Source organism: Pleurodeles waltl, chromosome 4_2 (genome assembly GCF_031143425.1).
Source record: "Pleurodeles waltl isolate 20211129_DDA chromosome 4_2, aPleWal1.hap1.20221129, whole genome shotgun sequence".
Taxonomy (NCBI): domain Eukaryota; kingdom Metazoa; phylum Chordata; class Amphibia; order Caudata; family Salamandridae; genus Pleurodeles; species Pleurodeles waltl.
Genome location: NC_090443.1, coordinates 287,578,668 through 287,650,756, shown reverse-complemented (window position 1 = coordinate 287,650,756; position 72,089 = coordinate 287,578,668). Strand labels below are relative to the sequence as shown.

Genomic DNA, 72,089 nt, shown 5'->3' with positions numbered 1-72,089 from the left:
GGGATCCTGCTAGCCTGGGCCCCAGTGCTCATAGTTTCTGGCATAATGTTTATGCCAGTGTAATGCCTAACTGCGTCACTGAGGCTCTACTAAACAGAACCTCAGTGCTTATGCTTTCTCTGCTTTTAAATTTGTCACTGTAGGACTAGCAAAGGTGCCCCCACATAGTTAAGGGCCATTTCCCCGGACTTTGAGTGCGGGGACACCATTACACATGTGCACTATATATAGGTCATTACCTATATGTAGCTTCACAATGATAACTCCGAATATGGCCATGTAACATGTCTAAGATCATGGAATTGTCACCCCATTCCAAATCTGGTATTGGGGAGCCAATTCCATGCACCCTGGGGGCTCCACCATGGACCCCCAGTACTGCCAAACCAGCTCTCTGAGGCTTGCACTGCAGCTACAGCTGCTGCCACCTCACAGACAGGGTTCTGCCCTCCTGGGGTCTGGGCAGCCCAGTCCCACGAAGGCAGAACAAAGCATTTCCTCTGAGAGCAGGGTGTTACACCCTCTCCCTTTGGAAATAGGTGTTACAGGCTGGGGAGGGGTAGCCTCCCCCAGCCTCTGGAAATGCTTTGAAGGGCACTGATGGTACCCTCTGTGCATAAACCAATCTACACCGGTTCAGGGACCACTTCTCCCCTGCTCTGGCGGGAAACTGGACAAAGGAAAGGAGAGTGACCACTCCCCTGTCCATCGCCACCCCAGGGGTGGTGCCCAGAGCTCCTCCAGTGTGTCCCAGTCTTCAGCCATCTTGCTTTGCAAGGTGTGGGGGCACTCTGGAGGCCTCTGAGTGGCCAGTGCTAGCAGGTGACTTCAGAGACCCCTCCTGATAGGTCCATACCTGATAAGGTAGCCAATCCCCCTCTCGGGGATATTTAGGGTCTCTACTGTGGGTTCTCTTCAGATTCTGCTAGCAAGTTTCCTTCAGGAATCCTTTGCAACAACTTCAGACTCTTCTGACCTCTGATCAACCGCAGCCTGCCCCAAGAAACGCTTTAACTGCAACAAAGTGTCTACAAGAGACACTTTTCTTCAGCAACCTCAGCTCCAAGTCAGCAACTGCAACAGTTTCCCCGGTGTGCACGCTCCCTGTCTTCATCCTACACCAGAAGGAGCAATGAAATCTCCTGTGAAGTGACAGTCACTCCCCTGCTCCAAGCAGGCACTTTCCAAAACGATGACCAGTACCCTGGGACTCCTCTCACAACAACGAGCGTGCTCCTAAGGACAAAGAGGGTGGACATCATCGACATAGGAGGTCCTGCTGATGCAATTTGGAGGAGGTAAGACCTGCCTTCCCCGAGAATGACGGTACCCCTGTGTACTGTGTCTTCTTCACCTCCTGAGGCCTCTTTGCATTCTTTGCCAAATTTCTTCATGCACAGCCTGGCCCAGTTCCCCAGCACTCCACCCTGCGACGCTCAACTCGCTGAGCTGTTCTCCGGCGGCGTGGGACCTTCTTTTGTTGTGCTGCATCAATCGTGTTTTGCACCTCCTTTGAACCTGGATCCTGCGGCTTCTGGCTGGCATCCTGAGGGCTCTCTAAAGTGCTGGAAGCCCCCTCTTCCTCCTCACACAAAGTTGAGGCCCCCAGGTCCCTCCTGGGTCCATCCAGTGCCATTTTGACAAAAACACACTTTTGTTGTAGCCAAGGCTTGTTGGTGCCTTCCAATATAAAAACATGTCTGCAACGATCTTCACGCCGTGGGACATCTTTTGCATCATGAAATAACCAGCTGGCATCTTCCTAGGGTGCATTTCTGCAGTCTTTGACTAACCAAGGACTCTTCTTTTGCACCCTCTTCTGGGTTGGCAGGGGCTCCTGTCCTTCCTGGAACTTCTTTCGACTTCTGGACTTGGTCCCCTTCCTTTGCAGGTCTTCAGGTCCAATAATCCAGCAGTTCTTTGCAGACTTAGTTGGCTGCTGCAAAACCCCCACATCGAGGTGTATTGTATCCTACGGAAACTTGCAGTACTCTAACTTTTCTGGGCTCTGGGTTGTGGTAATTTACTTACCTTTACTGTATTCTTACTCTCCCAGCAATTCTGCACACACTACACTTGTCTAGGGGGGGGAATTTGTGATTTACATTCCACTTTTAGCATATGGTTTGTGCTGCCCCTAGACCTCTTTTCTCCCATTGCATTCTATAGGATTTCCTACTGTTTGCATTCTTCTATGACTATTTACTTGTCTAATGTTGGTGTCTAGTGTATATATTGTGTATAATACTTACCTCCAGAAAGAGTATTGTCTCTAAGATATTTTTGGTACTGTGTCACCCAAATAAATACCTTTATTTTTGGTAACACTGAATATTGTATTTACTTGTGTATAAGTACTGTGTAACTATAAGTGGTATTGTATGAGCTTTGCATGTCTCCTAGTTGAGCCTAAGCTGCTCTGCTATAGCTACCTCTATCAGCCTAAGCTGCTAGAACACTACTACATTCACTAACATGGGATAACTGGACCTGGTGTAAGGTGTAAGTACCCAAGGTACCCACTACAAACCAGGCCAGCCTCCTATAAAAAGGAGCACAACCATAGGAAGGAGGACATGTAAACCTGCCAGGAAATGCTGTCATTATAGCGTCGATTTAAATGCATTGTCACCTAAAGATATCATCATGGCCCCCTCCACCAGAGTCAACAAGAAGAACCTGCACTGCTGCCCTCAACACCAACTAAGGATACATATTTCAAAGGGAAAGAAATGCTGATGTGCATTCCCCTACCAACAAGAGAAAAGCACACACCCTGGGAATCCCTAACTGGGTCGTGACAAAACCCCAAGGATGCTTCCTGCCATGTCTCAAGACACCCAGACAGGTGATCCATGACGAAAGCACAATTCTCAGAAAGCAAATACTAATTATTAACTCTAACTATTCCACTTCTACTATTATTTCTCCTGCTCTAGAACACCATAACTTTTGGGTTGTTACAGTTCATAAATAAACAATTAACCACAAAATACCTATTCCGTCTAGACAGCTCTGCAATCAAAATGGTTCAAAGTCACAAAGCACTTTGCCATCCTCATAAAATTGAGCAGGCATGCAGATTTTACCCAATTTAAGTAGATATATATTTATCTGACTTAGCTCTTTTGTAAGGTCAAATATATAAATGTTGAAATAAAACCTGGCATGGATGCATAAATGACAGCCTTTAGGAATCGAGAAAGATCTTCAATGAAAGCTGAAAGGATTACATTTGCGTTTTAACTTCAATTTAAATGGGTGCTATTTTGAGCAGCAAAAGGCCAACATAACGAGCAGCTGCTTTACAGCACAGTTGCGAGTCTGACAAGAAATTATATTATTTTAGTAGTCCTCTACTCCGATGGAAGTTAACAAGGAAATTTATTTCCCATGTGTTTTCCTTTAAATCACTGTCTAAGCAGCGGAACACTGGCCATCAATTGAGAAAGTATGAAATTGTTTAGTCACAATGACAATTTGTTTGCCAAAAATGTTACCAATTTACTAATAAATAACCCAAAAAATGTCATAAGTCTAGCATCTCTGCACACATTCTATCCCACTATACTGTGTCTTGGTGCTTCTGTTGTAGTATGAAATTTCATGATTCTAAATAGCAGCGTCAATAATGTTTGACGCTTCACTTGAAACGAGGGACAAATACCTCCTATATGGTATCAGTTCTATATTTTCCATGTTCTAACAATAAAGGTTGACATCTGTAATTAAACTGACAGGGCTTCCACTAGTATTGAAGTTCAATTATCATTAGTAAAAGAAATATAAATTGCGTTAATCTAAGCAAGCCATGTGTAGGAGCATGTGTGCTTCCTGCCTCAAGGCCACAAATGCAAATAAAATATACCTGTTAGATCGGGCATCCTTAGGGTGGTCTTACCCTACACTTTTTGCCTTTTCCTGCTGTTTTATTGCTGCATCTTTTTGTTGGCCTTAGGAGGGAGCACTTTACCAATGCGGATCAGTGCTAAAGTGCATGTGCTTCTCCCCTAACACATGGTAACATTGGTGTAACCACAATTGACATACTTAATTTACCTATAGGTCAATTGTAAAGCGGTATACCATATACCTAGGGCCTGTAAATTAAATGTTACTCTTGGGCCTGCAGCACTGATTGTGCCACCCCCATGAGTAGCTCTGTAAATATGGCCCATGCCTGCCACTGCACAGTCTGTGTGTGCAGTCTCACTGCCACCCTGACGTGGCATTTAAAACCTCTGATTAACCTTAAACCTCTCTTTTCTTACATATAAGCCTCACCTAAAGTAGGACCTAGGTAGCTTATCGGGCAGGGTGCCAAGTAAATAAAAGGCAAGACATATACATTTAAGTTCTCATGTAGTGGTAACAAACTCCCCAAATAGTTTGTCATTACTGTGAGGCCTGCCTTCCCATAGGCAAACACTGGGAATTCCTTATAATACCATTAAGTTGTAATTCCTGATGTGAGAGGAGTAGCTGCACCATGCTTAGTACACTGGAATGGTAGTATTAAATCCTCTTTAATTGTATGGTTGGATTTATTATTACTATTTTAGAAAAGCCACTTTTAGAAAGTGAGGGTTTCTCTGCACTCACTGGCCTGTGTGCCTACAGCCTATCTCTAATATACTTCTGACCTGGTCTGGGTGAAAGCTACACTTGTGCATTCCCTTCAGACTCCCACAACACAGGATACTCAGGTGCATCTGCATACTTAAGGGTCTTCCTGGGGAGAAGTTTGGGAAGGGCTACCACTTACTTCAAAGGGTAGTTGCCAGAGCCCTCACAAAGGACTGATTACCTCCCACTGTTAGTCTTGAGCTGAGGCTGACCTCAAAGGGGGACCTGTGCACTTCACAAGAACTCTTTGGAGTCACTCCCTCACATCAAAGGCACTTTCTAGTAGAAGTACTGGGTCCTTGACATACTCAAAGCAGTACACCTCTGGAATCAAGAATCCCTGCTGGAGTAAAGACTGCTGTGTGCCATTATTGTGACTCTGCCAGACTGGCTGTTCCCAGAGATTGCTGCTCTGCCCTGCTGATCTCTGCCCTGCACCCCAAAGGACTAGTCATCCCTTTCAGAGTGTCTCCAAGAACTTGTTGGCTTGCCCCAGGTTCCTCTGAAGATCTTCAGGACATCAAAGACCTCCCAAGAGGATACAATGCGACTCGACTCACCACTGTGCATCAACCTACAAGCGGCCTCATTGCAGCCATTGCCGCAGTGCATGAACCTACAAGTAGCCTCATTGCAGCCGTCGCCGATGTGCATCAACCTGTAAGCGGCCTCATCACAACAGTCACGGCTGTACGTCAACCTACAAGTGGGCTCATCGCAGCCGGTGCCGCTGTGCATCAACTTGAAAGTGGCTTCATCGCAGCCATCACGCTGAGCAGCATCTGCGGAGCAGCTTTCCTTCCTGTTTGCCAACCAACTCATCCACGAACTTCAACGAGGACCCACTTCAGTGGCCGACTACCTTGCACAGACTCAGTTGCGGCTCCCCTTCAGGTTATTGCCCAAGCCGACCAGGTAACCAAGACGTGTTGCCCACGCTTGTCTTACCATGTGGCGGTGTCCCTCTGCTTCCTGTCATAGCACTGGTTGCTGTAATACCACCTGTTTCCAACCTGCGGCCATGGCAGTGCCTTGCCTATTTACTGCAGATCTGAATGGCCTGAGGGTTTCCGCTGCATTCCCTGCACATTGAGAGGCAATCACCATTTTTCAACTTCGACTTCACCATTGGGTCAACCTCGGACGACCCCAAAGCGTCTTCGTAGTAGTCATCGCAGAGGGACACACAAACTTCACTGGACTACCGTAAAAGCTCTAAAACGAGCCCTGCATAAAGTGTGTTTGTCTGATACTCTTTAAAAGTGAACACTTACTGGATCTTTAAACGTACTGGTCACAATTCTTCAAAGAAAGAATCTCTATTTTTTATATAATTCTGTGTGGAGTCTTATGTGGGGCTGTCCCTGTGAGTAACATACTGGTTGATCCCCCTTTACTGCTTACATGGTCTGACAACTTAGCTGTAACTTTTCAGATCCTTTTAGGTGTTCTGCCCCAGAAAACTGTCTCTGTCCTCAAAATAAGATCTACGAAATGGGCGAAAATCACATCTGAAAATTTCACCCAATCGTTGACCACTGGCCGGCCCAACAGCTGTATTAATACAGCGAGCTCACAGGTTAAAGACTGGATAACAAGGGCTCTAGACCTCATTGCGCCTATGGCCGATACAATGAGCAGAACCAAGCCCACTGCAGATTGGTTTAATGAGGTATTAGAAAGGCTTGAAAAGTACTGCAAGCGCTAAGAGCGGCTGTGGCCAAGAATTTTGATGATGTTAGCACAGCTAATTGTCGCCCTGCTCCTAAGTACTACCTTCACCGCATCAAACAAGCGAGGTGGGATTTTTACACTAATAAAATCAAAGGGACCCAGAAATCTTTGCATTAAATTTTCACGATTGTAAAATCTCTGTCCTCTCTAGATCATATCACAGCGCACAGTCCCACCTCGGAGGAAAGCTGAAATGCTATTGCTATGTTTTTTCAGCAGAAAATAACATCAATCTACTGCTCCTTCGCAGAGTGCCAAAAAAAGATCCATGCCTACAGGCTTGGTTTGAACAGTCACCTGACTCATCTCGGCTGCTCCAGTTTCAAACCAGTGAACCTGATGAATTACAGTCTTTGATGTTGTCCATCAAATCAGGTTCGCCTCTGGATGTGGCCTCCACTGCTATCCTACAGTTGGGAGCCAGGGAGAAGTACCTGTGCTGAGAGATTTGATTAATATCTCCTTTGCGTCTGCTCAGGTTGCTACCCACTGGAAGCATTCTTCAGTAATGCTACTCCTTAAAAAATCTTCTCTAGACCCTCTAAAACCTGAGAATTATATGCTGATCTCCTAGCTACCTTGCGCAAACTTGTCAATCATCAGCTCTCAAATTTTAATAAGTCAAGGGACTTGCTCCACAACACTCAACCAAGTTTCGCCCCCGTACAGCACGGAATCAGCCTTGTTGTTGGCCTCAGAGTCTCTGCGTCAGATTCTGGATGGGGGCTGGGTGAGAGCATGGCCACATTTTTGATGCTGAACTTGAGTGCAGCCTTTGATAACCTCCTTTTGGAGATGCTGTGGACTTACAGGATTGACTATAAGGCCCTGCAATGGCTAGTGTCTTTTCTTCAAGGATTGCAGAAACCCTTTCAATCTAAGGTGCTGCCATTGCAGCACAGGGTATCTCTGAACCCCATGCTATTCAATCTTTATGTGCACCCCCTGGCGGATATCATCGAGCAACAAAGATTTTCGGGGGAGCCAGCCTCCATTTGGAACCCAGACTGGTGGCCGGCAGCACTTAGTCTACCTCTGATGCCAAAACCCAAGGTTAAGAACCATAGTAACCTGTTTGGTTTAGGTCTGACCTTTGATGAGCAGATCACCACCCTTGCTGGCAAATGTTTTGGGATACTAAAATCCCCTCAAACAATCACTGGGCTTTTGACTGAAGCTGTAAACTCCCCCCCCAAAAAAAAAGTCAGCCAGGTTTTAGTAATATCACGGCTGGATTACTGCAATGTTCTATATCTAGTAGTGCGGTCTCGGCTGATGAGGCTCCAATGGGTACAGAATTCTGCCGCCAGGTTGCTGTTCAATCTTCATGGAAGAGCTTCAACAGGCGTCCTTTAAGGCTCTTTGCTATTGCTATCAAGCCTTTAATAAAGCCGGGGCTATCTACCTGCATCACTTCATAAAACCCTATCACCCTTTGAGGTGACTAAGATCCTCTCCTATTAGGAGAACTCGGATGGGAGGCAGATCTTCAGCTGGTTGGTCCCCAAGCTATGATACTTTCTTTTGTTATGTGTTAGCAATCTAAGTCAGAACTTATTTCAAAACAATCTCAAAACATGGCTATTTAGATAGGAGTCTGGTTATGTTGGCGCGTTTCCTGTACTTCCTGCTCAATATTAAGACCTTTCAGTGCTGGGACACCTCTTTGAGGTAGGCATGCGCTTTGCAAATTGCCTATTATTATTATTATTCACTATAGGCGTATTGCACAAATACTTTACACATTGCCTTACCAGTTAAGCCTGCCTGCCTAGTGCCAAGCTACCAGAGGGTAAGCACAGGCTAATTTATGTTGTGTAATTGACTTGCCCTGACTAGGATTGTGGTCCCTACTTGGAAAGGGGCCATACCCCTGCCAACTAGCGACACAATTTCTAACATTGGTGATCAGCAGTGAGGCTAGGACGTGAGTTTGTTGCAATGCTGCATAGTAATTCCGTGTACTCTACAACTTCATACTTAGACCTATTCTTCCTATTTTTGCCTGACCTGTACCAATTGGCAGTTTCCTTGTTGATTTTTTTTCAATTCTCCCTAATTGGCCTTTTTGCATTTTTTTTAATTTTTTTTTGTTTTGCTAAATTATGTCTCGCTCTGGAGAAGTCGTACGTGCAGTAGCTGACTTTGAGCTGACCAGATTGGAATCTTACACTGTGCAGTAGCAAGGACTTCAACTGTAGTTCCACCTTTCTGGTGAAATCCCTTGTAGACAGAGGGTTTTCAGGGCCTGGGCAGAGGCCCTGTAGTGTCTTCAAGCAAGTCTAAAATCCACATCCCAAAAGATGTGGTGCCCAGTTTCAGTATGGGGATGACGTGGATAAGTGGCGAGCAGCCTTTGAAATGGCTTTAAGAGTGCACAGGGTCCCAGAGGAGTTCTGGGGAGGTAGTCTTGGGCGGTACATCCCCACAGTGGGGAGGTACACCCTACTTACTTTATAGATGAGGCACCAGACCAACTACCCTACTATGAAAGCCATCTTAGTCAAGATGTTTAGTCTGATACCTGAAAGGTATAGGCAAAAGTTCAGTGCCTCGCCTATTAACCGCAAACCTGAACAGCCTGAGGGCTTCCGCTGCACACAGAGACAATTACAATTTTTTAACTTCGACTCCACACTTGGGTTACCCTCAAACAAACCCAATGCATCTTTGCTGCGTACATCGCAGAGGGACACACAAACTACCCTGGACTACCGTTAAGGCTCTAAAACTAGCCCCACTTAAAGTGTCCGTATCTGATACTCTTTAAAAGTAAATACTTACTAGATGTTTTAACATATTGGTCACAATTCATTGAGATAAAGAATCTCCATTTTTCAAATAACCCTGTGTAGTGTCTTTTTGTGGTGTTGTCCCTGAATTCACTACTGGTGTATTACACAAGTACTTTACGCATTGCCTTCTAAGTTAAGCCTGCCTGCTCGGTGGCAAGCTACTAGAGGGTGAGTACAAGCTACTTTAGGAGTACATTTATGCAGTTTAAGTTTGAAAACAACACACAACTAGCACCCCTTCCACCGTGTGATTCTGGCGTAGCTGTTGGTGTAACGCGGGCTCAATAGTGATTCTGGGTTGTTGCAGGTTGATTGACTCAAGGCTAGTAATCATTACTTACCTAAGAACTGCAAGGCCTTTTCTCTGGATAAAGGCACCAGGCAATGTATTTGTGGTTGCGACTTATGTGACTCCTACCTATGTGCACAGAGAGGGAAGGAAAGGATGCTGTAAGATCCCCAGGTCAGGACCATAGCTGAGATAAATATTTTATCCTGGAATGTAGCGGAGTTGAGTTCTAAACTGGTTGACTAACAGTGAGAATCTTCTGTGGACCGATTTGGTATCTGTTTGTTAGAAGAAACATGGAGAATGCATCCCATTCATAGAACTGGCTATGTTAACTTCTTCGTGCTAGCAACTACTGCGGGGAAGGGGGGACCCTCGGGTTGCTTGGTGGTATGGACTCGTATTTCCCTTAACGTAGTGTAGAGTTCTACATAGGTTCCATTCCCAGACATCCAGTGTACTAAAATAACTGGGGCAAATATCCTTGAAGTTTTACTGTATAATGGGTATAACAGGGGAGTCAGGGATGGTAGAGAGACCACTACCTTCAAGGAACTGAGGGTGCAGAGAGAGCAATATGCTTCTTATGATAACGTAATTATCGCAGGGGACTTTACCACCACCTTTTAAACCCAAGGAAATTTACAGTTACAAGCTTACTGATGAGGAAGATGAGGAATTGGGGGAGGGGGTTCTCTCTCTTGATATCCCACCAGTGAAAATATGTACAGAGGCTGCTTATCAATTGCTCTCCTTTTCTCTAGCACATGGGTTGAGGGCTTGATATGGGCCTACCAGGTCTGATTTGCATGTATCGCACATGTACAACCAACCAAACTGTTCCAGTACAATTGATTATACTTTGTTCACACTGCCCCTATGGAAATTTGTTGATGACAGTAGGATTATAAACAGGACTGATAGCAATCACAATGCTGTATTATGTAAACTAACAAACCTGTTGGGACATCAAATTCAAGATTTTTCATCTCACTCTGTTAACCCGTATCCAACCAATGACAGGTGTAGGCTTAGACAGGATAATATCACATTTAGGACGGAGGTCGGTGGCGATTGGTAAGGCCATAGAAACATGGAAAACATTTTTACCTGGGCAGGGCCAAACCCAGGATGTTGTGGCAAATCATGAGCATCTTTTTTGTTGTTTGGAGAGTGTTTCGTACAGAGAAACCCCTGATATAAGCTACAAGAAAATGCCTTAGCTACCGCACAGTGTTTTACTAGGGATTGCCTGATAGCTAAACGGAACCTAAGATTAGCTGTGAAGTCTGGGGATCCTGCGCTTATCAGGCTTCGGAGAAATGCATACAAGCACAGTCAGCCAAAAGCCCATATTCATCAGGAAAGTTGGATCTGGGAAGATGTTGGGTATCTATAGAGATTCCAAACTGTTTTGGAACCTTGTAGCCAATAGGGGCAAGTGTGGCAGACGTTCTTTTTCTAAATCTATCCAGTCAAAATCTTGGTTCAAGCATTTCACAAACCTGTTCCAGCTTCCTCCAGGCTTTCCCGCGAAAGGTTGCGCACCAGAGGATTTGGGCCTTCAGGTACACTCTTCATCAATAAGATTCAAGAGACGAAACGTTATCCGCTATTTGTTGTGTTGCCTTGGGGATGTCGGCAGAGCAGGATGGAGACCCAAGTTATTTATTTTGTCAGGATCCCGAAACCTGGGTAACTTATATAAATTTGCTACCCAATGCAATTTTAGAGAGGGTTGAGGTCCCAGATAGTTGGGAGGCAACCAAGATAGTCCCAATCCACAAAAAAGGAGTCGCAGAGATTTACCTTTAAACTACAGACCCATTAATCTGATTAATGAAATTCAGAATTTTTTTTGTAGCCAGGTCCTAGATAGGTTGAGGGGGTCGATAGATTAAATTGGTGCCCTATCAAATGTGCAAGCTGGTTTTCAGGCAGACAGTAGTACCATTGACCAGGTCTTTAGATTTCTGACCATTTATTAGAAGACCATAGTCTTTCACAAATGGCATTTATATTTGTTATTTGTAGACTAATGTCTGTGCTTGACCTGGTCCTGTGCTCCAATTTGTGGGCTGTCCTAAACAACAATGGGGTACCGGAGGACATATTAAGTATCCTTATGAGGTTACACCTGGATACCTATGTGCAGGTGCAGTGGGGTATTTCAGGGGAATTAACAGGACGTATAGCAACCCCTAAAGGGGTGCGACAGGGTTGTTCCTTGCCCATAACTTGTTCTCCCTATACTTAAATGATGTGGTGACCTCCCTTGAAAATTGTGCCAGCGATGCACGGAAAATTGCAGGGGAAAAAATTCCCCTGCTTTTGTTTGCGGACAACACCTTATTGGTGTCTAAAACTACTTATGGGTCTGCAGAAATTGGTTGACCAGTTTTAGGCCTTTTGTAAGGAGAGGGGACTGACAATAAATCATTCCAAAACCAAGTTTTTGGTCCTCAATTCGCATAAGTCCTTTAGAGGAACCATAAAACTTGAGAGGAAGGCACTCAAAGAGTGTCCAAATTGGATTATCTTGGTATCAGGTTGAAAAGTAGTATGCAGTGGTCACCTCAGATAAAGAAGAGCAGTCTGAACTTATGCCACTAGCATAAGGGATATAGAGGATGTTCCAAGTCTCAAAAACCAAGCAGATATACCCTGCAATTTAAGTTTATAGTGCTAAAGCTGAAGGTGGTGCCCTATACGGTGCAGAATTATGGGGCTGTGCAGCACTATTGTGTCTGGGGAAAGTTGAAAACACCTTTCTGAGGTCCATGGGTAGGACTTCCTAAGAGCACATCGTTGCTACTCTTGCATTGGGATTTAGGGGTCAAACCTATCACCCATAAGGCCCAACTACGACCACTGATGTTTTGAAGGAGGCTGAGAAACATCTGCCCTGGCCACTTACAAGGATGCCCTTAATGAAGTATTAGAGTTGGACAAGAATCTAAAGATTTGTTGGTTACACTTTGTTAGTGACATCTTATTCGAAATCGGCCTGGAAACTATGGGCATGATCCAGGTGGTTCTTTGAATCTTGCAAAGAACACATTCAAAAAAGCCTTTTGTGTGCACAAATGAGCTGTGGAGGTTGGAAGTAGTAGAAACAGCTCTCTGACCACAGCCTTTTTTAATTAAAACTTCAATGCAGATATGAGCCTTTTTTGATTATATAACAGTTCCAAGAGCGAGGTCACTTCATGTAAAATGTAGGCATAGCAATCCCACTTAACTCCTTCTCTGCTAACTGGAATTTTAAATCCAACCAGAATATGGCTAGTCTAGTATGTCAGCACAGTAAGGAATATTTGCTGCACTTTTTTCCTCTTTTGCCCTGGGTACAGCAAACCAAGGTCAAGGTTGATGTTGCCAATATGTAGACAGTTGGGGGTTAGGCAATGTGAGGTGGCCCTGAGGATGTTGAGAGCGGAGACCAAGGTGCATATAGTTTGTGCAGTTTCCAAATTCCTCCATTGGATCTGCATTTTTAGACCTGGTGCATGAAGACACCACTTAACTGATACCATCTAAAGAACACAAGTAGCCCTAGTTGAGGTTGTAAATTTTTTCACCCCATGATGTATTGTTTAGAAATGGGCTGAGGGTCTGACAACGAGTGTAAGCTCCTGTATAAAGTAAAACAATGCTTTTTATTTGCCACTGGATAATATTCCTATGTTATTCCTTTTAGCCTTAACTTGTATTGTGTATTTACTATGGAATGTTAAATTTTAGGTATGTTTGACGTTTTAACAATGGCTCGTTTGAAAATGTGTCCTATATTTTTCTTCATTTGGTCTATGATTGTGTGTGTACTTTGATGGCATACATGATGAATAAAATATTTATGGGTTTTGACGCATTGGTAATGATTCGTCCAGATAAAGAATCTTTTTTCATATAATCCAGTGTACTGTCTTTTTGTGGTGTCACGGTTTTCACTATTGGCGCATTGCACAAGTACTTTACACATTGCCTTCTAAGTTAAGCCTGCCTGATCTGTGCCAAGCTACCAGCGCGTGAGCACAGGCTAATTTAGGTGAAATTGACTTGCCTTGACTAAAACTGTGGTCCCTACTTGTACAGGGTGCATACCTCTGCAAACTAGTGATCCAATTTCTAACAATACCTTATAGTTTAGTCATAAAACAGTAATATTTAATAACCTGCTCTTTTACCAACTTATTACACTTTACATGCCTCACATCCAAATCCTTTCATTTGTCACCCAAGTCTAAACTTAGAGTGTATCAGAATAGACCCTAATCCATTGTGCTTCAACTGAGCCCTATTCTTGTCATATTCATGTGTAGCTATTGTAGGCTCAAAAGTAGTATCTTTGAAATTCCCTATGCCTTTAATCCAGTCACTAGTTGTCAACCTAATCACACACAGTTTTTAAATCAGCGAACCAGTAGTAACTCATTGGGAATTTCTTGCAGACTGCTTCACTTGCAAAATTGTTTACAACTAGAAAATGATCACTGTATGATTCTAACTTGAGGCATCATGTTTAAAAAGATTGGCATATATTTAGGATGGCTTATGTCCCGTATCTGGCATGACTGTCCTGAATTTCCTACACCTGAGAGGCTTCCCAACACTTTCCAGTAATTATATTTTTTAACACAATGTTAGGTGACAGTGAACGTTAGTTGAAATGTCTCTATTGAAACCAAATTTTTCCTTTAAAATGAATATGAGCCTTAGTGACGTATGGGTCCACACTAGACCAAAGGAGAGCAGTCAGAACCAACATACCCTTTGGGGCCTTCCAAGGGTAACTGGCCACTATCCTGCAGAAGCAGCTCTGTCTGCAGGTTTACAGGGAGTACTTAAGAGACTTGACCTTGGACTAAAATGTTCCTGGGAGCAGAGGAGTCATACCAACCGCAATGTGGTATAACTCATAAAGTGTCCATGCAATAAAACAAATATTGGTGTGACATCCAGAAAAGTAAGAATCTGTATGTGCAAACACTGCAGCAATGTTCGCTGCCAACATACTACCACACGATTGACATCACATTTTATTGAGGGGAACCATTCTGAAAATTACCTTAAGTGGACAGTCACTGAAAGGTGGGAAGTAGATTTAATGTGAGCAAAGCCCATTTAGAAAGAGAACAATACTGGGTCTATAGACTGGGTACTCACCTGACTGGACCTCATGACATTCTGTGGATGCAGCTTAATTCTTTATAGGTTTTTTGAAGATCCTAGGTGAAATGTGACACTCATGACATGATAGGCAGTGATAGAGTAACACGATCACGGGTTGATTTAGTGCTCCGACACTTTTTTTTTAATAAAGATATGGTGTTGTCTTGCAAAATATGGAACCATAATCATTAAAAATGGCTAAAATTAGAGTCTAACTTGCAGCAGTGCATTACTCCAACAATATCATTTAGGCTACACCACATTTCTTGTCATTTGGTATGATACTCTGGCTTGACTGTCATCTTTGTCCGGTGTTGGTGTGAATTTAAAATCATTTCTCTTCCCGCTTTGGTTGCACTACTGGTAAATGACCTAGAAGCCAATCCATGATTCGTGAAGATCAATAATAAATAAAAATACTTATACTTGAACTGTTGAGGTGTGTGGAATTTAATAAGGTATCTGCTTCTCTATGGGACAAGTTGCTTCATCAATCTACTTGTGCTGTAAAAAATTCCACTTGTCCTTTTGGTGCCACTTAGTGTTCTACTAAATTATGGCAGCAATCTCATTATATAAGAGCTCTGATAGCAGCCTCTGTGATTATGGAAGGGCTCATACTATAGTAGGGTTTGAATTCTAGCATTTCATGCATTTTGCTACATGTCCAGCAAAAGGCTGTCCTCCAATGTCAGACCTATTAGCTTTGCAAATGATTGTGGGACGTAACCCCATAGGCCCACAACCAGTAAGAGTACTCTCTAACACACCAGATTTCTCAACAGGGCGCAACAGATTGCATACCCTCACGGCCCTAGAAGACACTGATTGACTCAATAAGAACCAGACTGCTCCAGATGAACAATCCCAGATAGACCACAAATCAGGGTGGGCCTCAAATAAAGGACATACATCTCATACAACAGATTCCATAGCAAACAGGCCTCATATTCACCTAAGCCAAAACAGCGTCCACAGAATTTCACCCCAGTCATCAGATGACATCATACCTCCCGGTACACCAGCGGACCAGCAAGGTATCTCTAAACAGAAAGTAGATTGCGCTTTAATATTCTGGAACATTGCAGATTTAAATAATAAATTAGGCAATGAGGCTTGGGTGAACTTTATAGAAAAATATTCATGCATATGTCTCCAAGAGACGTGGACGACGAGCCCCCTTCACATTAATGGTTATAAAACATTTCACTCACCAGCTGCCCCGTCTAGTCACGGCAGATCAAAAGGGGGTCTATGCACATACATCTCTAACAAGCTACGACTACAAAACTTAGAGATGAAATTCTCGAGTCTATACTATCAAATAATAGAGGGCAACTTATATCATAAGACTCACCTAGTTCTCATTAACTTTTATAATAATGCAATCCCAGGAGAGTTTGCCAACATTCTAACGGAGATGGGTAATGATCTTAAAAAAATAACAAATACTAATAACACCCGGGAGATCTTCATGATCTGGGGAGGAGACTTCAACGTCCACCCCTGTAAAGAAACTTCAGATAAGGTCTGTGGTTGGGATTTTGAGGGCGTTGGCTTAAGTCTCCATTTTGCACATAACACCCAAGGAGACGCACTGAATTTACTGGCACAAACCCATAATTTATCCTTTGCAAATGAATTACACACTGCTGGATCAAAGTTTAATCCAACATACAACGGAAGGGGTGCAAATACTGTGATTGATTATGTCTTAATGTCAACCCATTTCTCACATTACCTCAAGAAATACACACTGCACGACATCGCAATTAGCGATCACTACCCCCAGAGCCTCAACCTCCTAGTAACCCCCACAACAGTTGATAGAGATGACAGGCCCACCCTGTTAGATGACACTGAGTTAACGCCGCGTAACGGATACATCCTGAAATGGTCACAGATTGACCCCGACTTCCTCCTCAAACAGCTACAAATTAACTGCAAGCTCGCTTTCGCAGACTGTTTAAGCGAGAACATAGACCCAGGGCGACGTTTGAACGCCTTTATATCGATCATGCAATCTATAAAGAAAGCCCTAACCACCAGAAGGGGTAACCAGGGAAAAAAAAGGGCCACTGGCTGGTTTGATTATAATTGCTCACAAGCACATAGGAAACTGAAAAAAGCCTTAAAAGCTCCAAAAAGATCCTTAACCGAGATACGTAAGTGTAGACAAGAATATAAAGCAGCAATGAAGGGAAGGAAATTGTCCCTAAAAAGAACCTTGTGGGAAACTCTTCATACAGCTAGCCGCACAAAAGATAATATTATTTTTTGGAAAACAATTAACTCACCTATGTTTGGGGATAGAGACCCCCCCAGAATGGAAATAGCGATCTCCGAAGAAGACTGGATCACACACTTTTCCAAAACATATGCGCGAGTCAGCGTAGAGAAACCTACACTATCCGTATATGATCAAGCCCTACAGGAAGGCACACGCCCGTTAATAACCCCACAATTTAGCCTTGAGGAGGTAGAGGAAGCCATATCTCTAAGCAAATCAGGAAAAGCTCCGGGCCCCGATGGCGTCCCAATAGATATATACAAGGCCAACATCCACCTATGGGGCCCTGTATTAACGCAGTCACTAAGGGCCATCTGCATACAAGGTCCCCTACCATCTTGGCGAGATTCTAATATAATTCCCATATATAAAAAAGGTGACCGTCTTAACCCAGCCTGTTATAGACCCATCTCTCTGCTGGACTCAACAGCTAAACTAGCAGGGAGAATTATCTTGAATAGATTGCAAATATGGGCAGAAGAAAATAGAGTTTTATCCCCTGTCCAATATGGATTTCGGAAAGGCATTGGGACAGTGGAACAAAGTCTGAATCTAAGTATTATTATGGGAAAATATACAAGGATCAAAGAAGGCAACCTGCACCTGGCTTTTATTGATCTATCATCAGCATTTGACTGTGTACTACACGACAAGTTATGGGACATTTTAATCAGCTTGGGGGTAGAACCAGCTATAATCCAGTTTATACGAGACATGTATTCAGGGTGCAGAGCAAGAGTGAGGTATGGCCTAAAGGGGGAGAGTACTCGCCCTTTTGGCATATTTAGAGGTGTCCGCCAGGGCTGTGTTCTCGCCCCATTCCTATTCTCGATGTATATAAACAACCTAGAAAATGTGTTGGCCACTAACTGCAACGATCTACCCCAAATAGGCAACCGCGCTGTCCCGGTCCTACTCTACGCAGATGATGCAGTTTTAATGGCCAGGACCCCGCTAGCCTTACAAAAATTACTAACCACTTGTATCACATTCATGTCACAACTGGGTCTCACTGTCAACCACTCAAAAACATTCATTATGAACTGTGGTGGGAAATGCGGCAAATCCTATAACATTACAACAGCGGAGGGGAGAGTAGAAACTGCGCGTTCCTTTTCCTATCTGGGCTTAATGTTTGACAATCAGGGTTCTTGGGCCAACTGTAGGAAGACAAAAAAAGCCCAGCTTATAAAAACAACAATGGCCTTAAGGTCTTTTTCTAAAAGAATAGGGGGGATTACCCCGCCAAACATGATAAAAATTTACAAAGCAAAGTGCATCCCAGCAGCCACGTACGGGTCCGGTATCTGGGGACATACCGATTGTAACCTGGTACAGTCGGTTGAAAACGACTTTTTAAAATATTTACTGATGGTTCCAAAAGGTATATCATCATACATAATTCATTCAGAACTGGGATCCCCTTTTATTACTGACTTGATAAAGATTCAACCCTTATTGTTATGGCACAAAATCTGGACATCGGAACATACTGAACTAAATAAGGCCATTTTGACCGACTGTATGGAATCTATATACGCAACAAGGGTGCCTTGGCTAAAATACATCATTACTTTTTTCTTAAACATGGGCAATAAAGCTTATTACACAAATCCAGCTCTCCTGGAAACAATTTCTAGGAAGGACCTGAGCGCTTTGGCATTAAAATATTTAGAAGATTTACGATGGGAGGCTGAATCAAAAAAGCCCACAGTCATTCATAATCAAATAATCTTGTCAACTGAGGCTATCCAGCCTTACCTGATGAACGTGACAAACCCCCGCCACCATTTTGTGCTCACCAGATTGAGGCTGGATACATTCCACCGACTAGTAACTTTCCCAACCATGAATGATTGGAGCACCACCTTGAAGGCCTGCCCCTGTGACGCAAAGGCACTACAAACCACAATATACGTGGTTTTATTTTGCAAACTGTACGCCAAGCAAAGAAAGCGCCTAGTAGCCCCTCTCTTAAGGCTAATCAACCTCCCTCAGTGTCGTACTGCGTATGCTAGCCTCCAGGTTCTATCATCGATAGAAATGTGTGGAACCTTGGCCAATTTTTTATGCTCCGTACTAAGCACAAGAAAGCGCATGGGGGTAGCAACATAACGAACTATTTTTAGACCTTTTATTATTGTAAATCATTAAGATTTTAGCCTATTTATTGTATTTATTTATTGTATATTAAAATGTAAAATATCGTTACTTTTATGACTTGTTGAAAGTCGAATAAAGTCTTTGTACTACTACTACTTAGTGTTCTGCTAAATTATGGCAGCAATCTCATTATATAAGAGCTCTGATAGCAGCCTCTGTGATTATGGAAGGACTCATACTATAGTAGGGTTTGAATTCTAGCATTTCATGCATTTTGCTACATGTCCAGCAAAAGGCTGTCCTCCAATGTCAGACCTATTAGCTTTGCAAATGATTGTTTACTTTCACAATTCACATAAGCTCATTGAAACTGGTTGCACTGATTTTTCATTATGAATATTTTTGGGAATGCTAGCATGCATCAACACATTTTACTAGATGTTGTACCTAAAATGTAATAGTAGTGGAGCAAAACTTTTTTCCTAGTTGCAGTTTTTGTGACTATTTAATATGAAAGCAAAGACTCAGCAATCTTACTCTCTTTCAATCTTCTGCAATTATTGCATCTAATCAGAGAGCATTCTGTGATCATTAGCTGTAGCCTCAAATTGTTAAACTTTGCAAATGTGTGTACATATTTTTATACTAGACCCCCGTCAGCACTGCAGTCGGAGCTTACAACATTTTCTTAATGTTCTCACCCTGATAATAAAGCCTATGAAGTAATGAGCCATAAATACAAGTTCAAAAAGCATTTACATATGGACACAAATATTATTTTAGGTGCAGACAATGCCTTTCCCTGATTCCTAAAGTGGTACTGTAAACCAGCAGCTAAGGGGCATGTGCTGCGGGGGGGTTGGGCCTACCAAGGGCAAGATAAACACGAAAACCAGTTTTCCTTGACCCCACACGAGATGTCTTGGGAGTTGAGCTACAGGGATTCAACACCCCTGACTGTCATAGAAGACTATAGGTTTTCTCTCTGATTTCACAGGGTAGCCTCAACAGCATTTGACTACAATTCTCAGGACACCCAACATGTTTGTACGCAATGCTGCAGCAGACCGCTAATGCCGGTCAGACGAAAACAAAATATCAGCAGCTCCTTTCCTCACTATTGTCAGGGAGGAGAAATGGGCAAATAGATGCCACAATTGACATGACACTTGATGAAGTAAGTAGATTGACACAGAGTCTAATGGAATGATCAAAGGTAGGGACTTTGGGTAATTTGATTTAGTTTTAATCTTGATTGCTCCTTCCCGATCTACGTATCCTGACTCAACTCAGCAGTGTGTGACTACACATGCTTGTCACCCTCTTCCCCCATGTAGCATGATATCCTGAAAGTTCAGGGTAAGTGAATTTACGTTAGTTCATACTATTGATTATATCACATGTGTTTCTCCAGATATTAAAGCATATGGATAAGAAGACAATGCATATCTGCAGTGCTTAATTTGTAAATAAAGAGGTGCCGGTGCTCAAAGCCCTTCTCTTAAACACGAGACTGCTGTAATTAAATCTGCCAGCACTGAATACTGAGGCAGCGTAATCCTGAAGCCATCTCGGGCCTCTTCAATCCATTTACGGCACATCTGCCCCTTTAGCTCATCCTGCAACTTTCTACTTTCCCCCTTTATGACGCTTTTTAGTTTTTCTCTTCCTTTGTCTTTCCCATATGTGTATTTTGCTCGCAGCAAATGCTTGAGACATCAGAATAAACCCCGGCCCTCACAAATAAGTGCCGGTGCTCATCACCGGAAACAACAAGCACAAATTAAGCACTGCATATCTGGTGTTTGTATGTTTTGTTTGTCTAGCTATACTGATGCCCATTCAGCAATTACTCTTCACTCACAAAACCCTGCAGATAACAGGGCTACCTAAGCCTGCATCCCTCATTTGTGTTACACCTTTGATGGCTTTTCATGGTTCCTTTCATAAATAGCTTTAGAGTTAATTCCTATTAGCTCGCTGGTTGGGGTGACTAAACACTGAAATCCTGAATTCAACACAAGTCGACTCAGGAACCTCTTAAGGATTTTGGGGACCCTGGGCCAAATATTTTGTGGGCCCCCCGTGCCAAATATTTTGGGGGGCATTCAGAAACTGTAAAAGAAAAAAGCAAATGATATGTAATTACTTCAAATGTAAAACTTGTTAAAGTGACCAGTTTCCCCTATAACTTGTAGGATCCCTCCTTTTCTTCATCTGACCTTGGACTGTCCTGATTGACATATAGCACTTATAAAACACCATGAGACAACCCAGTGACAGGAAATACTGTTTTTGGCAACATTCTATGATATAGGCTTTTCAGATTTCAAGCATGCTAATTTGCATTATAATGACATCACACAGGAGCCAGAACTCGCATCCACACCACACTCTAACGGTTATATGGACCTAGGATAGAAATTCAGAAAATGTAAAGTTGGATGAGACCCTAACAAGGGAACCTAGATTGTGGGACAGTGACCAGGAGACTGGGAACATGTGGTGATTTTTAATATGGGACTGAATTGGTACCAGTAGGTTAAGGGAAGTGTGTTTGCACAGGGACTGGAATTACGAGTTGTGTGATAATTAAGACACCGTTGTAGTTTTCCCCTGATAAATTCTGGCAAGTCAAACTTGCTGAATCTTAAGGGGGGGAAACTCCCTGAAAAAAAGGCACAAAATGCATAATTTTGAGTGTTAAAAACCAGTTCTGTATGTTATGCCCCATGTTCCTTGAAGAAAAAAAAAAAACTCAGAATAGGAGGTATTTGCCACACATGGTAAAAACCTAACCCTGTGGTAATGGTATTTACCAAGTGTGAGAAATACCCACTCTATTACGACAAATTTGTAATGAGGACATTAGTAGTGTGAAATTGCAGTGATACGTTTGATTATAACGTGCTAACATTACAGAATCTTCAGCTGTTGCTCTGCAGAGAAAAGTTTGACAAATGTGGTTTATGTGCACTTCAGGCCTTCACTACCAGGAGAAACAATATGCTTTTTCACACCCTATAAAGCCAATGGGGGTTTCTTCTCCATACGTTAAGATTACTAAAACACTCAAATTATTAGAATGATTTCTGAACATGCTTAAAAAAGCTAATACATACTTCAGTGATGCACAGCACCAACTATCCTGTACACACGTTGAGATTTTTGGCAGTAGGTTTTTTAAAACTACACACCAATACAAAATGTTCTTGTTGTTTTGTTTTTCTATACATTAGTCGTCAGCTCAGTCATTGGTTCCACCTCAGCCACTCCATGTCTTGCGCCGGCACCATTTTCCCATGCAACTTTATTAGGCAAGCAACCGAACATTGGTAGGATCTCTGAGGCTCCAACAATAAATGTCATACAGCAATGGCATATGCTGCAGTTCTACACAGTAAGCCACTATTAGTTTTATGCACTATATAAATAGGTGGATGCATCTAGACATTTTTGGAGCAATCTGCGCATTTACTGACAACACTAATTATGCACCTTTATAATTTGAATTGTATCCGATTAGCCTTGTTTAGCATTCTCTTTTTACCAGCATTATGATTCAGATGAGCTGCTGAAAGACTAGGAGAGGTTGCCGTTCCCTCTCTGTGGAATATTGTGCATTTTTTAAGCCAGTGGTCATTCTTTCTGGGAAAGATGACATTTTTAAAAAGCACGATACCTTCTCAATTAATGTGGGCCAATTTGAAAAGTGGGGCCCTGGGCCAGAGCTCACGTTGTCATGCCTTAAAACGTCTCAATGCCCACTATATATGTTTTTGTTTTACAAGAACAAAGACAAGATCATCATGAGATAAGGAGATTCAGCCTGCTGCATGCTTTTAACGTTGTATGTGATGTACAATTGTAATCCAATAGATGGCAGGTTGACTGACACAACTAGACAGAATTACACTCAGGAGCGTCACCCCACTGGCTGTGCCAGAAGCAGAAAAAGAAAACAATAGCAAACTATTGTTTTATTTTTCTGCTTCTGGCACAGCTCACACTGCAGGGATGGGCAGTGCCTGGCGGTGGCAGGAGGGGTAAGTGCACCTAAGTACGCATGAGTGTTTGGCCGACTCTCTGAGGCCAGCCAGCCACACATTTGTACTTTGGTTTCTCCAAACCGGCTGTGCTTAACAGCAGGGCTGGAGAAACTGCACAGACTACAGGACTGTGGCTGAGCAGCCGTTACTGCTGCTCAGACCAATCCTGGCGCAGCTTTCATGCAAGGCGCAATGTAAGTGCTTATTTTTACTTTGTCTCCGTACCACTCCCACCCACACCCCTCCTCTTAAATTATGCGACGGCAGCCACTGATTACACTGGGCATTTAGTTCTCTTAGTCCTGATGAAAGCACCTGGGCCCAAGGCCTTTAATGTTGAGGTTTGAAACATGTTGACTTTTGAGTCGGGTGTAGGATCATTATTTACACAAACACCCCTTTTATGGTTTTCAATCATACCAGATGTACCAAAAATAAAGGAGCACATACATATTCTAAGGTATTTTTATTGCACATTCCCAGGCAGGAAATTATCCGAAGAGCTCTCTGGAATATGTTTGAGCCCATCCCGGTTTTAGGGACCAGGGTGAGACCCGATGATGAAGGATGACACCAATAGGTTGTATGAGGTTCTACATAATAAACAACAATTAGGAGTGTGGATTTGTGAAGATTTAGCCTAGAAGTCTACAAAAAGGATACCTTTTGGTGTTGATAAAATAATGGGAACACTTTCAACTAGTGGTAGAAAAATACTTTATTAGTTAATAAAAACCATAAAAACACATGTATGAAATGCAATTACAGATGTCAGTTAACCTAAAAAGTGTGCAAACAGTAAAATGTGACCAGAAAATAAAACGAGGTCCTCATAATTAAAATGAAGGAAACCCAAATACGGTTCTGGACACAAACATAACCTGTTATTTTAAGAGAGCATAATCACAACCATCCCTATGAGGACATATAGTATCCTGTTGTCTAAAGGTGCATTCAAGATTAGCAAAACCCTTACGCTGCCGATACCTAATGTCTATAGGATGGATTCTGATGTTATGTGACTTAACAATTCCCTTCTTTGCCTAAATGGTGCTAGATGAGCTTGCTGGAACCGCCCGGGCAGAGAAAATTCTCAGAAACTGGATTAATCTGACATTTAGCTTTTCTTTACTTGGGTCGAGAGCTGTCATGACAGCTGACCTACAGGACCCGTCTCAGAGGTTATTAAATTCTCTTCTCAGTAATTCCCTTCTCTGATTTCCCATAGCTGGGCAAATGCAGAGCACAGGGATTAGGGTCTCCATAGTTTGATGACAGTCTACAGACCTGTGGATGCATCCCTGCCTCTCCTTTCCACTTTGGTAGGAAATCAAGCGTTGATAGATCTCCCAACCTCATCCATACGAGGGTCTGCTTAGTTTTTCTTGCTTATGAGGAGGACATGATAGGAGATTCCTTTCCAACAAGTCTGAATTTAGGACCAGCCATCCATAACATCGATTCGATAGAGCCTCCATGTTTCTAATCAGCTTAAGATTTTGGCTGATTTGTTAACTCCTTTTCTGAAAGCTGAGCCGGTAATGAAATGCCCCACAGATCACCCAGCTCCAGCCGTGCTATGATGTTTTCCCAGTAGTCCTTAAAAATCTTACTTCCCCCTCTCAAGATTGATTTCCTGCCAGACTAGATTTGCAAGAGTTCCTGTGGGAGCTAAATGTAATTTATAACAGCCATTAACAAATGCTGCCGGTCTTGCTAATGATTGCTTTGTTAGCGAAAACTCTAGTCTGACTTGGGCCGGGGAGGCCTATCTAGGTAGTTGGAAAACTTGTTTATACAATTTCACTAATAACTTATCTAGTATGGCCACCTCCGCCCCCTCATTATTTCTGCCACATATACAAGGGTCGGAAGTAATTTCGCTCATAGCCACGGCCATTGGTTTTAAGGGCTGCCCAAGGATGGACTTTGCCAAGTTACCGAAGGCCCGGTTTAAGGCTTGTGCTTTCTCCCTTATTACTTGTTTGTGGGCTGCAAATGTGCCATTAGAGTCAATCCTGATCCCTAGGTATGTGTATGCTGCTACTTCCTCAATATGCTCGTTATTCAAAGACCACTTACGGCATTAGGTAGGTGTTCAGTAAAGGTGATTATTTTTGATTTTCCATAGTTTATTTCTAAATCATTAGCCAGCACGTATCCTCCTAAATAATTCAAAGGTTTCTGTAATCCTGCTCTAGAATTACTAAGCAGCAGCAGGTCATCGGCATAAAGTAGGTTGGATATTTGGCAACCCCCTAAACTTGGTGGGTGGGCTGGCTACTTGTCTAGGGCTGGAGATAGATCTGCTATGTATAGATTGAAAAGGAGCGGGGCTAGTACACAGCCCTGTTTCGGACCAACAGTGGTTTTGATAGGCCTGGATAAATAAGAGCAGTCTCTAAATTTGATTTTATCCCAAGTGTTAGAATAGAGTATGATAATGGCATTTAATAGATTCCCCGGTATCCCCCACTGCTGGAGCTTTATCCATAATTTATCTCAAGGGACACAGTCAAATGCAGCTTTAAAATCCACAAAACACATATAAAGGGGTGTCCCTGTAGCCTTTGGTCTATTGATTACCAAGCTTAATGCCATAAGGTTTGTTAGCGTTCCCTGTTTTTTTGTGAAACCTGTTTGGTTGATAGGGAGTCTACCTTAGTCTGCGGCCCACCGTGCTGCAGGATTCCTATGGAAAAATATTTTAAGTCAGCATCCAGAAGGGAGATTAGCCGTTAGTTGGAAGGCGAGGAAGCCTTTCCTCCCTTATAAATGGGGTGGATTATTGAGCCCTTCCAGCTGTCTGGGGCAAAGCCTATTGCTAGTATGTAATTGAACATTATGGTGAAGAAAGCCACCCATCTTGATGAACACTGTTGAAATAGGGCCTGTGGTAGGCAGTTAGGGCCATGAGCACAGTCCTCTACTATCTTAGTTATTTAAAAATACCTAAAGGTAATAGGCTCCTCTGGCTACCTATTGTCCACAGTCATCTCCCGTCGGGCTGGACTGGTGTCTGTCGGGGATATTTCAAGTATTCCACCCATACCTCCTCCGTGATGTTTGCGTTGTTCGCAGCTCTGGGGCCTCTCTCAATGTTGTTAATCAAACTCCAGAACAGACTGGGGTTTGCCAGTGTTGATGCATAATGTAATTTTGCCGATAATGTTTCCTGCTGAGATCGTTTAAAAAGCCAGATATCTCTCTTTAATAGTTTCCTTTCTTTCCGTAGAGTTTTTAAAATTAGTCAGTTGTTATTTCTGTAATTGTCTCTGAAGCCTATTTACTCCCGAATTCCACAGATATATATTGCCCGTGGCAGCAGTATAATCTTTCTATGCCCCAGGTATGCCCCCCTAAACCTGCCCCTCCATGGAGATTGCTTAGTGAGGTTTTCTGCGAAGGATTCCCATTTGGCAACTACCCTCCATGGATCATTAGCCATGTTTTCCAATTTCCTAACAGCTTCCTCTGCTTTGGCTGTGACAGAATCTGAGCTCCATTTTAGTCGTTTTAAGTTTTCAGAATAAAGTTCCCCAGTTTGTTTCTTCCTGGATAGGCACTTGACTCCGAACTGTAATTATTTGTGGATTATGGTCACTTTCCGAATGGTCTTGAATTCTAAAGTCCCTCACAAGTTTGAATAGGGAGGCATTTACCAGGGTGTAATCTATGTATGCAACAACCTTTTCCGTAGCTCTTGTCCAGGCCAGGTGTGTTTCTGACGGTAGACACCCATTTAGTGCAAAGAGAACCGCTAACTTACAGCTCTTAATTAGTTTAGTACCAACTTTGTCTTCTTTATCCGGAGAGCTAGATTTTGAACAGGCAGTGGAACTGCTCATTGTACGTGGTCCTCAGTTGGTATGTGGAATAGATTAAGATTGAAATCTCCGGAGACTAGCCAGTAGGCAGGATTATACACATTTTGTATGTGAAGCAGATGTTTTAACAGAATATTAGCTTCCAAATTTTTCTTTTTGGGATTAATGTACACATTAATCAGGACCAAAGGATCACAATAATTTTTTGCCCAGTTATCCAGGCGAACCCACAGTATGGGCTGATCTCCCATCTGTCCTCCGGATGATTTTGCCCCAAGCTTAGAGTTGATATAAATTGACAGACCTCCTTTTGCCCTTCCAAACGTGTTACGTTTCACTGCAGGTTTATAAAAACTCCTCAAATGCAATTAGGAGATGATTCATAAGTGTCCATGTTTCTTGTAGCATTATATCAAAGGAGCTCAGGAATTTGATAATCTCTGCATCTTCCAGCTTCGACTGAAGACCCCCTATTTTCCATGAGCAAATACTTAATGATCCTTGCATCAGAGTTGTTTGTTGAGCTGTAATTCAGGCTTTTTCGAGATGATCCTTTCAACTAAAGCCAGGTGTATACTGTCCTTGAGAAACCTGTTAAAGTCTCCTAACCTATTACATTGTGGTTCATGTAGTGCTGTTCTGAGATGATCGATTTTATGAGTGTCATTTCTGCTGTTGTAGATTGCCCTTTATTATCAGTAACCACACATTAAAAGGTACTCTTCCCAGCTGAAAATATTCATCAGGAAATCTAGAACTGCCACACAGTGAATCTTTTCAGTGAATACCACCTCTGGCCACTTTGAATAGTAATCTACCAATCCTACCACATATTGCAGGGTAGAGAGAAAATTATGGAAAGGAAGAGGAATGTCTAACTGAACCTTCTGCCCTGGTGCAGTTGGCCACGGAACATTGTGCAAGTGGGTTTTGCATGACTTATTAGAGAACAAAGAGGTAGTACAATCCCTCACATAAATCTCATCCTCATTGTCCTTTCCTGCCCAGGAGAAAATGCTTAACAAGTGTTTTACGTCAAACATACCCATGTGTCCTTGGTGACATTCATTAATAAGTTCTATTTTCCTATTGGGGGGGGGGTCACATTTGTCCCTGTGAAACGCAAACTCTCCCGCAACACTCAGTTCATGTGATACCCGGGCAAAATGTATTTTCTGATATTTTTTCTTGGTTGGGACCACTTACAAAATCCAATCCAATTCAGAGAAATCAGTTTCTTCGATGATGCTTTCTATTTGGAGATTCTCGAATATCAGCCGGAGTGCCTCGCAGATACTGAAAAGGGCGTTTCTTAACTTTTGTTTCACATGGGTTGTATTTCGCTTCAAATTTATGCACTGGGAGAACCCTTTTAGTTTGCCAATACCATTGTTAATGATTCAGGAAATATGTTCTTTTGATCCAGATCTGCTTTGGTATTTACCATTACTGGATCCCAAGCACATGGTCTGAGTGTTATTTCACAAGATCTTTGGTCATTCCAACTAAGTATGCAAACCCCTTTTCTAGCAACAAAAATTCTGATTATGGCTGACCTGTTTTTGATTTCCTCAGCTGCCACAAAGTACCCAAAAGAATGTATTACATTTCCCATCATAGGTCACAGCTCTGTCCAGATGCATACTGGTGGTTTGGACAGTCTGTTGTGACCTAGCTCTCCACGTTTGCACCACTGTTTTACTGTTTGACATTCCTTAATCATCTGCATTTATGTCAGCTGTGCTATCGTAAGAAACTTGAGCCACCTACATTCTTCCACTTCCGTTTCTTTCTTAGCACATTTGGCAAATGCCTGTGATTATAAGACATTGCAATCTTTGATAACTGAACACCCTTTATAATTTACCACATGCAAATTGCTCCCACACCTGAAGCAAATATACTTTGACTAAATGTTCCACTGTTTATCCGCAAACCCCTTTGTAGGACTTGCTACTGGTGAAACGTACTTTGACAGTTTTCTTGTTTTACTTGTCCTCATTTACCTCTTTGACCCACAAGATTGTTCTATGGCCTTGGCCTGTTTAATTACTTCGTCCAACATCAGGTCTCTTATCACCCAGAGATGTTCTTGTGTACATTTATAGTTCATATTGACCATCAGCTGGTCCCTAATTATCATTTGTCGTGGCACCAAAATACATAAACAAGAAAGGCTTCTCAGGCCCGTTTAAAACAAATAGTCAAAGCTTTCATTTTCCTTTTGACATCAAGTGTATAAATTAAATCTTTCAAGTGTTTTGATGACAGTAAGTTTAAATTGTTCCTCCAAACCCTGCATAGTCTACTTTAATTCACTGTAATCATCTTAGGGGTGTAGGAAGTTGGCTCTGTATGTGCTACTCCAAAGTAAGGAATAGCATGCACAGAGTCCAAGGGTTCCCCTTAGAGGTAAAATAGTGGTAAAAAGAGATAATACTAATGCTCTATTTTGTGGTAGTGTGGTCGAGCAGTAGGCTTATCCAAGGAGTAGTGTTAAGCATTTGTTGTACATACACATAGACAATAAATGAGGTACACACACTCAGAGACAAATCCAGCCAACAGGTTTTGTTATAGAAAAATATCTTTTCTTAGTTTATTTTAAGAACCACAGGTTCAAATTTCACATGTAATAGCTTGTTTGGAAGGTATTGCAGGTAAGTACTCTAGGAACTTTGAATCATTACATTAGCATGAATACTTTTGTCATAAAACACAATAAGTGCACCCTGCCTTAGGGCTGTAAGGCCTGCTAGAGGGGTGTCTTACCTATACTGCATAGGCAGTGAGAGGCTGGCATGGCACCCTGAGGGGAGTGCCATGTCGACTTACTCATTTTGTTCTCACTAGCACACACAAGCTGGTAAGCAGTGTGTCTGTGCTAAGTGAGGGGTCTCTAGGGTGGCATAATACATGCTGCAGCCCTTAGAGACCTTCCCTGGCATCAGGGCCCTTGGTACCAGAGGTACCAGTTACAAGGGACTTATCTGGATGCCAGGGTGTGCCAATTGTGGAATCAAAAGTACAGGTTAGGGAAAGAACACTGGTGCTGGGGCCTGGTTAGCAGGCCTCAGCACACTTTCAATTCAAAACATAGCATCAGCAAAGGCAAAAAGTCAGGGGGTAACCATGCCAAGGAGGCATTTCCTTACAAGGGGCTTTAACTTTTGGAAGATATGTAAATACTCCCTGCCCCTCAGATGCCAGAAGATGCAAAAGGTGCATTTCCTCTTTATCACAAGCATCGTATTGGCATCCATTGCAATTAAGTAGATGAAAAACTTTCTTCCACTTTTTCCATTCCAGTGGAGGTTCCCCTTTATTTTGATAATGTGTTGGGCAGATCAAACAGCATTAAACTATGATTTAGCAAATGTGGTTGAAGAGGATGGCACACCGTGAGAGGAGATGCTCCTCAGTGAACAGGAGTCATGCTTGCACACACAAGGGCTTGCCTCAGAGATTCTGCAGTTGCTACCCAACCTCTAGGTGAGTGATGTTGAACAGTCAGGAAGCCCTGCTCCTTGCTACCAAAATATGAAATAAAAACGGTCATAAGTGAGGTAAGGCTTCAAGAACAAGAGCTCTTTATTTATAAGCAATACCAGAGGTCAGCGTCACTGGAAAATGCCTGTTAACAGTGAAAACAGAATTTTAACGTTCCGAGGATTCAACAAAAAAGAGAGAGTGATGAAGGGCTGTTTAAAAAAAAAAAAAAAAAAAAAAAAAAAAAAAAAAAAACGACGGCGGTGGTGAGGAAGGAAAATAGAAGATGCATGAACTTGCACTTCAGTGAGGACGTCACTCCGTCACTGTGACGCTCACAAGTCAGACTCGGTGCGCTAGCCCAGCAGTGCAGCACGCGGCTGCCGCGCTGAGATGGCTGACATTACTGAGCCTGCCTGTGCGGCAGCATGGGCTACACAGCACAGACCGTGGCAGCCTGTGTCAGCCAGGCATCGCTGCGTAGTGAAGTTGTTGAGTGGGTCGGTCGGTGGGGTCACATGATTACTCACGTCACACGCGTCACTCGCTGACACGAGTGAGTCGGTGTTACGACTGACAGTGAGTTCTCTTGTGATCAGTTGTTGGGGCAGAGGGCCGTCAATATAGTAGCACGCGAAAGCACTACCAATTGACGGCCCTGCCAAAAATTACTGTCCCGCCTGCAGCATTTTTTACAATGCTGGCTGCGTGGGCGCGTACGAGTGCGCACTGTCACTCACTGGCTGCACACGTGGTGGTGCTGGGGTGTGTGGGTTGCTTTTCTCTTGGGCCCCGCCGCAAGCCTCATCCTGCACACATGTGGTGGTGGGCCCCCCTGGAAAAGTCTTGTCTGTTGTGCGCTTGGACCCCGAGTTAACACCAGCCCTAGAGTGCGAGATTGGGGCCCAGGAGAGGGGAGACACCCCCCCGGCCCTTTCCTGTTGTGTAGGCGCTACCTACAGCCCCTACCTACACTGACGTGCGGCCGGTTGGTGCGCAGCTGCGGAAGACAAGGTAAGTGTGCTTCAATTTGTGCCTTGTGAGTAGATGTATTCCTTATTCTTAATATTCAGGGGCTAATTGTGGATTGAGAGTGCATAGGATCTAAAGCATGGCAGGACTGAATAAGAATGAGTGGCATCCAGGGTGGCATAGCCAGTGCTTAATTTGTAAATAAAAACGTGCTGGTGTCCAAAGTTCTCCTCTTAAACATGCGGCTGCTGCAATTAAATGTGCAAACATGGAATACCAGGGTAGCATAATCCTGAAGCCATGTTGGGCCTCTTTAGTCCATTTTAAACCAGTCCCTGCCATTTCACCTCATCCCTGCAGCTTTTTGCTGTCTCCCTTTCTGACGTTTTTTTTCATTTTTGCATTCCTCCGTCTTTCCCATATGTGTCTTTTGCTTGCAGTAAATGCTTGAGGCAGGAAAAAAAAAAAAAAGAGCGCCGTCCCTCAAAAATAAGTGCTGGTGCTCCGCACCGGAAACAACAAGCACAAATTAAGCACTGGATGGAATCACATGAAGGTTGGTGATGACAAAGAGTTATTGTTTTCAACTCGTAATGCAAGGGGGTTACCGGCTGAGTTGTGCAGTGCGTGCTTTGTAGAGCAGGTAAATAAAAATAAATCATTCAGTTTGGGTATTACTTAAGCCATTTTATCTGAAACCTTCCTGCACATTTGGTAGCAGTCTATCTTATGTATACTGCCAGTAATGCAAGTTTAACCTAATGACTTACATTTGCACAACACACAATTCTCCATTGCAGCAACGAAGATTTCATTCTGTGGCTTTTTGGTTATACACTCACCTTTCAGTGCATCAACTAATAGAGGTTTCATAATATACAGTAAGTAAATTAACTTTTTTATTTTTTAGTTTAAGGCATGAGTTATGTATGTGGCTACCTGAAAGAATATATATTTGGTTTTTTTGCCACACGTTTAACCCCGCCCTATTGCATGCAACATCACTGTTCCCATACTGTTTTTAATGCACTTTGAGCTGTGTGCTCAGCTGATTTATTCATTTATTCCACCCCAGTTGCAAGCAGTGCTAGCACACGTGGTCTTATTGGCTGAGCTAAGCGAAATGAGGGTACATGGTCAGTGCACAGCCTCCCTGCATGGTTCTGTTCATGATCTTAGTGCCTAAATTATTTACATCACTTGTCATGCTCAGCGTAGCCATTGCTCGCATTTAACACAAAGCACTAGCCTTTACCAATATTTTAAGTTCAAGTTCACGGAGTTTGGGTCACTGTGTTCTGGCAGCAATTTGCAGAAGGTTGTCTATCACCTCACACAAACAGCCTTTTTCACCTCACACAAGCATGTATTTTTCTGCAGGGCCCTGTTGACCTCCAAATTCCAGGGTAGAGGCAGCCCGCCAATACATGTGTAGGGGTACTCCCTGAGTAAGTCTGAAGGAGGCAGGAAATGAGTGAAATGCTGGTCTGCTGCCCATATAATGAAAAGTCCAGAAAGTAGAACAGTAGTAGAGCAGACTACAGGGACGCACTGGGAATGCTAGATGGCTACTTGCATTTCACCTTTATCTACTGTGTGCATCTGAAAGGCAGTAAAAAGAACAAAGGTTGTGCTTTGAATCCATTTGGTGGGGTGTTGATCATCATAGGTTAATGACGGAGCTAATGTAGCAAATGTTATCTTTGCACGCTGGGGCTGACATTATATTGGGATTAACAGGACTTGAACTGTAAAATGCAAAGAGAAAACAGGATTGGGTCTGCTTTCCACAAACTTGAGTTTGGCATGAAAAGTTGAGTAAGTATGAGGGGTAGTCCATTAAGATGTATTACTTTTTGCTGTTATCAGTGAACTGTTGTTGCTTTATTATAAAACCAGTTTGAAAGATAAGAGCATACCTCTTATTGAACCTTAAATACGAAGGAGTTGCCATCCTTTGGCTCATTCTCCATTTCAAAACATGACAAATCCAATTATCTGCCCTGAAACAAATCACTTGCCCCAGCGCAGGGTCAACACCACTTTGTATCTCCATTGAATTCACAGGTGTTGTACCCCAAACTACGTACATGACATCCTTGGACACTTAAAGTAGAGGTATGCTCAATAACCATTGGCAGTTCTAGACAGTGTTTTTTTATTGCTCTGCACATGATTATCAGTGAACTAGGGACAATGATTGCAATTTCTTTTGCAGTTTCAGGTAGTACCCTGGGCTCTCATCTTGACACAGCTTCATGCTGACCAGGCAGTTTAATTGTTGCACCATGGGCAAGTGGGCACAATATAAAAAAATATACAGGAAAGAGTGGGAGTTGGACCCTGAATTAAAAAGGATGGATTGCCCCTGTCAAATCGGATAATTTCATAGCGGCCTGCAAGTACTGCCATATAGACCTGCGTGCCCATTATAATGATTTGAAGCAACATGCAGCAACCACAAAACACCGCTCTCGCTGTAATTCAGCAAGTGCTTCCATGGCATCATTTGTACAACCCATTCCTTCAATATCTATGACCAGAAAAAGAAGAGGAATTAGGTTTGCCATATGAACTGCTTGTTGCACATCCATTAATAATGTAGATGTATATATCGAAATTTTGAAGGATGAATTCCCTGCCTTCCAAAAGCAATAAGGAGCATTCCAAGCAATGTAGAATTCATGATCAGAGAAACATACAACTGGTTTTCCCACGCCCCAAAACGCCAGGCCGACTACAGGGAATTGTGTCTGACATTAGACGGAGGGATGCCCCTCAAATTAATTTCGCCTTGCGAAACACGGTGGCTAGTGATGGCAGATTGCGTGGAGCGTTTATTAGAACAATATGATGCCTTAAGCTTACACTTTAGCACAGCATCCTCTGTGGAACACTGCTATGTAGCAAGGATGCTCCAAGAAATGTATCACGAAGAGACCAACCTACTTTACCTTACTTTCTTAAAGCCTATTCTTCAAGACATAAAAGTTGTTAATAAAATCTTTCAGCTAGAATCTGGAGATGCACTCCACATCTTTCGCGACCTATATACTCTGTACGAGTCCAAACTGAAAAGGATACTTAAACCAAGTGTTTTCACCAGTAATCATCAAGAACAGTTGCTGAGCCTAGATTTCCGAAGTTCTGCCATTTACCTTTTTCAAGAGGATGTGGATCTTCGACTTGCTTTCCGTAAGAAGCTGGAATAAAGTAAACTCACCTCCATTTCAAGGATGGCACTGTGAAAAGGTGCCTGGAGTTCTTGAAAGTATTGGCATGTGAATATCAATTTCACCTTCCAGAGTCACTGAGCATGCTTAAAAAGTTAGAAGTTTTGAATCCCCAAAAAGTGCTTGCAGATTGCAAACCTCCTGTAACTGACTTACCACATACATTTTTCACACACCCATTGGAAGTACTAGAGTCTCAGTGGAGAATTATATCCTCATGTTCATTTCCTGAGACTTCTAACATGGAATCCTTCTGGACAGAAGTGTATAACTACACTGATGCTGCTGGCAAACATTGCTTTCACGAGCTTGCAATGGGTGCTATAAAAATGTTGACACTCCCGATATCCAGTGCTCATGTTGAAAGGGTATTTTCCCAAATGATGCTGCTGAAAAATGATAGACGAAATAGAATGGGCCTAAAACTACTATCAAATATTCTCTACATAAAGTTTGGACTGAAATACATTGGAATTGAGTCCTATTTGTTTGTGCCCCCCGCAATTGCTTGCAAAATTTAACAGCAGTATGTATGATTCAAGTTGTGAAATTCAGCCCTCCCCCAAGGAATTCATGCAGCTCAGACCTGCCCTTGCCACTGTTGGCTGCAGAAGGAGCCGTGCCTGCCAGCCCTCTAGCGACAGGACCAGAAGAACATTTTCTCAGACCTGCCCTCGACCACAGTCAGCTGCAGAATGAGCTGTGACTGCCAGCCCTCTAGTGACAGGACCAGAAGAATACTTTCTCAGACCTGCTCTTGCCACTGTCCGCTGCAGAAGGAGCCCTGCCTGCCAGCCCTCTAGTGACAGGACTAGAATAATACTTTCTCAGACCTTCCCTCACCAGCGTTAGCTGCAGAAACAGCCATGCCTGCCAGCCCTCTAGTGATAGTACCAGAACACTTTCTCAGACCTGCTCTTGCCACTGTCAATCCCAGAGCACTGCATGGCAATCCTGCTGGTGGTGCCAAGCCCAGAAGAGCACCATACTCCAGTTTCTCCTACTTCAAGCTACTCACATTGACGTAAAGAACTTGCTTGAAGCTTGTAGCCTTGAGATTGGAAATTTAATAGGCATAGATGGGGCAAGCGTCATGTGCGGGAAGCCTCACTCAGCATTCACCTTGTTGAAAGATAAGCAACCTTCCTTGCAACTTGTGTGCTGCATTTACCAGTTCTTTAAGATCATTGCTAAGAAAGCAATAAGGAGCATTCCAAGTAATATAGAATTGATGATCGAAGAAACTTACAACTGGTTTTTCCACTCAGTCAAAACGCCAGGCTGACTACAGATATTTGTATCTCACATTGGATGGAGGCCGGTCCCTGACATTAATTTCGCCTTGCAAAACACAGGACTAGTGATGGCAGATTGTGAAGAGTGTTTAATAGAACAATGATGCCTTAAAATTACACTTTAGCACAATATCCTGCAGGAAACAAGCTCCAGAAATGTGTCATGATATCTTAAAACTACACTTTTGAATGGTGTCCTATGTCTAGCACTGGTATGCATCAAGAACGTGCAATAGAATTTATCATGAGCAGACAAACCTATTTTTCCTTACTTCGATGAAGACTGTGCCATTGCCATGTATTAGCTCTAGGACTACCACAGTTATGCCATACTGTGTCTACAAGATGTAGAGACGATCTACGGTTGAAGTCCCAAAAACAATTTATGCTCATTTGTTAAGACATCAGACCTGGTAAATTTATTAATGGAAGTGTATAACTACACAGATGCTGCAGGCACCCATTGTTTCCATGAATTTACTTTAATGGATCCTCTGCCACTGTCATGTATTAATTCTAGGATCACCACAGTTATGCCAGTAAGAGATGTAGAGATTGACACCCCTATTTTGAAGAAAGGCTGCAACAAGATTTGGGAACATCTGGATCTCTCTTTATTGATCGGTGGCTCTGTGGAAGTAGGCGGGGGAGAACACCCATGCGCTTGTGCCTAAAGTACTATAGTCAAAACCATCACACAGTTGTAAGCAGCTGCCTTAGCTTTATGGGATTAAAGCCGCCCTGTACAGAAAATGGAGCAAATCTGGTACTTAACGTTCTTGCAACCCTTGAGTGATGCCAAGTTTCATTTGCAGTTTCCCCATTACCAGCTTTGTCTACTTAAAAGTAGATGTCTTAATGTGGATGTTGGACTTGCTTCCTGTCTAAAGGTGAAAGGGAATGACTATTCGCATGGACCCTTTTACAGTCACATTTCCTTGCAACCTTTGTGATTGAGATTTACACTTGTCGAACACGCAAGTATTCACGTTCTAATGCACCTAGTGTGTCTGTGATCCTTTTTGCTGCCACTTCAAACTATATCAAATGGCTGGAAAAGGAGAGAAATCAGAACCTGATTCAATTAACCATTTGTAGTTTCCCTTTACCACCAGCCATGTATGTTTTTCAAGCAATATGATGCCTTAAAAGTTATGCTTTTCTGTGGTGTCCTATGTGTACCACTGGTATGTATCAAGAATGCTCTACGAAACGTATCAAGAGCAGGACAAACCTATTGTTCCCTACTTCGATGAAGACAGTGCAATTGCCATGTATTAGCTCTAGGACTACCACAGTTATGCCAGTACAGAAGTAGAGTTGGTCTCTTTGTCTCTTGCAATTTCAGGTAGTCCCCGGTCGTCTCAACAAGACAGTTATTCATTGAGCAGGTTATCCCAGCTGCCAAGCAGTTGCAGGGCAATTATTCGAACATGGGCAAGTGGGCTCAATATAATAAAAAGAGTAGTAGTGGTTTCTGAATTAAAAGGACTGAATGCCCTGTAAAATGAGATGATTCCAAGGCTGCATTCAAGTACTGCCATAAAAAATTGCATGCCCATTCCAATGATTTGAAACAACCTGCAGCAAACAGAGTAAGTGATTTAATGAACCATTCGCAGTTTCACTTTACCAGCCATGTTTACTTACTGGTGCATGGGTTAAGCACCTTGCAGCCTAGGAAGTGGCTACTGCCCTTGCTTTCTGTCTGCAAGCAAAGGGAAATGATCAGCCTGCTACAAAGAGCTCCAATGCCAAAACTGGTGTCAAAAGGACTGCTGTGAAGTTGATGAAAGCGATGTTCAGCCAAAAGCTGTGAATCCTAGAAAGGATCAAACCGTGTGTGACTGAATGTTCACTTTACCAGCCATGTTTACTTACTGGTGCATGCCTCGCACTCTGAAACAAGCACCTTGCGGCCTAGGAAATGGCTACTGCCCTTGCTTTCTGTCTGCAAACAAAGGAAAATGATCTGCTTGCTACAAAGGGCTCTAATGCCAAAACTGGTGTCAAAAGGACTGCTGTGAACTTGATCAAAGCGATGTTCATCTTTCGGTCTCCAAACAAAAGAAAATAAAGTAGCTGCTACAGGCTTCAATGTCAAAAGGTTTGTCAAAGAAGGACTGCTGTGCACATAATCAAAGATTTACGTGTCTCACCAAGTCAAGTTTACTACTTGTTCCAATTTGCTGCTCATCATAAGAAGTGAGTTACCATTTTTCCGTGTTTATTTAAATTTTTACTGTGTAATGCAATGAATAATCTAGGCACTGTGAGTGTCACATATTTGCTTACAATAGAAATTTGATGTATGTTTTAAAATGTTTGCTTCAGCCTACGATTGCATTAGTTCAGTGTTAAAAGTTAGAGCTACTTTTTGGGCCTGCGACCGGTTCATTTGGGCTTACTTTGGGCTGGTCGTTCAACAGCTTTGGGCTATAGAAGGCTTTTAAAATCTGGCAACACTGGAGCAGGGTCAGAAACTTCAAAGGAAAGGGCAGTTAGGGTTAACGGCTGCTTCGTTCTTTTGACAGGTGTTAAGGTGGATGTTTGGGTGGATGGTTAGCTTGTTCAATGTTTAGTAAGGTTTCATTTAGTGTGTATGACAAATTGACGAGGGTTTGTTCGCCTAGAGTTTCGACCTGTCTCATTAAGGTGGCTTTTTAGGACTTGTGGTGTGTTGCTGCACCATCCTACCGGCTAAAAGCTTGAAGTAATTTATAAAGTTTTTGCACCAGCTGTGACAAAAATACTGATCATGCTGACATAAAACCGGTAAAGTGACAAGCCCCGCCTCTGTCAAAATACCAGCTATTTGTTGCAGACTTAATTAAAGAAATACATCCTGTAAGTCTTGGGCTCCCAGTTCTTCGATTTGGAGCTCGCGGAGTCCCTTATCTTAAATTTTATATGTTCGATTCAAGGTTTTAATGTTTTTGAAGCTCTGGTTGGTGGAAACAGATCCTGTTTTGCCACCCCAGCTTCCCACTCTTAGAGACTAATCGTTGCTTTATTGTATTTTATTTCCTGGCATATAGTTATTTTCTCAGGCAGCAAATTTAGATAGATATTTTTTAACTTTTACATTTTTAAAAACTGTACCTGTTAACTGGGGCATCCGTGGCTGCCATTCCTTCGTGCTGGGGGTCTGGCCCTCTTAGATCCCTCCCCTGCCCCTCTCTCACAGTGGCAGCCATCTTAGGGGTAGTGGGCAGGAGGGGGGCGGTCTAGTTGTTTGCTGCTCTGACGAGGCTGGCTCTTCCCTGCTGCTTTTAAACCGAGGGTGATGCGGACGTGCCCAACGGGCGTGCCGCTGGCACACCTAAGGCAGGTCCGTCTTCGCCTGTCTGGGGCCGGATACTCTGTCCCCGGGGACTGCACCACTTTGCATCACAAATATTCTAGGCAGGAACTTCTTAATATCGCTACCCTGCAAGATTTCAGGGACTGTGCCCAGGCTGACCCTCACCATTTGGGGGATGGCAATGTGAGTCATGTGCCTGGAATCCTGCGACTATACCATATAGCGTCAGCCCGTCTTTACACCTGATAACTTCTCCAGGTCACAGATCTTTGGGAGCTGAGACCAGTCAATCCATTTTATGTGGCTTAATTAATGCTCACTAATTAGGTCGACATGCTTTAGAAATCAGGGAACTGATGGAATCTACTAAGTTAGACTGCCTGTTTATCACCAAAACGTGGGCTAGAGAAGACTCTAATCTGGATTTTTTTGCCCGCTTCACCCCCGGGTTATACATTCTTCAGACTTGACAGAATGGGTAAAAGGGGAGGGGGGGCTTGCGGCCATTACCAGGAGCAATTTTAATTGCTCACTTGAAGACATCAGTATTAAATCAGCTGTCTGCGAAGGTGCTTACTTTAAGCTAGGTTCTCACTACACCATACTCTTTGAAGGTCTCCTAATATATCGTCCTCCTGGCCCCAAAAATGACTTCCTTGTTTCTTGGCTGGCTATAATCGAACCCATTGCCTTGATACCTATAGCTGTTGTATTGGGCTATTTTAACTCCCATTTAGAAGATAACCAGGACCCTTCAACAAGGGAGTTTCTGGATATGAGGACGAATTTAGACTAGTCCCTCATGGACTTGTCCGCTACCTATCGCGTAGGCCACACATTGGATGCAATTGTTACACGACGACATAGTAGCCTGACTGGACTAGACAATATAGCCTTGGATTGGACAGACCACCATTTGCTGACCTTTAGGGCAGCTTGGCCTACGGCTAACATTAAATTGCCCGCAGTCTCTAGGTTAGGCAGGAAATGGCATAAGGTGGAGGAACAAAGTTTAGCCTTGGCCCTGAAGTCGGGATGGAACCACGCCAGAGGGCGGGGCCTCTCCTACTCAGAGATCTTTGATTCTGGGCTCAGGACGGCCATTGACAGGCTTGACCCGCTGGTGAAGCTTAATCCCAGGGTGGGGCAGTCCCCTTCCTCTCCCTTGTACTCAGAGGAACTTAACTATCTACAGAGACTCTATCGGAGGCAGGAACGCAGATGGAAGGTCCATAAAACGGTAGGGGAGAGAGTTAAGCTCAGGACCACTCTTAAGAATTATAAATCTGCTATTAAAAAGGCTAAGATTGAATATTTCTCCAGCAGAATCCGGGAAGCACAGAATGGAGCTAAAGAACTTTTCAAAGTGGTTCATACTTTGACCCACCCACCGGTTTCCTCCTGGCTTGAGAACTCTCCCACTTTTTGCCACAGAGTTGCAGACTTTTTTGAGAACAAAATTCTTCAACTGCACTCGTCTTTCGTCGGTCTCCCTTCGGAGAGTGACGGAGGCGATGTGGATGGCAATTTACCTTCTGATTATAGTGCAACATTGTCTGAGTTCTCCCCCTTATCAGCCAATAGAATTTCTGAATTATTTAAGTCTGGCTCACCGAATGATCCTTGTCCTCCTAGGATATAAAAACTAGCATCTAACTTGGTTTCTGCTGCCTTGGAACCGGTATATTTAGACATTTTGAGGGAAGGGCTCTCCCCCCCCCACCCTCCCCCGCTTGGAAGGAATCCATTGTGATCGCTCTCATAAAAAAAAAAAAAAACGGGGAACCCAATGATCTGACAAATTTACACCCTATCTCCTTGTTACCCACCACAGCCAAGAAATAAGAAAAACATCTCAATATCGAACTGGCCGCTTTTCTCCAGGTAAGTGGCGCACTTGATCCATCACAACATGAGTTTCGCCAAGCTCACAGCACAGAGTCTGCCCTGTTATCTACTGCAGACATTATTCGGAGGATGGTGGATAGGGGAGAGCCATCCATGTTTTATTGGATCTTTCTGCGGCGTTTGACACCATATCGCCCCAGCTCCTACTCCAGCGGCTCTATCAAGCTGGAGTAAGAGGCAAGGCGCTCGATATTCTGAAATCTTTCTGACGGACAGATCTATGACAGTGAGCTGTGGCGACTTTAAGGCTATACCATTTCAACTCCCCTGTGGCGTTCCACAAGGATCGTCGCTTAGCCCTACTCTGTTCAATCTTTATGTTGCTCCACTGGCCAAACTAGTTCGCTCTTTTGGCTTCCATGTGGTATCTTATGCAGATGATACTCAGTTAATCATCCCGGTGAACCAGAATTGGGAGGAGGTGGCAGACAGATTCCACGATTGCATGTGCAGGATCAATAGCTGGTTTAGCCATAATTGGCTCAAAATGAACAGAAACAAGACTGAAATTCTTTTTTTGGGCATGGACACTAGTCCATAGAGCTCAAGCTGGTGGCCCACATCTTGCAATGATTGCCCAGCCCCGAGTTTGTCGGTCAGGAATCTAGGTATCACATTCGACAGAACTCTTTCTTTCGAGCAACAAGTTAACCAGACAGTTAGATCATGTTATTGGTCTATGAAAATGTTAAAGAAAATATTTCCTTTTCTTCAGGAGGAACTTAAACCAACTGTCATTTTAGCCCTGGGAATTTCTAAATTGGATTATTGCCACGATCTCTTGCTGAACATAGCAAGTCCACCCTTCATAGACTTTAGCTCATTCAGGACGCGGCGGCTCACCTGGTCTTGGACCTAATCCATGCTGCTTCTCCCGATCACCAGGAGGGCTGCTCTTACTTGAGCTCAGTTTTACAGCCCTATCTGCCATGCCGTCAGCTTAGATCAGCAGCTGATCTCTGTACCCCTCTGCCACCTGGCTCAATGGGGAGGGGAGCCTATAGTGGCTGCTAAACTATAGAATACTCTTCCATTCCATATTAGGCTGGAATATCTCCGCTTTAGGAAACAACTTAAAACCTGGTTGTTTTAGCGTTAGGCAGTAGGTCTCCCCGTTTGCTCTCTGTGATTTTCTGCCTTGATCTGGTTCCCCTGATATACAGTCTTTTCTTTCCTAGCGCTTCGATGCTACTGCCGGAACGCGCTATATAAATACTACAATACAATAAAAACCAAGTGCAAAGACTACATTCTGGACCCCAGCATGGTTTTCAATCACACATTCAGTGTTATCAAAAAGTGCTTGTGTCTGCGCCTCTGTAGCGGAAGTTAGTCTGAGCTTGCAATGTGAGGGACCTTTCTCTGCTGGGTCTCTTATGTTTCAGCCACCACGGGTACTTCTCTTACAAACCCGTCTTGTGAGAGGAATTAAAGAAGAACCAAAATGCCCGAAAACTCGTATCTGCACGAACTCACTATGAGCAGAAGGGCAAACCTGAAAAATGCAGGACAGCTTGTAGATTGCGCGCTCTGCCGCCATTTTGACTGCAACCGGCTCCCGCTCCCACCATTTTGTGTATACAGTTTCGCGCCAAGCGGTAGGTAGGCGGGTTAGCTGGAGCCAGCGCAACCCAGTGAACGAATATCGCGCCAACACACCAGACTCTCTCCAGCTCTTCCTTTTCTCGCTCACCGACCAATGACGGAAAGGAAAGACCGGAAAAGAGACAGAGCAAAGCGCCAATCCCGTGTCACGGGGGTGGTGCCTTCTTTTTTGCCGCGAAACTGCCTGCTATATTCGCGCGTAAAAATAAAAGAAAAGAGTGACGAAAGTCCGCCTCTTTCAGAGATTTTCTCTATGATTGGTCGCAGCGGTCAGCTGCTCAACTGAGCGGCTGCTGTGATTGGCTGGTGAAGGCCAAAGGCCTGCCCTAGGTGAGTCCTTCTGTGGGCACTAGTAGCGCGTGTGAATCTTTCCTTTCAAGCCGCTGTTCCTGTGTCTCCACCATCTAGCAATGTCGGGCTTCGACAAACCTGGCGTGTACTACAGCGACAGCTTGGGGGGCCTAGGTGGCGACTCCCAGGGAGGGACTGGTGACGATGCGCCCGCTCGTCGAAGCCATGTGAAGCGTCGGCTGAAGGACTTTCTCCGGCAGTACCGGGAGGGCAGCGATCGGGGAGGTCTCAGCTTCAAGTACCGGTGAGGGGCTTGAGGAGCGAGCCATGAAGTAATGAATAAGAAAGCGGTAGAGCACGGTAAAGTGGGGTTTAGGGCATGGAGGTGCGACAGCCGGAGTGTAGCAGACGGGGACATGCAAAGTAATAGGGCCATAAGGCATTGCCATTATTGTATTATGGCAGGACCATTATTGTATTATAAAAAAAAAAAAACGATGCAGTGGGGTCGGGAGGTGGCAATAGTAGGAGCAAAATGGGCCGAGACGTTGTAAGGCGTGGGCACAGTCTAAGTGGGCAACTGCCGAGCGCCCACAAGGGCCCCCTGAGAAACCAAACTTTGTCGTTTCCCCATTTACTCCTATATGAACGGGTCTTGCTCTTCTCTTCGTACCTCCGTCTTTCGTTGCCCAATGGCTTCTTACGGCTCTCTGTGCAAGACCTATTTTAACTTCTTTACGTGGCACTGAACTTTTAGCAGATGATTCGGCATTGTTTGGCATCATTTGGCTTTGGTTTAGCATAAACCGGTGTAGTATGTATAGGAAAGTACCATCTTGCTTGGCATGTTACCCCCATTTTTTACTTGTATGTTTGTGTTGCCTGTGTCACTGGGATCCTGCTAGCCAGGACCCCAGTGCTCATAAAGTGTGCCCTGTATGTGTTCCCTGTGTGGTGCCTAACTGTATCACTGAGGCTCTGCTAACCCGAACCTCAGTGTTTGTTCTCTCTGCTTTCAAAATTGTCACTGCAGGCTAGTGACTGATTTTACCAATTCTGATTGGCACACTGGAACACCCTTATAGTTACCTAGTATATGGTACCGAGGGTATTGGGGTTCCAGGAAATCTCTATGGGCTGCAGCATTTCTTTTGCCACCCATGGGGAGCTCAGTCAATTCTTACACAGGACTGCCACTGCAGCCTGAGTGGAATAACGTCCACGTTATTTCACAGCCATTTTCACTGCACTTAAGTAAATTATAAGTCACTTATATGTCTAACCTTCACTTAGTGAAGGTTAGGTGCAAAGTTACTTAGTGGGAGGGCACCCTGGCACTAGCCAAGGTGTCCCCACAATGTTCTGGGCAATTTCCCTGGACTTTGAGTGTGGGGACACCATTACACACATGCACTGCATATAGGTCAATACCTATATGTAGCGTCACAATGGTAACTCCGAATATGGCCATGGAACATGTCTAGGATAATGGAATTGTCACCCCAATACCAGTCTGGTATTGGGGGGGGGGGGGGACAATTCCATGCATCCCCAGGGCTCCAGCATAGAGCCCGGGTACTGCCAAACAAACTCTCTGGGGTTTTCTCTGCAGCTACCGCTGCTGCCAACCCTCAGACAGGTTTCTGCCCCCCTGGGACCAGCGCAGCCCAGTCCCAAGAAGGCTGAACAAAGGATTTCCTCTTAGAGGATGTTGCACCCTCTCCCTTTGGAAATAGGTGTTAAGGGCCTGAGAGGAGTAGCTTCTCCTGATCTCTGGAAATGCTTTGGAGGGCACAGATGGTGCCCTCCTTGCATAAGCCAGTCTACACCGGTTCAGGGTTTCCACGCCCCAGCCCTGCATGGTGCGAAACTGGACAAAGGAAAGGGGAGTGAGTGACCACTCCCCTGACCAGCACCTCCCCAGGGGAGGTGCCCAGGGCTCCTCCAGTGTGTCCCAGACCTCTGCCATCTTGAATGCATAGGTGTAAGGGCACAATGGAGATCTCTGGGTGGCCAGTGCCAGCAGGTGACCTCAGAGACCCCCTCCTGATAGGTGCTTACCTCTCTCTGTAGCTAATCCTCCTCTGAGGGCTATTTAGGGTCTCTCCTGTGGGGTTCTCATCAGATAACGAATGCAAGGGCTCACCAGAGTTCCTCTGCACTTCCCTCTTCGACTTCTGCCAAGGATTGACCGCTGACTGCTCCAGGACGCCTGAAAACTGCAAAATTATAGCGCCTCATCCTGCTGGCTTTCTCCACTGTTTCCTGGTGGTGCATGCTCTGGGGGCTGTCTGCCTTCATCCTGCACTGGAAGCCAAGAAGAAATCTCCCGTGGGTTGATGGAATCTTCCCCCTGGCCCTTCTGTCCAAATTTGGTGGAGGTAAGTCCTTGCCTTCCCACGCCAGACAGTCCTCTTGTGAACTGCAGATGCTAGGGCTTCTGTGCAGTTTTTGCAAGACTTCCTTTGTGCACAGCATAGCCCAGGTCCCCAGCACTCTGTCCTGCATTGCCCAACTTGCTGAGTTGGACTCCGACTTCGTGGGACCCTCTTTTTGGTTGTGCTGAGACAGCCGCCGTGCTCAGATCTTCTGAACGCCTGTTCAGGTGCTTCTGCGGGTGCTGCCTGCTTCTGCATGGGCTCTCTGTGTTGCTGAGCGACCCCTCTGTCTCCTCCAAAGGGTGACCTCCTGGGCCCTGGCAGTACCCAAAATCCTCAACCGCGACTCTTGCAGCTAGCAAGGCTTGTTTGCGGTCTTTCTGCGTGGAAACAACTCTGCATCCTCCAACACGCCGTGGGACATCTTCTGACCAAAGGAGAAGTTCCTGGCACCTTCCGTTGTTGCGGAATCTTTGGCTTCTTCCACCCGGAGGCAGCCCTTGAGCACCTTCATCTGGGGTTTAGTGGGCTCTTGCCCCCTGGACACTTGCATGACTCTTGGACTTGGTCCCCTTCCTTTGTAGGTTCTCAGGTCCAGGAATCAGTCTTCAGTGCTTTGCAGTCAGTTGTTGCATTTGCAGAATACCCTATCTCGACTTTACTGTCTTTCTAGTGTAGTAGGGTAACTTTACTCCTACCTTTTCAGGGTCTTGGGGTGGGGTATCTTGGACACCCTCAGTGTTTTCTTACACTCCCAGCGACCCTCTACACACTACACTAGGCCTGGGGTCCATTCGTGGTTCGCATTCCACTTTTGGAGTACATGGTTTGTGTTGCCCCTAGGCCTATTGCATTCTATTGTGTTCTACAGTGTTTGCACTACTTTTCTGACTGTTTACTTACCTGATTTTGGTTTGTGTGTATTTTGTGAATATTACTTACCTCCTAAGGGAGTATATCCTCTGAGATACTTTTGGCATATTGTCACTAAAATAAAGTACCTTTTATTTTTGCTAACTCAGAGTATTGAGTTTTCTTATGATATAGTGCTATATGATATAAGTGGTATAGGAGGTGCTTTGCATGTCTCCTAGTTCAGCCTAAGCTGCTCTGCTATAGCTACCCCTAGCAGCCTAAGCTGCTAGAACCCTACTAATATAAGGGATAACTCGACGTGGCACAAGGTGTAAGTACCACTAGGTACCCACTATAAGCTAGGCCAGCCTCCTACAGTATGGGATGTACTTTTAACGCATTGTCTATTTTCATTTATTCTTAGAAGTTATATTTGTAGTTCCTGATTTTATTATTTTAGTAGGGTAAAAGGGGGGCGGGACCACAATTTGGGAGAGAGTTGTAAGCAGGAAGAGATTGAAGCATTGGTCCTGGGGGCTCTGCCAGGAACGCAAGGCCTTGGAGCAGAGACTTATGCTATGAGAGAGAACCATTGGTGAAGGGGAGGTGAAAGTGCTAAAGCACGATGCATTTGAAGGTGAAAGTGTCAGGGGCTACAAGTGTTATTTGTTGTGCAACACATACTGAAATAGAGGTAGAGGCTATTTCAGGGTGGGTAAGGGACACAGGACCAAGGGCATGGATGCAGAACGTCACGCTAGGGACATTCAGTGGTTCTGCTGTCAATAATTGGGGGGGGGGGGGGATGTATGTTTGCGAAAAGGAAGCTGCAATTTTGAGTCCAGTTTGAGGGACAGCTTGGAGGCCGGGACTGACACAGGGCATTAACTTAGCTCGGTATTTAGGAGCATTGATAAAGATGTTCTGATTTTCAACCTAAAGTGTGGATTATGGTGATTGGTCAGTGGGCTAATTGGTGCATTGATCTTTCGGTGACACATACTGAGCCTGTTTATATCCGATTTCTAGAGATGAACTCAAACGGCACTATAATCTGGGTGAGTACTGGATTGAGGTGGAGATGGAGGACCTGGCCAGCTTCGACGAGGACCTGGCTGACTACATATACAAGCAGCCCACGGAACACCTGCAGCTGGTGAGCTTCAGAAAGGACAGGTCACTTGTGTGACACGGGATTTTGAGACATTGAGCCATCATGGGTGGCAATTTACTTGGGTGTATCAGTCAAGAGTCATGGGATTTGGAATAAAATGAACCAAAGCGTGTGTGGTGCTGGCATTTAAGAACCATACTCATTGTAGGTCATGAGTTCTTGGGCAGAATGTAAACTGACACGAGTTGCTAGACTTACTGACAGTTATGGGTCAGGGACATACTGCGGGCGTTAATAAAGAATGGCCCCTTCAGGAATCACTTTGGGGGTGTGGGGAAGTGAGAATGTTGTTTAGGTGTCGCCTATGTAAGATTTAGCATGAGGATCCCTGTGAGGGGAGTGCCATCAGGGTGAATGGCTTATCCTTAGTTGAATTGTGTAGTATTAGTATTGCTGTGTGATTAAAAAGTACTTTGTTCTCTAAATGACAAGCACTGGGATAGAGACAGTTGTGCGTATTGTTTGAGTTTTGAGCTTGTTCCCACTCTCCTTGAGAAGCCTCTGACTTCTTGCTTTTGGTACTCATCAAATGCTGGAAGGGTGCTACTATGCACAGTTTGCCGAGCCATAGAAAGGCAGACCCTAGGACACCAGTGACATTACCTCAGTAAGCACTGCCTGGTTTTGAACCCCCACCCCCCCTTCCCGAACGAGGTCCGACTGAATATATATATATATTTTGGTCCTCTTTTACATCAGACTACATAATCTGATAGAAGTCTACTGCTTTTGAATGCAAGTTCATTCAAGACAGCTACGTCTTGAATGGCATCCTTCCATCCCATGCTGGAGGATTTGTACATGCCCTGGTCTTTTGTGGGCCTAAAATGTAGTATTTAGCTCTTGTCCATAAAACTGCTGCAGCGGTTATAAACGAAAGCGAATCTTTAAACCGAAATGCTATAATGTCTTTAGGGGATCTTGGCCCTAAATCCTAAACTTGACTGGGAAGTAATCTGCAGCGAGAGGACTGTCTCTTGGCTGTTGTCAAGCTCTACAGGCTTCTGTGCTGCACACTCTTGAAGCGATCCCAATCTTCCTGTGAATTTACACAAATGTACATCGCCTACCACTTAGTCTTTTGAAGTGTGGCTGTGGGCCCCTCGTTCGTTGTCCTGGAAGCTGAATTATTCTGTTCACGCTCCTTAGTTTGAAGAAGCGGCGCAAGAAGTGGCTGACGAGGTGACCCGTCCACGTCCTAGTGGAGAAGAGACCCTGCAGGAGATCCAGGTTATGCTCAAGTCTGATGCTAACCCTGCGAACATCCGCAGCCTGAAGGTGAGCACCCACGTTATGGACTTGTATGGTAACTCCTTAATTTATATTGGTCGACATTTTGGTGTTGGAAGTTCCCCACGATTGGATACCATCAGGTTTGGTGTCTTGTGTGTCAGCCACTGAACTGTGTTTTAAGCGTCCGTCAAAACTGTAGTCCCTGGTGGTATTTGCTGTTCGTATGTGCTTTTTTACAAATGTACATTTCTTGGATAGAGTTGAGTAGACCTGTCCTGTTTACATATCTGTTCCCTTGGTACTCCTGTGCGCTGGCAAGAAGGTTGGTACGCACCTTAGGAAAAGCCCTACAGCTGTTTGAGGTGCCCTCAGCCTGGTCTTACGACAATGTATGTCCTTTGCCTACAGTCGGAGCAGATGTCGCATCTGGTGAAGATACCTGGTATCGTTATTGCAGCCACTGCTGTTCGGGCCAAGGCCACCAAGATGTCTATCCAGTGCCGCAGCTGTCGCAATGTCATCAATAATATTGTGGTGCGACCTGGGCTAGAGGGATATGCCATGCCGCGCAAGTGTAACACGTAAGGTTTTGCCTAGAACGTCAGCAAATGTGCATACCAGGGTCTCCATAGAGGGTTCCCTTGAATCTGTGGGAGCAGAATGGCACCTTACGTGTTTCTCTTCATTGCAGGGAGCAAGCTGGGCGTCCCAAGTGCCCCCTCGATCCGTACTTTATAGTCCCAGACAAGTGCAAGTGTGTGGACTTTCAGACCCTGAAGCTGCAGGAGTCACCGGACGCCGTGCCTCACGGAGAGATGCCTCGCCACATGCAGCTCTACTGCGATAGGTAAGGCCCTCATTTTAGCGTTATTGGGAACAGACAATGCCTTTAACGCCTTCCGTTTCTGTGCTGTTTAATGGGCAATTGCCTTGTGTTGGTGTTGAAGCTGTCTGTGTGAAACCCGTGAGCTCTTCTATATTCTAAAGCTTTTTTTTTATTTTTTATTACATATATACATTTTTTTTTATTATGAAGATTTACTGCAATCCAAGACAGATGGCATACTAAATCACTAACACAGAGTGGAGTCTAATGTCATGGCTTTTGAGTTAGATATTCCTAGTTTGCATACTATTCTACTTCTTGCATGCTTGATTTGCACGTGGTATATATGGTGTTTGAAGTGGGTTTTTGTCAATCTAGTCTAATCTAGGAAAAGATTATGTCCATTGTCCAGCTTTCAAAGAATGTCTGAGATAATTGAAGTGCAGTGTTTTTTTTTTCTTTTTAGTCCACTGTATCACTTTGAGCACATACTGGCATTGGTGTATGTGTATATTTGTGATACATAGTGAGGTGCTTTTGTGAGTATATTCATCTGTTGAATGTATATGCATTTTTTTAAGTTTGATCTTTTCTCATGTGCTGCCGTATGGTATGCTAGTTATATCCTGGCTGCTTCCACTACATTTCCTCTCGCTGTAAAGCAAGGTTCATATTCACAATTCATTCAAAACTGGACGCTGGCTAGAGTATCGCTAGAACGTTGCTCCAGTCCTTTGGCAGAGTAGTAGATGAAAAACTAAAATCTCAGTCTTAGCCTGATCAAATAGACCTGTTTTGTAAATCAGTCGGTCACTAAAGTTATTGGCATTTATTCTGGAGGTTTTACACAAGACTTTAGGCTTGCAGTTAATTTTTGGGGGGGCTTTTGCTTTGAGTAGTGACTGGGGCCAGTCTGTTGTGTTACAGTGCACCCAAGTCCAAAAGATGCTGTGTGAATGGACTTCATTCAAACTAGTGCTGGTGTAGACCAGCTTGCTTCTGCGTCTAAGCACTTGCCTTTCTCTGTGCTCAGGTATCTCTGTGACAAAGTGGTTCCAGGCAATCGTGTGACCATCATGGGCATATACTCCATCAAGAAGTCTGGCATGGCTCCGAGCAAAGGTCGTGACAGAGTTGGAGTGGGCATTCGCAGTTCCTATATCCGTGTGGTTGGCATCCAGGTGGACACAGATGGCACAGGTGATGTATGCGTGATGTGGCCTCTGGTGGTGTAGGCCGATTCTTGTCTGTAGCAACCAGTGGTTTGCATTCTCTCATTGTGAGCTTCTTTGCTCTACGCAGTATTTAGGAAATTGAGTTTCTGGGAATTAATCGAAGAGCATCATGGAAGTGTATTGTGCCTCTTAGGATACAAGCAGTTCCGTGGGAGGAGCTATAAGAAGGCCTCTTTTGGCAATTGTATAAAGGTGTTCTGGGAAACTGTTAGCACATGGATTTGGATAACTCGCACGTTTTGACTTCTGTCAACATTGAGTTTCAGTTTTGGTGCCCAATGGTGTGCACTGAAAATGCAGCATTGCTAGGGAGAAATGTCAGTTGATTTGCGGAGATTAAGTCTTAAGTTTATTTTACTACATAAGTTGTCAAAGCCTTTATAGGGCAGCTTCACTGAATTCAGATCTTGGGATGGGGCGCACACTGGTGTGAAGTCTTATGCTGGTCACGGTTTCCATTTCAGGGCGCAGTGCTGTAGGTGCCGTGACCCCACAGGAGGAGGAGGAGTTCCGCCGGCTGTCCTCACGTCCAGATATCTACGAGACCGTTGCTAAGAGCATAGCTCCTTCTATTTACGGCAGCACAGACATTAAGAAGGCAATTGCCTGCCTCCTGTTTGGAGGCTCCCGGAAGAGGTGGGTTATGTTATGTTGGCACGATTAGGTTTTCCGGTCGGCCTGTGGCAGTAGGTTAACTGGATGAGAGTGCCCGCTGCTCGTCTTGTCTAACATCGCATATGCTTTGTTCTGTTCAGACTCCCTGATGGGCTTACGCGCCGTGGTGACATCAACCTGCTGATGCTGGGGGACCCCGGTACGGCCAAGTCACAGTTGCTGAAGTTTGTGGAGAGATGTTCGCCTATTGGGGTAAGTAGACATGGTCTTGACTGCTATTCCTGGAAGTGGCAGCTTTGTGGGGAGTTCGGGGCCTGCCGATGTCTTAAGACAGTTTGAGGGAAAATCCGAACTCTTCTGCTGCCAGGGCAGTTTCAAGTGACTTAGGCTGTGGGTTCCTTAGGTTTGTAGCCCCAAAGGCTTTTATTGGATGATTAGCATTTGGCCGGGGAGCGGGAATTGATCGTTGATGCCGATATTAGCTGCTTATATGGGTGGGGGTGCAAAAACAGGTATCTCGGAAGTTGGAATAGGTGGTAGGACAGCAGCATGTGTTGCACACGGACAGCTTGGCATGTAGGCTAATTATTGTATTTGGTTTGCAGGTGTACACCTCTGGGAAAGGTAGCAGTGCTGCCGGTTTAACGGCGTCTGTGATGCGTGACCCTGTGACACGGAACTTCATCATGGAGGGCGGTGCCATGGTTTTGGCGGACGGAGGAGTTGTGTGTATTGATGAGTTTGACAAGGTACGCAGGCTGTCTTCTGGGACCCAGGTTTTTTTTTTCTTTCACCTTCTCATTTATGCTCTTTTCGTTTCTTAACCGGTTTTTCTCCTGTTCCATAGATGAGGGAGGATGACCGCGTGGCCATCCACGAGGCCATGGAGCAGCAGACCATCTCGATTGCTAAGGTTAGCGTGGTCCCCCGCAGCCCTTCTATTGCATAGTGTTTTGTGACCTCATTCCCAAAGGTGCACACTGATCGTGTGGTCCGAGTCTGTGCGTGACTCGAGCAGGAAACTCGTCTGCGACACTGTCGGGGAGTAGATGGTGAATGTGAACTTGGTGCACTAGCTGCATAATCAGTAGATTTAACAAACTTCCATTTGGGGTTCAGGTGGATCTAAAGCAATCTTATGCTCATAGGGTGCACTTCTATGCCGCTCCATCAACAAAAGTTAACCAGGCCCCTTCAGCTGTTGATTACTTTAATGAGCCATGTAGTGAGTTTGACCCTGTTCCCTGGTTAGTGGGAACTTCTCCCTTTGGACCGGGAAGTTCAGTTTGTGTGAAACAGAAAGACCTTGTAAACGTAATGTACATGGCGCCTGGTATTGTGTGCTTTGTTTTGCTTATTCCAAATTCATGTTATTACCAGACTGCTTTCAAAGCTCCGGGTATGTCAGCTGAGTACTTAGACTTTAGAAGAATCACTTGGTCACATCTCTTGAGGTCCAGTGGTTTGAATGCTAATGCACATATTCCTGAGACTGACATGCCCATCAAATGAATATACTGTTCTGCCAGGTATCGTGTGGTTCTGCTGCATTAATTTCAGTAGCTTCGAGTATGGGGAAGAGAACACTTGTTTAGGTAGTTCCAAAAGTCAAACCGGAGAGTCTTCCTCGCTGAAGAGACCGGATCCACCCAAAGAGTTTGTTTCGTGGATTTTTTTTTTTTTTTTGCCCCCCGTTGGTTTATCACTGACGTTTTTGCCAGAGTATTGAGATCTAGAATGATCGTTTAACCGTAAGGATGTATTTTTATTTTTTTGGACTAGGCTGGCATCACTACCACCCTGAATTCACGCTGCTCTGTTCTGGCTGCTGCCAACTCTGTGTACGGGCGCTGGGATGACACAAAGGGTGAGGAGAATATAGACTTCATGCCCACCATCTTGTCCCGATTCGACATGATCTTCATAGTGAAGGACGAGCACAACGAGCAGCGGGATATGGTAAGTGGGGAAGGGCTACGATAAGCCAGTGGTGCATGGTTGTTTACATCCAAGACTCCTAGGGGAGGGACCTCTTTGGAGTTTCTCAAAGGAGGCTACCTCAGTCTTGCCTTTGTTTCGTTTTTAATATACAAAATGGTTTTGCTTTTCACAAATCCCAGCTCCAAGCTCAGGCTAAGCAATGTTATACCCATTACTTCATAGCCGGAGAAATTGGAGACCTCATCTAGGGAAGATCGGTTATCTGGAATTTATAGATCCCTGGTTAACTGTCCTGATGAACTCTCAGCACCGAGGGCGGCCTGGGACGCTGATATGGGAAGAAATGAGGAGTGGGGAGATGTTCGTATATCCCGGTTAGAGGAGTCCATATCAGTCTTATCTTGTTAAATTCAAATAACTCCATTCTGTTTACTGTAAACGTCCTCTGCCATAATGTTTGTGGTCAGCATGTGACTTCTCTGCATCTTGGACACTGTTATGTAAAGGCCAGCCCTTGTTAAACTTGGGACTGGTGATAGTGCACCGGGATATAACTAAACCTAGGAGAACCACAAACCGCCTCTAGCCCTCCCCTATTTTATTTAACTTTGGATGGGTGGATAGATGGCATAAGTGTCCTTTCAAGTGCTAAATACTTTCTATAACAAGATTTGTTAAAGCAAATACGTTTGGCTTTGACATACATGCAGTTTGTTTTTGCCAGTGAGCAATATGCAAAAACAAAAAACAGACTGAGTGGCCCAGCGGCGCATGCCCTGGCAGAGAAGTGCGCCACTTCTTAGGTGGCTGTGCACAGGTGATGCCAGCACGCCCAGCCATTTCAGTGCAAGTGAAGGTTGGTCCATTGTGCATGCTCAGTGAGGGGAGTTTGGACAGCCCAATGAATAGAGGGCGGACCGAAAGCTCCTGTATGCACATGCATTTCTGGAAAGACATGTAAAGCTGCTTAAGAGTACAGGGTTGGTTCAAGGCTGACCAGAAAGGGCATGTACTGAATAGCCAAAGCAAGGCTGTTCTGAAGTGGCAAAATAACAAATTGCACGGCACTGTAAATGAGAATTAGCGTAAAAGATTTGTGAATTGGGTGCTACACTGCAGCAAGTTATGCCTTAAACCGCGAGTGGCGCAGGACCCAGTAGTGGCTGGAAGGCATACGTTGCGTGGAACCGCTGTTCAGTGTAGTGATACTTATAACTCTTTCTTTTCAGACTCTGGCCAAGCACGTCATGAATGTGCATTTGAGCGCCTTAACCCAGGCCCATGCTGTGGAGGGAGAGATTGAGCTCAACACGCTCAAGAAGTACATCGCTTACTGCAGGGGGTAAGAGTTCCCCTGTACATGTATCCTTGGGGGGTCTCAGATTTTATTGAGGGGGCGTCGATCTCCCAGTACTCACGTGATCGTCACCTTTTCTGTGTCTCAAGCATGATTTTAATGTGCTCTTCCTGTGGCTGTGCAGGCGATGCGGACCCAGACTTTCTGCGTCAGCAGCGGAGAAGCTGAAGAACCGTTACATCCTGATGCGAAGTGGGGCCCGGGAACATGAGCGGGAGAGTGACCGGCGATCCAGCATCCCCATAACTGTCAGGTGAATATATATATATATATATATTTCTTCTTATTTTTGGAACTGCTAACTCTGTTTTTCTTTCGTCTCGATTGGCGAGTTTATGGCAGTGACGGTTTTTTGTTTTTTATTTATTTTATTTAATTTTTTAACTGTAACCTTGTATTTAGGCAACTAGAGGCCGTTGTGCGAATCTCTGAGTCGCTCAGCAAAATGCGCCTGCAGCCCTTTGCCACGGAGACTGATGTTGACGAGGCCCTGCGACTTTTCCAGGTGTCCACGTTGGATGCAGCCATGTCTGGCAGCCTCTCCGGTAAGTGAGGAAGCCCCAAATTATCCAGTCTTGTACACTGAAAAGCCTCTTCGTGTCCACCAGCCTAGCCATTCTATTTAGTTAGCAGGCTTTCTCCTTTTTGTGGCACTGTCTACCCCTCCACTTGTGCGCTCTGCCCGTAGCAGCGAGGTGCAGGGGTGGTTTTGTGTAGTAAGATCTGGAGCAGTTTTCCTAGATTGTCCTGCACTCTCCTTGTAAAATGTCCTCTAGTGAGGGGCATAATCTAAGCAGACCACTCCAGATGTACTGCGAGTGGCATATTTACGTGCCATTTCGGTGAAATCGAGCTTCCACGCGGACATTTTCCTTATCAATTTTTATTTTTTTAAACAAACACTTTGTTGAATTAGTGTCACTCCGGGTGCAGAAGAGTTACTTAATTGCTCCCGGCTGGATCATGCTGCCTCCCCTAGCTAGGATGCAGATTGACTCTGGGTTGAAATGCACCCATCCTCTTGAAAAGACACAACATAATAGTGTGGTCTGCTCCCTCTCCAGGTGCTGAAGGCTTCACCACAGTGGAAGACCAGGAGATGCTGTCTCGTATCGAGAAGCAGGTGAAGCGACGGTTTGCTATTGGCTCGCAGGTGTCTGAGCACAGCATTGTGCAGGACTTCATCAAACAGGTGAATGAAGACGAAGGGGCTAGACTTTTTTTTTTTTGGGGGGGGGTAGGAGGGAGTGTGTTAAATGTTTTTTGTTGGATACTTCCTGCATTTTCCGCGGTGTATCGTGAAGTGCACACGCCCCCATTTGGTTTTGCAGCTGTGATTGGGCTAGAATATATAAATATATATATATATATATATATATATATATATGTTTGCACGGGGTGGGCATCTTAAATTTTGGGGGGTTAGTTGGTTAATGGTTATTGGGCAATTCATGTAGATTCTGAAAAGACTTTTGAACGTTCCATTGAAATACTACTATAGTGAAGTTTCTTGTATACAAATTGTCAATTACAATAAAACATTAGATAAGTAACTCATTTGAACAATTAAACAGCTTTTCAAAACGAGTTCTACTCTGCATGGTTTAGTCGACTGAAACATTGACAGTCTGGTATTCATTTTGAAGGGCCTCTGCTTTGTGCTCTAAAATATTTTTGTAAGAGTTGCACACCACAGGAGTTGGTTGCTGGTGATAGCCTCTGCTACAGCTGCAAGACTGTATGAAATGATTTGCGCCTCTTTTAATCCGTCAAATATTAGTCTTTTTAGGGAATTTGTTTCCATAATCGCGTTCGCATTGCTCCTGTATGCAGTGTAATAATTTGGGTTCAGAGCAGTTCGAGTTGTGAGTTAGTATTGGGGAGATAAACGTGGGTTCAGTAATTTTATTCCCTTCATTTAAATTTTATCCATGTCGTTAATTTTTTTGTTGTTGTCAAATAAGCTCGGACCTGTTAACTTATTGTTAGCAATTACCCCAAGTAGTCGTATTTATTTACTTTTTAGATATTGATCTCCCATTTTCCATTGCAAGCTTTTAGAAGCTCTGTTAAGACATTGTTATGTTTTCCCAGGTTTATTTTTAAATCGTTTTTAGGTCAAGCGTGCAAGCGCTTTGACCTGTTGTAAGAATTGTCCTTTTAACCATGCCCATCACTTTCACACGTTCGTGGGCTTGGCTTTAAAAAATCACTTGTCCTTGGTAAATTATTTAGGTTTGACCCGCCTTAGGCCTTTTTTTGCCACTCCTTGCAGACTGCCCCCGTTACATGGGTTATTGCAGGGTTGCTAATATACTTCTGCATGGGCAAACAAATTTATATTTGGTCTCCCCTTTGTAGTGCAGATGGGCACACCAGCGTGAACTGGATCGACGGCTGGTCACATTGTTCAGTCATTTCTTATGTCTCTCCCCCTTAAAACACTTAACATGGTGAATGTTTTAGAGCTTACCTTCACTGTCTATTAAGCGATACAATTCTTTGTGTGTTCTTAAACCTTTATGTATCTGATAAATTGAGCTCCCCTTCCATAACTAGATAATCTGGTCTGTTTGAAGTACTTGCGATAATAGCTTGTGCAGTAAATTCTACACAATATAAGAGGAGCTGCCTTTAGAATCTCAATCTGAATCCCATTTGAACCAGCCACTCATGAATATCTAACCTCTTTGATAAATAACATAACTTGTTTTGTGACATCTTGTGAGGTAACTGATTAAGATTCTAGAAATTAAGTAGACAACTGAATGGCGTAGAGATAAATTGTATCCCTCGTTCATTCCATGTGCCATATGGTAGAAAATGGTCATTTGTTGCCCTGTCTCCCAGGGCCCTATTTAATCTGGACCCAAAATCTTTTATTTTTATTTTTGTAGTGTCATATAGTTAAGCGCTGGTTACCTTGATTTGAAGTTTGTTGCAAAGAGATCTACATTTAAAGTTGCCAGCTCGGTGACTTGACTATTTTTTTCCTTCTTGTTGCAGAAATACCCAGAGCATGCTATTTACAAGGTGCTGCAGCTGATGATGCGACGAGGGGAGATTCAGCATCGCATGCAGCGCAAGGTCATGTACCGTATCAAGTGATCCTGCATATACCGAGCCTTTGAAAGAACTGACTTGGCGTATAGACTTCTCACTGCAGTGTCTACAGACTCTTCTGAGCTTCAAGTAGTCTAATTTGAAAGGCTGAGATGCCCTGATGAACCGACGCTTTCTTGCTATTGCTTGTTGCATCGCCTCATAAAAGCTGCACATGTCGAGGGGTAGTATTCAAACTTGCCTATGTATTGATGTTTGCACATTTTCTGAAGACGGGATCCATTGGGTCAATGGAATGCATACGCACACCAAAACAAGGCAGTTCTAGTCGTATGATTCAGCTGTATAATGGAACAGCAAGACTATTGGGGCTCCATGCTGCTGCTTCCACTGGGTGCAGCTCGAACGTGTATTCCTTTGAAGGATGGACAGACGACCAATGTTTAAGCCCTGTTGGAGTTCAAGCTGTCAAATATAAATTCTCCCGTTCTATCTGAGCATAAATGTTTTTGTACAGAAGCTGATAAATAAAAAAATAAAGTACTTTGTAGCCTTTGTTTAGTACTTTATTTGGACCATCGATTTATTATATTTGCACACTGCTGCACTGCATAGATTTCGATTTGGTGTATAGTTGCGTGCTCATTTCTAGGATGCTACACCGGACCAGATTGTTGGTTCATTAGAGTGGTGCTTTCGTGTATTTTTTGTTGCACTTGTGGTAATGATTTGCGTAGCAGGCTACCAAGGAGGAATGCTATATGCATTGTTTGTCTTAAAGTATGTCAGAGGTAATTCTTGTGAGGGGGCTGTAGTATCCCTGTAATTGTGGGGGGAGAGAGTGGGGGCGGCGCTTAATCTGGTTTTATAGCTTGTTATGAAGCGTGGAAAAATGGGAACTCTGCGAGTTCCATTTGTGTAGTCCTGAGCTTTGTTGAATGTTAATAGTTTTGGCGAGCGTTGGTGGATTGTAATTTTATTGTTGGGAGCACTGGAGTATTTGAGCTTGCGTGGTTTTTTTTTGTTTTTTGTTTTTTTTTCTCCCCTCTCTCTCATATACTGTGGTTTCCTTTTGCAGTGATGTTACTGTCGGCTTATGTCACTATGCATGAGTGCAGAGAACTACAATGTTGGCACTCAATTAGAAACTTCCAGTAATTTAGACTTTGGCTACCAACTTCATGGCTTGAATTAAGGTTTACATGCTTGCCATGTAGGGAAATGAGTAATGATGCTTTAAACTACACATGAACGAACCTGAGTGGGGTTCTTTGTTTGCCTCATTCTCGGCGTAACGTCATGCTTGATGGAAGGGAGTGGACCCCTACTCTGGAAGTTTAGGCAGGGGATGTGTGAAATCAAGGAGGGTGGAAAACTAGAATTGAGCATCAAGGTGTAGAGGCAGGCCCCAGGAAATCCCACCACACACGTATGTGTAGGTGGAGGGTGTAGGTATAAGAGGCGATGGCTAGAAGAAAGATATTACTATGGTCTCCCCTATTACTCACCACTTAGGTTTATGTCAAGAAACCTGAATGGGCCAATGTCAGTCTGAAACGGGTCACGAAACCTAAGCAGAGAGGAAACGTGGGTACGTTCGGGAATGCTGCTTGTTGGTGACTATTAGTGGTGCAGTAGTCCACTTTTTCTATACACTATATGGCCCTTTTTAGCAAAACAGATATGTGCCCTGTGAGTCAGCAGTTATGTCGCATGAATGTTTCTTACTGCTTGGGAATCCTTTCAACAAACATACATTTGCCTGTGAACGAGGGTACATGTTGTAATCTGATTTAGACACCCTGAGTATTTGGAGATACCACAAAGGTCGTCGCTGCATCTTTATGGGCAAACAGGCCCCCCCTCGCCTTATAAGCTCTGGAGACCGCAGTCCCTTTCACTGCACCAGTCCTCCATTTTCACCCGCAGGTGTTATATTGTTTCCAGAAGGCTGTGGTCCGCAAAGGGTGGGATTTGGTGAGCCTGTGGTAGAACACCTTAAAATGCCACTACTATCAGATTTTTATTTTCCTGCCTAAAAATGGTGAACAAGGTATTGAGTATCTGTCCTGCTAACATCCCTCAATTGAGCAGACCATTTTTGTCGCGCAAACTACCTCTGAACAAGAGAGAACAGCAATTACTTTTAGCAAAAGGCACCTTGTTAAGAAGCCTACCAAAACCCTTATCAAATGTGCGCATCTGCAACAGATAACTACCAAAATAAAGAGCATTTGTGGCCTGTTTCAGGACCTTCGCTGGAGTGTTTACCTACGGTTGTCCCAGACAGGCCACCAATAACCTCCAGTAGCTGCTGATTGGGCCACAGTTCCGCTGCTGTCACCTATACTGAAAATCTTGGGAGTGCAGGTGGAAGGGAAAGAGTGGTTGAAAGGGCCTAGACTAGTCTTGTTATGTCTCACCCGCTAGTACGAGAAGGCAGCTCTTAAAAACCTAACTACAGTTTGGTTATGCAGAGTCTGCTATGCAAACAAACGTCACACAGGACAACTAAAATCATGACGCCACTCACCAAAAGGAAGCAGCGGTTTATCAGGGGGGGTGTGGAGGGGCAGGAGTAAATACCCACCCAACTATGGTTGCAGGAGTTAGTCGAAGATGGGAGGAAGACTCAGAAATGCAGCCCTGGAGCAGGTGAAGAGTTCATGGAAGATGCAGGATATGTCCCAAGCAGGATGGATGATTGCAGTCTGTCAGTGGCGTGGAAGAGCCACCAACAAGCCATGGCAAAGGCACAAGTGGAGCTGCTGGGCACCAGCAAGGTCCAGGGGGACTCTACCCAAGGGGGGGGGGGGGGGAGGGGAGACCCTTAGCAAGGCAGAGACACCCCCTTCCCCCCCAGGAGATCCACTGAGAGGAGCCCACGCAGTACAACTGAAGAAGAAGGGTCCCATGCCGCAGGAGAATCACGCAGAGTGCTGTGCATTGCGGGAAAGAGTGCTTGAATCTGGGGCTACATGGAGTCTGAAGATCACTTGCAGGAGATGCCATCAAGCCTTGCTAGCTGCAAGAGAATCTGTGCACAAGGGTACTGTCCTGTGGGGAGGCAAGGGCTTAACCCCACAAAAGTTGGACAGCTGACCAAGCTGACTACTCCGGACTACCACCTGTGAAGCAGGATCCACGCAGGTCAGGATGACAGGAGATCCATGCAGCTGGTCCTTGTTGCAGTTAGTGCCTGCGGATGCAGGGAAGTGACTCCTTCACTCCAAGGGAGATTCCTTCTCATGCAGACTGAAGACTTTACACCCTAAGAGGATGAACAGCCGGGGAAATGTTGCAAAAGCTGGAACGAGCATGGAAATAATGTTGCAAGCAGAGTTTGTCTGATGCAGACTGTCTGTTCTGGGAGGGTCCAGTCGCAGTTCCAGTGACTAGAAGTTGAGGTTGCAGAGGAGTCTGCTGGAATATTTCAAGCTGAATCTGTGGCCCCACCCATGAGAGAGAGACCCTAACTAGCCCTGGGTGGGTAGGGAGGGGAGAGGGACAACAAAATCCAGCATCCGGAGGGCAGAAACCTGTCTGAGGGGTGGCAGCAGATTGGGCTGCCCGAAAAACCTAAGAAGGCTGGTAGGAGCAATGTTGGGGGCCCTGTAGGGAGCCCCCTGAGTGCATGGAATCATACTGGCAACAGTATTAGGGTATGATTCAGACATGTTTGATTCCAAACATACCTAGGTTCAGAGTTACCATTACGTAGCTGGACATACGTGGTGATCTATATCCAGTACACACACAAAATGGTGTCCCCGAACTCACAAAGTCCAGGAAAATGGAACTGGTATTTGTGGGGGCACCTCTGCTAGTGCCGGGGTTGCCCCAACACACCCAGGTACTTGCACCCTGCCCTTTGGGCTAGGAGGGCCTGCCATAGGAGTGACTTGTAGTGAAAAGGGTGCATGCACCCTTTCACGCAGGTTGCAATGGCAGTGTGACAGACTTTGCACGGGCGGCATAATATATGCTGCAGCCCATAAGGATCCCTTGATACCCCAATGACCTGGGTACCATATAGAAGAGATTTACATGGGGGCACTTATGAGCTTAATCACTGGGGTCCTGGTTAGCAGGATCCCAGTGAACACAAACACACTAACGGGGGGGGGGGAGAGACCATGCCAAGGAAGGGGGTAATTTCCTACAAGGGCCATGCACGTCCTTGTTAAAGAGGTGGAACTGGCCACTGGTAGGCTCCCACCCCCCCAAATTGATTTTTGCCCTCATGACTTGCCAGGTACATCTTTGCTTTCTTCTGCGCCCACTGATCTGGTCTGGGACTGATATCTTCCCTCCCTTCATTGAGCTGTGACAGGAAGGCTCTCCATCCACAGACCAGAGTGACCCCTTACTTGTTGGGCCTTACACTTCTGGCATCTGCGTGGGAGCAGCTGCCACAGAAGTTTCGGAAAGTGTCTCCAGAGCAGCTGGAAAGAGACTGGAGTTGTGTGGAAAATCCAAACGCCTGAGGGCTAATTTGGGTCAGCCACTGAGGGCTGGCATTCCCGAGGATTGTGGGGCCAAGTCAATATTGAAACACAATTGGACTCTTCAATATAAATTTGCTGCCTGGGTGCAAAGCTAGAGCCTATTAATCGGCGTTTGACTGCCATATGAGATGGTATGCTCTAAGCACAATTGCTTCATGCAGCACTTGGAAGCCCTTCTACCCACCCCTACTTGTCGCCAACTGTTTTCATGCTGTGCTCTGTTCAGCCTGTTGCAGGGAGAAAAGATGGGCTAATGGCTTTCAAGTCGGTGAGGGCCGATGAATTGGCAATCACAGAGAGTGTTATCCCCGTATCCCCCATTTCTGTGGGTTGGTTGCTGTGTAGATGGTGGGGACCCTGCACGGCCACATGGTTGGATGCTACCCTTAGTGGTGGTCTAGACACTTTTAGAAGTCAGAATATGAGACCCCATTTGCCTAAATCCGTGATCCTCATTTTACTCACCCTGAAACAACATCCAATGTTATTTTCGGCAATGTCCCTCCTCTTTTGGCTGATACTCTGGGGAATTTCTATCAACTGAGAAACAAAGTTGTGTATTGGTTGGGTATGAATATTGTATTGGGAGAATTAACATGGTCCGCTGGGAGAAAGTAGTGATAACACTGGATGATGATTGCGTGGTTATAAACTAATAGACCGCACATAGCAGGTTTGATTTTGGACTGCTTTAGAAGTTCATCTCTTAATGGTCCAGCTTCTACCATCCGGGCGCTCCCCCTGGGTGTGTGTTTGTTTATTTTATGGGGTAAACCACTGGCTGGCGCTCATTCACATGCTCACTAGCAAATACAGAGAAAGGAAGGTGCAGACGAGGGGTGGTGTGTCTACGTCTCTACCAGAGTTGACTCTTTCTAATCTGTTTGCCCCCTTGTCAGGGGATGGTGAATGGAACATTCAAGTGAGCTGTGAGGCGTTGGCTTCTCTGCTGCAGCTTATGGAGGCTTTGATGGACCGTAACTCTAGGAATGAATTATTTAATAGCTGGAATATTGCTGGCATTGCAGGGAAATTTGAAGATTCAAAATGGGTGGCCTTTATTAGAGGGTTTAAAATCTGTCTTTAAGAGACCTGGGCCATTGAGAACCGTTATTTTCTGCAGGGCTATAAACCCACCTAATTATCGGCATCAGAATCTAGGAATGGCCATTCTAAGGTTGGGGGTGAGAAGGGGCTGATATTTTTGTCTCATTTGCTATCAAAGGAAGGCTTGCAGTGTTTCCACCCTGCAGGCCTTTCTATTTGCCTTTGGTTCAAATAAGTTGATATTGCTAAATTTTTATAATGACATCCCTCCTGCAGGAGGCTTGCAATGTTAAAATCATGTGTTTTTTTTTGTTTGTTTTTTTTTGTAGTGAAGAAACTTGATGTGTTTCAAAATTGTCCTGGGCACATATGGTGGCTGGGGATTTTAATGTTCATCTGTGTGGGGATCCGAGGGGAAAAAAGAGTCTTAAATGTCGGTAAACATTTAGAACATAGCCAACAAGGTGCTAGCATAAGCACTCTGTTGAATGAGCTCAACTTAGCTTTCACAAAGAATACATAAGAAGAGGTGGTGAGCCGTTCACAGATTTTATCCTACTCTCCATACCACTCCTGTTGCATTTTTCTGAATCCCGAATCTCAATGCGCCCTTAAGGTGATCACAGTTCTCTATGTAGAGAAGGACACTTAAGGGGTCCCAGGTCGCACCTGTGGACTTTTAGAAGTCATTGTACCTCAGCTGTGAAAAGGAGTTAAACACCTGTATATCCCCCTATAAGTGCCCCTTGCGAAATTCAGAGATTTCCAAAGTAGTGTCTAGCCTTCTGGAGATGTCCATGTCCTGAAAGTGTAATAGGTTTCCTAGATGGTTTGCCTCGGGATGCTGAAAGGCACTGGGACAGCCTGTGTGCTTTGAGCAATGAGCCCACGGATCTGTCTCTGGTAAAGAGATTTATTTATTTGTATTAACAGGAACAGGCCAGGCACAAACATTAGTTAAGGAAGCTGGCTTGGGCAGATTTAATTGAGACAAGACCTTGAATTGTAGCTCAAAATTCTGGGGCATTATTAATGGTCCCTGATTACCCCAGGGTTGGCCGCATCTTTGGAGCCCCTCATTATTGAAGATTCATGGGTGGCTTATTTTTGAGGCTATCTATAGCTCGGCCCTGCTAAAACCATGGGAGAGGGATTGTGAGCTGACAGGGTTAGCCGCGCTGATCTTCTCTTGTGAGGAAGTAGAAAGGGCATAGTGAGTTTATCTACCATCAATGCCCCAGGGCTGGATGGCATCCCACCTGATATTTATGTATATGACATGGATGTTTGGTCTCCTATTTTGACAGCCCTTATCAATGCGGTGGTGTTGGCAGGTTCCCCCATAGTCTTGGGCTATGTCCATTACTGTGCTCATTTAAAAAAAAAAAAGTGGGCCAGAGATAGTCTTCTTTATAATAGGCCTATCCCTCTACTCGATTCAGTTGTTAAAGTCGTAGGCCACATCTTCCCGGAGAGTTGTGATCTGACTAATGAGCAGTGCCTCATCTCCACCGAAGAGCAGGGATGATTGGGCAGCCGGGCACATGACACTATTGACTTCTCTGGGAAATCGTGGTCACTCAGATCGCATTTGTTTCTTTCAATTACATTAGTCTCACATATACAAGGACAATCAGAGGCAGAATATATTTCAATAAAGTTTTATTGAAGTAACTGCATCTTACATAATAAAGCATGTACTGCAATAAATAGGACGATGACAGGATTAAAATTGTGACAAGGAGAGTGAAGTATAAAAATAATGCTACCATATTGTCACTATGATCATTAAAATAGCTCCTACCTAGGCTATGTTACAGCACAGCATGTTAAGCTCTAATTCTGCCCTTCAGGTTCCCCTGGGAAGTCATCATCCCTCATACCTGAGCAAGAGGCCTGTAGTCTACATAAGCAGCTGCAGCGAAACAATCAGCATACAGTTGTGATCATCAGGCTGGATTCTCCCTCTAACGTACATGGGTCAAAGTCGTGTTTTTATAATAAAACAGTTGATGTTCCAAGAAAGGATCCCTATGTAAGAGTGTGTATGTTTCTATGAACACTAGAGACAAAGTTTTACCACGTTACCTTACTGCAGCCTTGAGAAAAGCACAGAGTGAAAGAAATGTCTTGTTTAAGAACGCAGTGCTGGCCTAGGCAAAGAACAGCTAGATAGAAAAAATAAAAACAAAACAGCAAATGTGGCTATTGTTAAAGTAATAAACGAAGCTGAAAAAAATATCTAGGTTAAAATGCACAGCGGCAGGCCTAGTTTGCTAAAATAACATGTATTAAAGCTATAACTAAAATTGCTACGCAACACCCTCCCCTTGCCGCTTCAAAGCCTAATTATGTATAAAAGCTACTATAATTCAACCTAAGGCATATATATATATAAGAATGTCAATAATGACAAGTGAAAAAGACATATGAGCATGTGTAAAAAAAGGACAATTTAAAATGGTAACTGTGGCATAAAAAAGGCCAAATTTCAAGAGTCAAAGAGTCATTTTGGAAGTTCCCAATCAAATCCGGGAAATCCTCCACTTCAGCAGATGGTAAAGTAGGAAGATCATCACCAAGGAGCAGTCTTGTTTCAAAGCCTGAGCCAAGGCAGCAGCATTCTGTGGTGTGCCCAACAATGAGTTCAGAGCTGCATCATCCACCAACGGCAACTCATAAGCAGCTTCCCGTAGCAAACGCACCCTCAACACGCATGTCTGGTAATGAGTGCTCAGCGAGAACATCAACAGATCAGCGTCCAATGAAAGCAAGCGCTGCATAGAAAGACAAACTTTCAGTACATGTTTTAACACGCACCAGAGGCACCAAAACACTGGCTGCACACAATGCAAAACAGGTCTGAATTAGAGACCAGTCACACTCCAGTTGCTCCAGGTGCAATGCTCAAAGTACTGCATCATGCGTTCACGACACAGTTGCACTCGTGGGAGCACTTTCAGTCCTTCTTGCGGTGGGACAGCCATTGCGAAGAAAAAGTAGCAATAGTAAGTTGCCACAGTTGTCGGACATCCCCCGAAAATACTGGAGAATATTGAGGGGATAGTTGAAGGTATTTAACCGAATATAGAGGAGAAGGTGTGAACAAAACCAGAACCAACCGCCTTAAAGAAATTTGTGATTCCAGTAGTACTGGATGCATTAAATATTCGTCCCACGAGCTCACCAAAGTGTCTCGGAAAGGTAACATTTGGTTTGACAAAACAAATATGCCCCATAAAAACTATCATCACTGACCTAGACACACTAAACCTACATCAGCTCATTCACAAACATTGCTGATCACATTCTAGATGTCATTTTTGCAAATCCAGAACTAGTTACCTTCCAAAGGATTACTGCAGTCACATGGTCAATCCACAATTTTCTGGCTTTCCGACATAAAACGCCACAAAGCAACATACTTAAGACCACCTTCTGTGCATCCAGTTATTGAGCTTGGATAAAAACCTCAATTTTGAATACATAAAAACACAACTAACATCCACCACAGATCTAGAGACAATCAATTCTGTTAAAAAAAACCTGAGTGACTCCAGGAAGCTTTTGATATCCTTATACCACTAAGACCAACAAAACAGGATAAAAAAGCAAGCACCTTTGAAACAGACCAAACTAAAAGAGATAAAACAACAAATTAGAAAGCTGCAAAGTACCTGGCTCAAAACAAACAGCAAACAAGACAAACTTCACCTACAGAAACTTAACAGAACATACAAGTCAACAATCAAAAAAGCTAACAAAAAAGGTATTATTCAGACAGAATTCAAAATGCTAAATGTGCAAATGAAGAATTTTATAAAATTCTCACTGAATTTTGTAAACCTAAATGCACAGAAAGAACTCATCCCTTTACTCAAGTAAACCATTACTCATCCAAAACAGACATGCTGGACTCCTATTTAAAACAAAGAAAAATCACAAGAACCAACCCATTTCCAACAATTCGCTACAAGAGTAGGCTAACCCAGCCTCCGCATTCCTACAAATAAATATCACAAAGTGAATTTATCGATCTGGTCTAAGCAAACAGGCCAGCAGGCTGCCTTTTTGACCCTTGTCCACCACAAATCTTCAAAAACATCCTTTGAACTACCTTGGCTGCCACACCAGTAAGAAGAATCATCAATTCTCAACTACAGGATCTTTCCTGAAGATCTAAAAAAAGGCATACATATGCCCATTATTAAAGAAAACAAACCTGGACCCACATGACCCCAACAACTACATACCAATTACAAATGAACTTTCCTGGGCAATTGATAGAAAGAGCAGCATTTGCTCAGATGTCACAATTCAGTGAAGATAACACCATTCTTTAAGACTACCAAACAGGAATCCACACAGGAAGAGGCACAGAATATGCCCTCAACACCACCTGAAATTACCTTTAAAACACAGTAGCCTGAAACTGGATCACTGCACTACTTCTCTTAGACCTCCCAGCTGCCTCTGACACAATTGACCATGACACTCTAATACATAAAGATTCTACGAAGCCAGCATAGACGGACTGCTCTCAACTGGATCACATCCTATCTTCAAAACAGAACAAATGCCATCTATACTCCCCCTTTCTCATCCAAATCGTACTTCACAAAAACAGGGGTCCCAAAAGGCTATAACATCTCACCCATGCTTTTCAACATCAATGAATTTCAGCTCGCATGTTATAACTATGCAGATGACACACAAATACCTCTTAAACTGGAAAGCCCCAAGAGCCGTTGATAAGTGGATGACATGGAGGCATCTCAAATTGAATGCTTCCAAAACTGAAATACATATGGCGATTGGAAATATTACGACTCACTATGCACTTGGCCTGACAATCTGGGACCACCTCCTAAAGTATCAAAGGAAGTAAGAAACCTTGGAATTATCATGGACTTCAAGTTATCAATGAATGGCCAAGTGGACATATTAGCAAGATCAAGCTTCATTACTATGAAAACTCTGCGATGCACCTTCCTGCACTTAGGATTTCCACACAAGGTCTGGGCTACAATTTCTCTTGTACTGTCTCAATTGGATTACACAAATGGCCTCTACCACGGATCATCTTTATCAATTTTGAAAAGACTACAGCTGATTTAGAACTCTCCTGTCAGACTACTCCTACATGTAAATATACAAACCCAAATCTCCCCTACCTTGGGAGCCCTACAAGGGTTACTGGTTGCCAGAAGATCCATCTTCAAGCAGCTTTGTATCACCCACAAAGCAATATATGGAGTAGGACCACTTTTCATCAGGAATAAAATCATTAAATAAATTCAACAAATGAACTGAACCTTCACTCCAGATTGGCACCTCGCCTCAAAATACCATGATATGAGAAAAAAACTATAGGTGGTACACCTTTCTCTCTTCAAGCATTCAAACTATGGAATTCATTACCCCAACCATAAGATCCATGCTTAACTATCTTATTTTCAGAAGACGTCTCAAGGCTTGGCTCTTTCCTACATATCCACCATACTCAATCACTAATGTAAAGTATATCCCTGTGTGTATATATAAACATTTATAATTTGATTAAATGTATGTATCTAGGTTTGTGTATGTCTTTGTTCAAATGTGTATAATAATTATGGTTTTTAAAATATAATTTTTTAGGTCTGCTTAGCAAATGTATATATTACTTATATATATATATTTATTTTATATATATATAAATATATATATATATATCAATTCACTGAAAAAAAAACAAAGGTTACATGGACATTATAGTTAGGTTATGAATTTACTCATACAAACACGTACCTTACCGGCTACCTGCCACTGAAGTGGAAGCCTTAATGCTTCCCCTGAAGTGTCATTGCTTCTTCAAGCATAGGGCTGCTTTGACAGCAGCTCTGTGCTTGCAGAAGCATTTAAGCTCTGTTCCCTGGACGCAGGCAGGGGACAGAGATGAAAGTTCTGCTGTTTGAAAGCGGGACCTGCTTTAAAGGTTCGCCTGTCAAACAGCTGAGTGTTTGATGTGGCCATTAGGCCTCCCCCACTTTAAAAAACATTTTTTGACACAGGTGGTGGTGGTCCCTGGAGTGCGGGGGCAGTGGGGCCTGCGGCCCCCGCTCTTATTTAGACATTCGCCCAGGGGAGGTGGCGGTCCTCTGGTCTTATTAAAGCCCAAGAAGGGGCCCCATGCGCCCCCCCTCCTCTATGAAACCCTCGGGACTTGGCCCAACCGGGGCAATTAAAAAAAGACTGCATTTTTTTCTTTTTTTAATCTCTGAAGAGTCAGCAGATCCATATGCAAAGTTTTCTGATGTTCTTTTTTTTTTTTTTTTTAATATGTCCCTCAGAGACCCCAGCACTAGGGACAAGGGGTCAGGGTGACTCTACACCAGCCCCTTTTCTTTTCTTTTTTTTCTCTTTTTTTCCTGGGACTCAGCTGAAGTTGAGTCCCAAGATGGCTGCCAACTCTTCCTTGCTGAAGACACAAGTTATAGTTACCTTAGGGCACGAGTTATGGTTACCACTGTAGTCACACAGCACTTACACACATGAAAGTAAACACTTAGTTTAGTTTTTTCAGCAACATTTTTTACTGCCAATATTACATTGATATTATCAATGATGTTATGAAAAATGGCATGAATTACATGATTTGTGGGGTAATTAGCAGTGCATTGCGAGGACGTGAGTTATAGTTACCTTAGGGCTCAAGTTATAGTTACTTGAGGTATCTCTCTAACTATAACTGGTGAATTTCTATGGTTTTGTTCATTTAAAATATGAGCCTAAATATAACGTCCCTGTGACCTTTGTTTTTTAAGTGAATTTCTATGTTTTAAAAAAATTATATTTCTTAACTGTAACACTCCTGTAACCTTTGGTTTTTTAGTGAATTTCTATGTTTTTTTAACATATTGTACTTTTAATTACTAGACATTAATCCGGCTGTATGTAGTGGTGGTTGGCCACAGGGCCTGAGGCCAACCTCCTATAAGAACCCAACCTTCCACCGTGCACAGCCTTCGCCCGTGTGCAGGGGACGTGTCCCGCAAGATCTGGCCTTCAGCAAGACCCTGCGGCACCACCCCCTAACCACCCAAACCCATGCTGTGCACGGCCCTTTGGCCGTGCGCGGCAGGAGTTGGTCGTAGCTTCTCTGGGTGTCAGAGGGTGTATCTGAGGGTGAGAGTGGCTGTCAAATTGTCTGTCTGGGTGTGAGACATCATTATTTTAGTGGTTGCATGAATGTGTGCGCGTGTCTGTGATTGGGTACATGAGGATGTCAGTGGATCTATGAGTTAGTGCATGAGTGTCTGAGTGGGTCTGTGAGTGGAAGTGTCTGACTAGGTCTGTGAGTGGATGTGCAAGTGTGTGAATGGGAGAAATTGAAAGAGAAAAAAACTGTTTTTTAGGCTTTAATATCTCATATAATTGGACTCAAACCCCCCCAAAGCTCAGTGTGAGCTTCACACTAAGCAATTTTTTGTAATTTCTTTTTTTTTTTTGCCCTTGTTGGGCTTTCTGGGACCGGCAGGCAGTTCTCAAGGGCTCCTCCGTGGTCCCTATTTATTCATTTATATATTTAAAAAATATATATTTTAATAAAATGCCCTTATTGCTACTTGACACTACGGGGGAAGCCTTGAGGCTTCCTTTGCAGTGTCATTGCTTCAGCAAGCACAGAGCTGCTTTAACAGCAGATCTGTGCTTGCTGAAGCATTTCATCTCTGCCCCCTGCAAACATGGAGCGGGACAGAGATGAAGGCAGTAGGACGTGTCAAAACCCAAAGTGTTTGCTGTGGCTTGGCTGCGATGGTGGTCCCCGGGGTTAATAGGATTCCAAAACAGACCCCCTTTCATTATTAAGTATGTGTCCCGGGGGGGGGGAGGAGAGGAGGGTTGCCTGCGGTGCGGGGGGCCACAAGACCCACCACATATTATTACCTGAATGCCCGGGGGAGGTGGTGCTCCCCAGGGCAGTGTGGGTAGCATGCAGCTCACTGGCATATCAATTACAGTCCTGGGGATGTGGCGGTCCTCGGGGCTGCGGAAAGGGACCTTTCTAAAGATATGGCCCCTGGACTTGGCCCACCCCAGGGGCTTTCTAATAACGAAGTGCGGGAGACCGTACTTCATTTTTTTCAATTTTACAGTGCATCCATGGATTCATCCTGCCTCCGTCTGTAAAATAAAAAAAGAAATGCTTTTTAGCCGAGGGGTGGTCCCTTTGTGACTCCATCACCAGAGCTAAAGGGTCTTTATTTATTTGGGACACGGCTTCAGCCAAGTCCTAAGATGGCTGACAACACTTTAACGGCTTCTGTTGTTGTAGTGTTATCAGCCAATCAGATCTCTGCACGAGATAGGGAAGGGTCCCGAATCCTTCATGTCACTAAATATACAAATTTGGATTTTCTTCAATTTCTCTAAAAGTACTGAGCGGAAATACACCAATACAAAAAAAGTCACTTTTTGGACCAGGACCTACCTTTCTGCCACATTTGGTGTGATTCGTACAGTAGCTTTTGCGCTATCACTGTTCAAAATCCCTATAGAAAAATGAATGGGGAAAATGTGTTTTGCCCCCCCCCCCCCCCCTTTTCTCTGCACCCCCTTGACGGATCACCCCAAAACTTTCCAGGCAGCAGCTGACGTCACTAGCAAACATTTTTGGAAAGTTTTGTGAAGATTCATCAAGCGGTGCGAAAGATGTATAGGCAAGTAAAACTATGTTTTTTTTTATAGAAACTAGGTCCTAACTAAACTACCTAGTGGCAACCACCACTAGGTAATATTATTCTATGCTTAACATGTATATAGGTCCCTGCACAGTTTTCAGATAATTTATTTGATTAGAAGCTTATGGGTGCGTTGTATTTATCTATCACAG

General features: G+C 44.1%; 1 protein-coding gene across 1 annotated transcript; it reads left to right on the top strand.

Annotated features, from left to right (window-relative positions):
- The first annotated feature begins 43,023 nt into the window (after positions 1-43,023).
- On the top strand, positions 43,024-58,223 carry MCM5 (minichromosome maintenance complex component 5). The gene is made up of 16 exons (XM_069231174.1): positions 43,024-43,286; positions 47,245-47,371; positions 48,539-48,667; positions 49,031-49,203; positions 49,314-49,469; positions 50,482-50,648; positions 51,148-51,319; positions 51,439-51,550; positions 51,904-52,047; positions 52,146-52,211; positions 53,081-53,257; positions 54,469-54,581; positions 54,721-54,849; positions 54,999-55,141; positions 55,661-55,788; positions 57,603-58,223. Exons 1-16 carry the CDS (start codon positions 43,102-43,104, stop codon positions 57,702-57,704), a joined length of 2,223 nt encoding a protein of 740 aa, XP_069087275.1. The 5' UTR covers positions 43,024-43,101; the 3' UTR covers positions 57,705-58,223.
- The last annotated feature ends 13,866 nt before the right edge of the window (positions 58,224-72,089 follow it).

Bases quoted from the DNA above. Each gene is read 5' to 3' on its own strand.
- MCM5 (XM_069231174.1), top strand. From the start codon at position 43,102: ATGTCGGGCTTCGACAAACCTGGCGTGTACTACAGCGACAGCTTGGGG. The intron at 51,551-51,903 runs GTAAGTAGACAT...TTTGGTTTGCAG, and splicing joins AGAGATGTTCGCCTATTGGG to GTGTACACCTCTGGGAAAGG. The intron at 55,142-55,660 runs GTAAGTGAGGAA...CTCCCTCTCCAG, and splicing joins CATGTCTGGCAGCCTCTCCG to GTGCTGAAGGCTTCACCACA.